This window comes from Oryzias latipes, chromosome 23 (genome assembly GCF_053564925.1).
Source record: "Oryzias latipes strain Hd-rR chromosome 23, Olatipes_Hd-rR_3.1".
NCBI lineage: Eukaryota > Metazoa > Chordata > Actinopteri > Beloniformes > Adrianichthyidae > Oryzias > Oryzias latipes.
This window is the reverse complement of record NC_136259.1, coordinates 4,541,949-4,614,037: the sequence shown is the minus strand read 5'-3', so window position 1 is coordinate 4,614,037 and position 72,089 is coordinate 4,541,949. Positions and strand designations below refer to the sequence as shown.

At 41.6% G+C, this 72,089-nt stretch overlaps 3 non-coding genes across 3 annotated transcripts; all 3 read right to left on the bottom strand.

Moving 5' to 3' along the window:
* Positions 1-40,038: 40,038 nt before the first annotated feature.
* On the bottom strand, positions 40,039-40,110 carry trnaq-cug (transfer RNA glutamine (anticodon CUG)). Its single transcript has one exon. It is a non-coding gene; the product is annotated as a tRNA-Gln (tRNA).
* Positions 40,111-41,658: 1,548 nt separating this feature from the next.
* On the bottom strand, positions 41,659-41,730 carry trnaq-cug (transfer RNA glutamine (anticodon CUG)). Its single transcript has one exon. It is a non-coding gene; the product is annotated as a tRNA-Gln (tRNA).
* Positions 41,731-60,535: 18,805 nt separating this feature from the next.
* trnaq-cug (transfer RNA glutamine (anticodon CUG)) lies at positions 60,536-60,607 on the bottom strand. The gene has a single exon. It is a non-coding gene; the product is annotated as a tRNA-Gln (tRNA).
* Between the last annotated feature and the right edge of the window lie 11,482 nt (positions 60,608-72,089).

The window sequence follows — 72,089 nt, the reverse complement described above, 5'->3', positions numbered from 1 at the left end:
GAGGGAGAAAGCAGAGGGTGGGGCTGAGGTGTTGTGGGGACAGGCAGCAGGTGAATCGCGCAGGGATTGTAAAAACGTAAAACCCGCTGCCCGTCACTCACTGCAGCGTGTGAGTGTGTGTTTGGCTCTGCGTCTGCATGTGAGCAGTCTGTCTCACATCTACAAAACATTCATACCAACCTAAGATCACGTTTAAAGTCTCAACGCCTGCATGAAGCAGAAACTCACCACGTAAACCAGACTAGACCATCAGCAAAACTACCACGAGAAATACTCATCATTTATTAGAAACAGCATAACAATGGTATTAAAAAGAATCCACAGACTTATTGTACTTTAAAAAGGTTGAAATTACATCAAATGCACACATTCACTTGTATTTTAGTTTTAAACATATTGTCGCGGACTGAGTTGGATGGCTGTTGGGCCGCGTTAAAAGTTCTGGAGTTCATTGACCGCATCAAGCAGAGAGCTGATTGGCTCTCAGTTCTGTCGCTCAGCCTGTTGTTAGGTAGTTTGGACCAATGGGGTTCAGCTATGGGCCGAATAAGGGAAAGGGGAGGGCTGCAGCGGGAGCAGGGGAATATAAAGTTGGGAGACGCGCTCTCGTCTCGTCTCGGCGGGAGAGATTCAGGAGTTGCTGAATTAATTGTTCGGCGTTTGTCGCGGTCTGCAGTAATCGGAATAAAGAACCTTAAAAGAGGTTAAGTCTCCGTGCCTCAGTGTGGGAAAGGGACACTACATTATTGTATGGCTCTTTCGAAATTACATTTCAAAATATGTGGCGTTTATGGCTCTCTTGGCCAAAAAGGTTCCCGACCCCTGAGTTACAATATGGTCCTTGCACTCTGTGAGTGCTGCGGGCCATAATAATGAAACGAAGCAGAAACAATATAGAAGTTTTTGCAGTCAGGTGGCCTATGTATTTCAATGCGGCCTGTCTTTTACTATAGGCTGGGCATGTCTTTTTGGCTTTAAACCCGTTCTTTGAGGGCTTTTTGGGGCTTTTTTGTTTTTTTGTCGTCATTTTTGCGACTACAATTTTGACGTTTGTACGTTGGTGTTGTGCGTGTGTGTGTGTATTTTTGTTGTGTTACACAATTGTCGTGTCGTTTTGTGCTTTGGGCGACTTTTGACCCCATTTTTTGGCGTTTTGACGCGTTTTTTTGACGTTTTTGACTTTTTAAGTGTTCGACCCTCGTACCAGTTACAATATGGTCCTTGCAGTCTATGACTGCTGCGGGCCATAATAATAATAATAATAATGAAACAAAGCAGAAACAATATAGAAGTTTTTGCAGTCAGGTGGCCTATGTATTTCAATGCGGCCTGTCTTTTACTATAGGCTGGGCATGTCTGTTTGGCTTTAAACCCGTCTTTTGAGGGCTTTTTTGGGCTTTTTTGTGTTTTTGTCGTCATTTTTGCGACTACAATTCTAACGTTTGTGCGATGGTGTTGTGCGTGTGTGTGTGTATTTTTGTTGCGTTACACAATTGTCGTGTCGTTTTGTGCTTTGGGCGACTTTTGACCCCATTTTTTGGCGTTTTGACGCGTTTTTTTGACGTTCTGGACTTTTTGAGTGTTCGACCCTCGTACCAGTTACAATATGGTCCTTGCAGTCTATGACTGCTGCGGGCCATAATAATAAAAAAACATTCGAAAAACAATATAGAAGTTTTTGCAGTCAGGTGGCCTATGTATTTCAATGCGGCCAGTCTTTTACTATAGGCTGGGCATGTCTTTTTGGCTTTAAACCCGTCTTTTGAGGGCTTTTTGGGGCTTTTTTGGGTTTTTGTCGTCATTTTTGCGACTACAATTTTGACGTTTGTGCGGTGGTATTGTGCGTGTGTGTGTTTATTTTTGTTGCGTTACACAATTGTCGTCTCGTTTTGTGCTTTGGGCGACTTTTGACCCCATTTTTTGGCGTTTTGACACATTTTTTTGACGTTTTGGACTTTTTGAGTGTTCGACCCTCGTACCGGTTACAATATGGTCCTTGCAGTGTATGACTGCTGCGGGCCATAATAATAATTAAAGCCGCAAGCGGCGTTGTATGGCCCGCAGACGCAACCCGCCTTCCACGCCCACCTCTACGCACCACCGCCTCCCTCACTGCCCTCACTGCCCACAAATTAAATGCTAGTCAAAAAAGCATTTGCTTATTATGTTAACTATGCTAGCTATGCTAATGTAGCTTAAAGTGCTAGCATAGCGATCAGCATCATCAACTGACTCGGAAAAACACATTACCTAAAATGCTAATTATGCTAACTATGCTAGTAATGCTAACATAGCTAAAAGTGCTAGCATAGCGATCTGCATCATCAACTGACTCAGAAAATCACATTCTTTCATTGGTGAGAGCTATATGTCATAAGTTGATAAAAAAAAAAACACTTTTTCCAAAATGGCGGCTTTTCTGTTGATTTTATATCCATAGCAACCATTTTATGTTTTTGTCCCCTTGGGAGGACGAACAGATTGACGTCAGTTTCGGACAAATCGGTAAAAGTAAACTTTTTGTTGTCCTTAGCAACAGTGGTTTTATGCTAACCACGCCCACATTCCTTATATGTCCATATCCAGTGTTTTTCAATGTATTCTGTTTCAGGCATTAATGCATGCATTCAATTTTCACTGTATTGTATTGAAAGGCATGGGAGTTATAACAGTGCGCCACTTTGCTAGCATGCCACGCGCACGCCGTTCAAAATCTACAACTTCTAATTCCAACATTTTTTCCACAGTAGCTTGCCATTGATGCCCAAAAAGTTTCAAGACAATCGATGAAAATTTCAACGACAAGTTTAAGTTTGAATCCAGTGGTAAAGGTGTTTTTTATATAAAATTCAAGATGGCCGCCTTTTCCCGAGGTCAAAGGTCGACGAAACTCCAAAGGTGATTGTAGACTTACGCTAAGGACATGCGAGTCCAATTTCGTCAAAATCGCTCGACAAAAAGTTCATTTTTCCATATTGTGTAAAATCGCGAAAAACTCTAAATGGCAGATTTTGGCACAAAATGGCCGCCAAACCGTAGGTCGTGTCGCCATCACGTAATGATTTCAAAACTTTATTTGGATATACCCGACAAAGTTATCTGGGTTTCGTTAGCCGATTCTTAAAAATAAAATCCGATTTTTTTTTTTTTTGCCGAGTCAGCACTTTTTTTTGCGATCGTTTTTTGTTTACCACGGCCACATTCCTTTATCGATTTTGTCGTATGTGATATCGTTTTGTTCAGTGTGGGCCAGGGAATCGCATATTTCAGTTTCAGGCTATTCCGATAAAATATGTGCGAGCTAGCTAAAACGGCGACGGTTGCGAATTCGCCACGCGGACGCGTTTCAAATTCTACAACTTCTAATTCCAACATTTTGTCCACAATTGATTGCCATTGATGCCCGAGAAGTTTGAAAAAGATCGAAAAAAATCCCTAGGACGAGTTTTCGTTTGTATCCGTTACTAAAGGTGCTTTTTTATGAAAATTCAAGATGGCCGCCCCTTGCCAAGGTCAAATGTCAACGAAACTTCTTTGGCAGTTGTAGAATCGTGCTAGTGGCATGTGTGTGCAATTTCGTGAAAATCGCTCAAACAAAAGTATCGTTTTCCCATATTGTCAAAAAACACGAAAATCGCCATTTCTCTGTGTTTGCCACAAAATGGCCGCCAAGCCGTAGGTCGTGTGGCCATCCCATAATGATTTCATAACTTCTTTGGGATATCTCCAACACACGTGTTTTGGTTTCGTAACTGTATTTCGAAATATTTTTTTTTGGCCCCATAAGCGATTTTAGGCCCATTCATTTTTTTTACGGGAACGCTCGCTGTGATGTCATCGACTTCGGGGGGGTGACGTTCTCTTTGCCGAAAATTCATTTTCAATTTATCCCAGATGTGTGCCAATTTTGGTGAGTTTTCGGGTATGTGGCGGGGGTCAAATTTGCGATCTACGGATCCGTTAGAAACGGGAAGAATAATAATAATAATTAAAGCCGCAAGCGGCGTTGTATGGCCCGCAGACGCAAACCGCCTTCCACGCCCAACTCTACGTACCACCGCTGACCTCAACGCCCTCACAGCCCGCAAATTAAAAGCTAATCAAGGCTGGATTTGCTAATTAGGCTAACAATGCTAACTATGCTAATGTGGCTAAAAGTGCTAGCATTGCAATCAGCATCATCAACTGACTCAGAAAAACACATTACCTAAAATGCTAATTATGCTAACTATGCTAGCTATGCCAATGTGGCTAAAAGTGCTAGCATAGCGATCAGCATCATCAACTGACTCAGAAAAACACATTACCTAAAATGCAAATTATGCTAACTATGCTAGCTATGCTAATGTGGCTAAAAGTGCTAGCATAGCGATCAGCATCATCAACTGACTCAGAAAAACACATTACCAAAAATGCTAATTATGCTAACTATGCTAGTTATGCTAACATAGCTAAAAGTGCTAGCATAGCGATCAGCATCATCAACTGACTCAGAAAAACACATTCCTCCATTGGTGAGAGCTATATGTAATAAGTTGATAAAAAACCCACTTTTTCCAAAATGGCGGCTTTTCTGTTGATTTTATCTCCATAGCAACCATTTTATGTTTTGGTCCCCTCGGGAGGACGAACAGATTGACGTCAGTTTCGGACAAATCGGTAAAAGTAAACTTTTTGTTGTCCTAAGCAACAGTGGTTTTATGCTAACCACGCCCACATTCCTTATATGTCCATATCCAGTGTTTTTCAATGTATTCTGTTTCAGGCATTAATGCATGCATTCAATTTTCGTTGTATTGTATTGAAATGCATGGGAGTTATAACAGTGCGCCACTTTGCTAGCTTGCCACGCGCACGCCGTTTAAAATCTACAACTTCTAATTCCAACATTTTTTCCACAGTAGCTTGCCATTGATGCCCAAAAAGTTTCGAGACAATCGATGAAAATTCCAACGACAAGTTTACGTTTGAATCTGGTGGTAAAGGTGTTTTTTATAGAAAATTCAAGATGGCCGCCTTTTTCCGAGGTCAAAGGTCGACGAAACTCCAAAGGTGATTGTAGACTTACGCTAGGGACATGCGCGTCAAATTTCGTGAAAATCGCTCGAAAAAAAGTTCATTTTTTCATATCGTGTAAAATCGCGAAAAACGCAAAATGGCAGATTTTGGCACAAAATGGCCGCCAAACCGTAGGTCGTGTCGCCATCACGTAATGATTTCAAAACTTTGTTTGGATATACCCGACAAAGTTATCTGGGTTTCGTTAGCCGATTCTTAAAAATAAAATCCGAAAAAAATTTTTTTTTGCCGAGTCAGCACTTTTTTTTGCGACGGTTTTTTGTTTACCACGGCCACATTCCTTTATCGATTTTGTCATATGTGACATCGTTTTGTTCAGTGTGGGCCAGGGTATCGCATATTTTAGTTTCAGGCTATTCCGATAAAATATGTGCGAGCTAGCTAAAATGGCGACGGTTGCGAATTCGCCACGCGCACGCGTTTCAAATTCTACAACTTCTAATTCCAACATTTTGTCCACAGTAGCTTGCCATTGATGCCTGAGAAGTTTCAAAAAGATCGATAAAAATCCCTAGGACGAGTTTTCGTTTGTATACGTTACTAAAGGTGCTTTTTTATGAAAGTTCAAGATGGCCGCCCCTTCCCAAGGTCAAAGGTCAACGAAACTTCTTTGGCAGCTGTAGAATCGTGTTAGTGGCACGTGTATGCAATTTCGTGAAAATCGCTTGAACAAAAGTGTCGTTTTCCCATATTGTCAAAAAACATGAAAATCGCCATTTCTCTGAGTTCGCCACAAAATGGCCGCCAAGCCGTAGGTCGTGTGGCCATCCCATAATGATTTCAAAACTTCTTTAGGATATCTCCAACACCCGTGTTTTGGTTTCGTAACTGTATCTTGAAAAAAAAAAAATCGGCTCCATTTGAGATTTCGGCCCCATTCATTTTTTTTTACGGTTTTGCCGACTGTGAGGTCATCGGGTTTGGGGGGGGGGCGTTCACTTCGCTGAAAATTCATTTTGAATTTATCCTAGGTGTGTGCCAATTTTGGTGAGTTTTCGAGTATGTGGCGGGGGTCAAATTTGAGCTCAAAGACGCAGTAAGAAAGAAGAAACGTAATAATAATAAAAATGAAACGAAGCAGAAACAATATAGAAGTTTTTGCGGTTAGGATTTCCTATGTATTTCAATGCGGCCTGTCTTTTACTTTAGGCTGGGCATGTCTTTTTGGCTTTAAACCCTTCTTTTGAGGGCTTTTTGGGGCTTTTTCGTGTTTTTGTCGTCATTTTTGCGATTACAAATTTGACGTTTTTGCGTTGGTGTTGTGCGTGTGTGTGTGTATTTTTGTTGCGTTACACAATTGTCTTGTCGTTGTGTGCTTTGGGCGACTTTTGACCCCATTTTTTGGCGTTTTGACGCGTTTTTTTGACGTTTTGGACCTTTTTGAGTGTTCGACCCTCGTACCAGTTACAACAGGGGTCGGGAACCTAAGGCTCACGAGCCATATATGGCTCTTTTGATGGTCACATGTGGCTCGCAGACAAATCTTTAATTCAAATTTTTTTTCTTCATTAGACCAGTCCTTCTCGTGCGCGATGCGATGGCAGAGGCGCGCAGTAGTAGCGGTGCTTAGAGAGACAAATCTGCGCCAGCACTAGTATAAGTTTAAAATTGTCTATTAATTCACAGAGTTTGTACCACCCGGAAACCTGTGAATTTCCGTGCCTAAAACTGCGCGCTCCCGTCTCTGAGAAAGAGCGCGCAGTTGCGGGGACGGGATGTGTGAGGGAGAAAGCAGAGGGTGGGGCTGAGGTGTTGTGGGGACAGGCAGCAGGTGAATCGCGCAGGGATTGTAAAAACGTAAAACCCGCTGCCCGTCACTCACTGCAGCGTGTGAGTGTGTGTTTGGCTCTGCGTCTGCATGTGAGCAGTCTGTCTCACATCTACAAAACATTCATACCAACCTAAGATCACGTTTAAAGTCTCAACGCCTGCATGAAGCAGAAACTCACCACGTAAACCAGACTAGACCATCAGCAAAACTACCACGAGAAATACTCATCATTTATTAGAAACAGCATAACAATGGTATTAAAAAGAATCCACAGACTTATTGTACTTTAAAAAGGTTGAAATTACATCAAATGCACACATTCACTTGTATTTTAGTTTTAAACATATTGTCGCGGACTGAGTTGGATGGCTGTTGGGCCGCGTTAAAAGTTCTGGAGTTCATTGACCGCATCAAGCAGAGAGCTGATTGGCTCTCAGTTCTGTCGCTCAGCCTGTTGTTAGGTAGTTTGGACCAATGGGGTTCAGCTATGGGCCGAATAAGGGAAAGGGGAGGGCTGCAGCGGGAGCAGGGGAATATAAAGTTGGGAGACGCGCTCTCGTCTCGTCTCGGCGGGAGAGATTCAGGAGTTGCTGAATTAATTGTTCGGCGTTTGTCGCGGTCTGCAGTAATCGGAATAAAGAACCTTAAAAGAGGTTAAGTCTCCGTGCCTCAGTGTGGGAAAGGGACACTACATTATTGTATGGCTCTTTCGAAATTACATTTCAAAATATGTGGCGTTTATGGCTCTCTTGGCCAAAAAGGTTCCCGACCCCTGAGTTACAATATGGTCCTTGCACTCTGTGAGTGCTGCGGGCCATAATAATGAAACGAAGCAGAAACAATATAGAAGTTTTTGCACTCAGGTGGCCTATGTATTTCAATGCGGCCTGTCTTTTACTATAGGCTGGGCATGTCTTTTTGGCTTTAAACCCGTTCTTTGAGGGCTTTTTGGGGCTTTTTTGTTTTTTTGTCGTCATTTTTGCGACTACAATTTTGACGTTTGTACGTTGGTGTTGTGCGTGTGTGTGTGTATTTTTGTTGTGTTACACAATTGTCGTGTCGTTTTGTGCTTTGGGCGACTTTTGACCCCATTTTTTGGCGTTTTGACGCGTTTTTTTGACGTTTTTGACTTTTTAAGTGTTCGACCCTCGTACCAGTTACAATATGGTCCTTGCAGTCTATGACTGCTGCGGGCCATAATAATAATAATAATAATGAAACAAAGCAGAAACAATATAGAAGTTTTTGCAGTCAGGTGGCCTATGTATTTCAATGCGGCCTGTCTTTTACTATAGGCTGGGCATGTCTGTTTGGCTTTAAACCCGTCTTTTGAGGGCTTTTTTGGGCTTTTTTGTGTTTTTGTCGTCATTTTTGCGACTACAATTCTAACGTTTGTGCGATGGTGTTGTGCGTGTGTGTGTGTATTTTTGTTGCGTTACACAATTGTCGTGTCGTTTTGTGCTTTGGGCGACTTTTGACCCCATTTTTTGGCGTTTTGACGCGTTTTTTTGACGTTCTGGACTTTTTGAGTGTTCGACCCTCGTACCAGTTACAATATGGTCCTTGCAGTCTATGACTGCTGCGGGCCATAATAATAAAAAAACATTCGAAAAACAATATAGAAGTTTTTGCAGTCAGGTGGCCTATGTATTTCAATGCGGCCAGTCTTTTACTATAGGCTGGGCATGTCTTTTTGGCTTTAAACCCGTCTTTTGAGGGCTTTTTGGGGCTTTTTTGGGTTTTTGTCGTCATTTTTGCGACTACAATTTTGACGTTTGTGCGGTGGTATTGTGCGTGTGTGTGTTTATTTTTGTTGCGTTACACAATTGTCGTCTCGTTTTGTGCTTTGGGCGACTTTTGACCCCATTTTTTGGCGTTTTGACACATTTTTTTGACGTTTTGGACTTTTTGAGTGTTCGACCCTCGTACCGGTTACAATATGGTCCTTGCAGTGTATGACTGCTGCGGGCCATAATAATAATTAAAGCCGCAAGCGGCGTTGTATGGCCCGCAGACGCAACCCGCCTTCCACGCCCACCTCTACGCACCACCGCCTCCCTCACTGCCCTCACTGCCCACAAATTAAATGCTAGTCAAAAAAGCATTTGCTTATTATGTTAACTATGCTAGCTATGCTAATGTAGCTTAAAGTGCTAGCATAGCGATCAGCATCATCAACTGACTCGGAAAAACACATTACCTAAAATGCTAATTATGCTAACTATGCTAGTAATGCTAACATAGCTAAAAGTGCTAGCATAGCGATCTGCATCATCAACTGACTCAGAAAATCACATTCTTTCATTGGTGAGAGCTATATGTCATAAGTTGATAAAAAAAAACCACTTTTTCCAAAATGGCGGCTTTTCTGTTGATTTTATATCCATAGCAACCATTTTATGTTTTTGTCCCCTTGGGAGGACGAACAGATTGACGTCAGTTTCGGACAAATCGGTAAAAGTAAACTTTTTGTTGTCCTTAGCAACAGTGGTTTTATGCTAACCACGCCCACATTCCTTATATGTCCATATCCAGTGTTTTTCAATGTATTCTGTTTCAGGCATTAATGCATGCATTCAATTTTCACTGTATTGTATTGAAAGGCATGGGAGTTATAACAGTGCGCCACTTTGCTAGCATGCCACGCGCACGCCGTTCAAAATCTACAACTTCTAATTCCAACATTTTTTCCACAGTAGCTTGCCATTGATGCCCAAAAAGTTTCAAGACAATCGATGAAAATTTCAACGACAAGTTTAAGTTTGAATCCAGTGGTAAAGGTGTTTTTTATATAAAATTCAAGATGGCCGCCTTTTCCCGAGGTCAAAGGTCGACGAAACTCCAAAGGTGATTGTAGACTTACGCTAAGGACATGCGAGTCCAATTTCGTCAAAATCGCTCGACAAAAAGTTCATTTTTCCATATTGTGTAAAATCGCGAAAAACTCTAAATGGCAGATTTTGGCACAAAATGGCCGCCAAACCGTAGGTCGTGTCGCCATCACGTAATGATTTCAAAACTTTATTTGGATATACCCGACAAAGTTATCTGGGTTTCGTTAGCCGATTCTTAAAAATAAAATCCGATTTTTTTTTTTTTTGCCGAGTCAGCACTTTTTTTTGCGATCGTTTTTTGTTTACCACGGCCACATTCCTTTATCGATTTTGTCGTATGTGATATCGTTTTGTTCAGTGTGGGCCAGGGAATCGCATATTTCAGTTTCAGGCTATTCCGATAAAATATGTGCGAGCTAGCTAAAACGGCGACGGTTGCGAATTCGCCACGCGGACGCGTTTCAAATTCTACAACTTCTAATTCCAACATTTTGTCCACAATTGATTGCCATTGATGCCCGAGAAGTTTGAAAAAGATCGAAAAAAATCCCTAGGACGAGTTTTCGTTTGTATCCGTTACTAAAGGTGCTTTTTTATGAAAATTCAAGATGGCCGCCCCTTGCCAAGGTCAAATGTCAACGAAACTTCTTTGGCAGTTGTAGAATCGTGCTAGTGGCATGTGTGTGCAATTTCGTGAAAATCGCTCAAACAAAAGTATCGTTTTCCCATATTGTCAAAAAACACGAAAATCGCCATTTCTCTGTGTTTGCCACAAAATGGCCGCCAAGCCGTAGGTCGTGTGGCCATCCCATAATGATTTCATAACTTCTTTGGGATATCTCCAACACACGTGTTTTGGTTTCGTAACTGTATTTCGAAATATTTTTTTTTGGCCCCATAAGCGATTTTAGGCCCATTCATTTTTTTTACGGGAACGCTCGCTGTGATGTCATCGACTTCGGGGGGGTGACGTTCTCTTTGCCGAAAATTCATTTTCAATTTATCCCAGATGTGTGCCAATTTTGGTGAGTTTTCGGGTATGTGGCGGGGGTCAAATTTGCGATCTACGGATCCGTTAGAAACGGGAAGAATAATAATAATAATTAAAGCCGCAAGCGGCGTTGTATGGCCCGCAGACGCAAACCGCCTTCCACGCCCAACTCTACGTACCACCGCTGACCTCAACGCCCTCACAGCCCGCAAATTAAAAGCTAATCAAGGCTGGATTTGCTAATTAGGCTAACAATGCTAACTATGCTAATGTGGCTAAAAGTGCTAGCATTGCAATCAGCATCATCAACTGACTCAGAAAAACACATTACCTAAAATGCTAATTATGCTAACTATGCTAGCTATGCCAATGTGGCTAAAAGTGCTAGCATAGCGATCAGCATCATCAACTGACTCAGAAAAACACATTACCTAAAATGCAAATTATGCTAACTATGCTAGCTATGCTAATGTGGCTAAAAGTGCTAGCATAGCGATCAGCATCATCAACTGACTCAGAAAAACCCATTACCAAAAATGCTAATTATGCTAACTATGCTAGTTATGCTAACATAGCTAAAAGTGCTAGCATAGCGATCAGCATCATCAACTGACTCAGAAAAACACATTCCTCCATTGGTGAGAGCTATATGTAATAAGTTGATAAAAAACCCACTTTTTCCAAAATGGCGGCTTTTCTGTTGATTTTATCTCCATAGCAACCATTTTATGTTTTGGTCCCCTCGGGAGGACGAACAGATTGACGTCAGTTTCGGACAAATCGGTAAAAGTAAACTTTTTGTTGTCCTAAGCAACAGTGGTTTTATGCTAACCACGCCCACATTCCTTATATGTCCATATCCAGTGTTTTTCAATGTATTCTGTTTCAGGCATTAATGCATGCATTCAATTTTCGTTGTATTGTATTGAAATGCATGGGAGTTATAACAGTGCGCCACTTTGCTAGCTTGCCACGCGCACGCCGTTTAAAATCTACAACTTCTAATTCCAACATTTTTTCCACAGTAGCTTGCCATTGATGCCCAAAAAGTTTCGAGACAATCGATGAAAATTCCAACGACAAGTTTACGTTTGAATCTGGTGGTAAAGGTGTTTTTTATAGAAAATTCAAGATGGCCGCCTTTTTCCGAGGTCAAAGGTCGACGAAACTCCAAAGGTGATTGTAGACTTACGCTAGGGACATGCGCGTCAAATTTCGTGAAAATCGCTCGAAAAAAAGTTCATTTTTTCATATCGTGTAAAATCGCGAAAAACGCAAAATGGCAGATTTTGGCACAAAATGGCCGCCAAACCGTAGGTCGTGTCGCCATCACGTAATGATTTCAAAACTTTATTTGGATATACCCGACAAAGTTATCTGGGTTTCGTTAGCCGATTCTTAAAAATAAAATCCGATTTTTTTTTTTTTTGCCGAGTCAGCACTTTTTTTTGCGATCGTTTTTTGTTTACCACGGCCACATTCCTTTATCGATTTTGTCGTATGTGATATCGTTTTGTTCAGTGTGGGCCAGGGAATCGCATATTTCAGTTTCAGGCTATTCCGATAAAATATGTGCGAGCTAGCTAAAACGGCGACGGTTGCGAATTCGCCACGCGGACGCGTTTCAAATTCTACAACTTCTAATTCCAACATTTTGTCCACAATTGATTGCCATTGATGCCCGAGAAGTTTGAAAAAGATCGAAAAAAATCCCTAGGACGAGTTTTCGTTTGTATCCGTTACTAAAGGTGCTTTTTTATGAAAATTCAAGATGGCCGCCCCTTGCCAAGGTCAAATGTCAACGAAACTTCTTTGGCAGTTGTAGAATCGTGCTAGTGGCATGTGTGTGCAATTTCGTGAAAATCGCTCAAACAAAAGTATCGTTTTCCCATATTGTCAAAAAACACGAAAATCGCCATTTCTCTGTGTTTGCCACAAAATGGCCGCCAAGCCGTAGGTCGTGTGGCCATCCCATAATGATTTCATAACTTCTTTGGGATATCTCCAACACACGTGTTTTGGTTTCGTAACTGTATTTCGAAATATTTTTTTTTGGCCCCATAAGCGATTTTAGGCCCATTCATTTTTTTTACGGGAACGCTCGCTGTGATGTCATCGACTTCGGGGGGGTGACGTTCTCTTTGCCGAAAATTCATTTTCAATTTATCCCAGATGTGTGCCAATTTTGGTGAGTTTTCGGGTATGTGGCGGGGGTCAAATTTGCGATCTACGGATCCGTTAGAAACGGGAAGAATAATAATAATAATTAAAGCCGCAAGCGGCGTTGTATGGCCCGCAGACGCAAACCGCCTTCCACGCCCAACTCTACGTACCACCGCTGACCTCAACGCCCTCACAGCCCGCAAATTAAAAGCTAATCAAGGCTGGATTTGCTAATTAGGCTAACAATGCTAACTATGCTAATGTGGCTAAAAGTGCTAGCATTGCAATCAGCATCATCAACTGACTCAGAAAAACACATTACCTAAAATGCTAATTATGCTAACTATGCTAGCTATGCCAATGTGGCTAAAAGTGCTAGCATAGCGATCAGCATCATCAACTGACTCAGAAAAACACATTACCTAAAATGCAAATTATGCTAACTATGCTAGCTATGCTAATGTGGCTAAAAGTGCTAGCATAGCGATCAGCATCATCAACTGACTCAGAAAAACACATTACCAAAAATGCTAATTATGCTAACTATGCTAGTTATGCTAACATAGCTAAAAGTGCTAGCATAGCGATCAGCATCATCAACTGACTCAGAAAAACACATTCCTCCATTGGTGAGAGCTATATGTAATAAGTTGATAAAAAACCCACTTTTTCCAAAATGGCGGCTTTTCTGTTGATTTTATCTCCATAGCAACCATTTTATGTTTTGGTCCCCTCGGGAGGACGAACAGATTGACGTCAGTTTCGGACAAATCGGTAAAAGTAAACTTTTTGTTGTCCTAAGCAACAGTGGTTTTATGCTAACCACGCCCACATTCCTTATATGTCCATATCCAGTGTTTTTCAATGTATTCTGTTTCAGGCATTAATGCATGCATTCAATTTTCGTTGTATTGTATTGAAATGCATGGGAGTTATAACAGTGCGCCACTTTGCTAGCTTGCCACGCGCACGCCGTTTAAAATCTACAACTTCTAATTCCAACATTTTTTCCACAGTAGCTTGCCATTGATGCCCAAAAAGTTTCGAGACAATCGATGAAAATTCCAACGACAAGTTTACGTTTGAATCTGGTGGTAAAGGTGTTTTTTATAGAAAATTCAAGATGGCCGCCTTTTTCCGAGGTCAAAGGTCGACGAAACTCCAAAGGTGATTGTAGACTTACGCTAGGGACATGCGCGTCAAATTTCGTGAAAATCGCTCGAAAAAAAGTTCATTTTTTCATATCGTGTAAAATCGCGAAAAACGCAAAATGGCAGATTTTGGCACAAAATGGCCGCCAAACCGTAGGTCGTGTCGCCATCACGTAATGATTTCAAAACTTTGTTTGGATATACCCGACAAAGTTATCTGGGTTTCGTTAGCCGATTCTTAAAAATAAAATCCGAAAAAATTTTTTTTTGCCGAGTCAGCACTTTTTTTTGCGACGGTTTTTTGTTTACCACGGCCACATTCCTTTATCGATTTTGTCATATGTGACATCGTTTTGTTCAGTGTGGGCCAGGGTATCGCATATTTCAGTTTCAGGCTATTCCGATAAAATATGTGCGAGCTAGCTAAAATGGCGACGGTTGCGAATTCGCCACGCGCACGCGTTTCAAATTCTACAACTTCTAATTCCAACATTTTGTCCACAGTAGCTTGCCATTGATGCCTGAGAAGTTTCAAAAAGATCGATAAAAATCCCTAGGACGAGTTTTCGTTTGTATACGTTACTAAAGGTGCTTTTTTATGAAAGTTCAAGATGGCCGCCCCTTCCCAAGGTCAAAGGTCAACGAAACTTCTTTGGCAGCTGTAGAATCGTGTTAGTGGCACGTGTATGCAATTTCGTGAAAATCGCTTGAACAAAAGTGTCGTTTTCCCATATTGTCAAAAAACATGAAAATCGCCATTTCTCTGAGTTCGCCACAAAATGGCCGCCAAGCCGTAGGTCGTGTGGCCATCCCATAATGATTTCAAAACTTCTTTAGGATATCTCCAACACCCGTGTTTTGGTTTCGTAACTGTATCTTGAAAAAAAAAAAATCGGCTCCATTTGAGATTTCGGCCCCATTCATTTTTTTTTACGGTTTTGCCGACTGTGAGGTCATCGGGTTTGGGGGGGGGGCGTTCACTTCGCTGAAAATTCATTTTGAATTTATCCTAGGTGTGTGCCAATTTTGGTGAGTTTTCGAGTATGTGGCGGGGGTCAAATTTGAGCTCAAAGACGCAGTAAGAAAGAAGAAACGTAATAATAATAAAAATGAAACGAAGCAGAAACAATATAGAAGTTTTTGCGGTTAGGATTTCCTATGTATTTCAATGCGGCCTGTCTTTTACTTTAGGCTGGGCATGTCTTTTTGGCTTTAAACCCTTCTTTTGAGGGCTTTTTGGGGCTTTTTCGTGTTTTTGTCGTCATTTTTGCGATTACAAATTTGACGTTTTTGCGTTGGTGTTGTGCGTGTGTGTGTGTATTTTTGTTGCGTTACACAATTGTCGTCTCGTTGTGTGCTTTGGGCGACTTTTGACCCCATTTTTTGGCGTTTTGACGCGTTTTTTTGACGTTTTGGACCTTTTTGAGTGTTCGACCCTCGTACCAGTTACAATATGGTCCTTGCACTCTGTGAGTGCTGCGGGCCATAATTAAAGCCGCAAGCGGCGTTGTATGGCCCGCAGACGCAACCCGCCTTCCACGCCCAACTCTACGCACTACCGCGGCCCTCTCCGCCCTCACCGCCCACAAATTAAAAGCTAATCAAGGCTGGATTTGCTCATAATGCTAACTATGCTAACTATGCTAATGTGACTAAAAGTCCTAGCATAGCGATCAGCATAATCAACTCTCTCAGAAAAACACATTTCCTAAAATGCTAATCATGTTAACCATGCTAGCTATGCTAATGTGCCTAAATGAGCTAGCATTGCGATTAGCATCATCAACTGACTCAAAAAAACACATTTCCTAAAATGCTAATTATGCTAACTATGCTAGCTATGCTAATGTGGCTAAAAGTGCTAGCATAGCGATCAGCATCATCAACTGACTCAGAAAAACACATTACCTAAAATGCTAATTATACTAACTATGCTAACTATGCTAATGTGGCTAAAAGTGCTAGCATAGCAATCAGCATTTTCAACTGACTCAGAAAAACACATTACCTAAAATGCTAATTATGCTAACTATGCTAGCTATGCTAACATAGCTAAAAGTGCTAGCATAGCGATCAGCATCAACTGACTCAAAAAAACACATTTCCTAAAATGCTAATTATGCTAACTATGCTAGCTATGCTTATGTGGCTAAAATTGCTAGCATAGCGATCAGCATCATCAACTGACTCAGAAAAACACATTCCTCCATTGGTGAGAGTTATATGTCATAAGTTGCTAAAAAGCCCACTTTTTCCAAAATGGCGGCTTTTCTGTTGATTTTATCTCCATAGCAACCATTTTATGTTTTGGTCCCCTCGGGAGGACGAACAGATTGACGTCAGTTTCGGACAAATCGGTAAAAGTAAACTTTTTGTCGTCCTTAGCAACAGTGGTTTTATGCTAACCACGCCCACATTCCTTATATGTCCATATCCAGTGTTTTTCAATGTATTCAGTTTCAGGCATGAATGCATGCATTCAATTTTCACTGTATTGTATTGAAATGCATGGGAGTTATAACACTGCGCCACTTTGCTAGCTTGCCACGCGCACGCCGTTCAAAATCTACAACTTCTAATCCCAACATTTTTTCCACAGTAGCTTGCCATTGATGCCCAAAAAATTTTGAGACGATTGATGAAAATTCCAACGACAAGTTTACGTTTGAATCCGGTGGTAAAGGTGTTTTTTATAGAAAATTCAAGATGGCCGCCTTTTCCCGAGGTCAAAGGTCGACGAAACTCCAGAGGTGAATGTAAAGTTACGCTAGGGACATGCGAGTCAAATTTCGTGAAAATCGCTCGAAAAAAAGTTCATTTTTCCATATTGTGTAAAAACGCGAAAAACTCAAAATGGCAGATTTTGGCACAAAATGGCCGCCAAACCGTAGGTCGTGTCGCCATCACGTAATGATTTCAAAACTTTCTTTGGATATACCCGACAAAGTTATCTGGGTTTCGTTAGCCGATTCTTAAAAATAAAATCCGAAAAAAAATTTTTTTTTGCCGAGTCAGCACTTTTTTTTGCGATCGTTTTTTGTTTACCACGGCCACATTCCTTTATCGATTTTGTCGTATGTGACATCGTTTTGTTCAGTGTGGGCCAGGGTATCGCATATTTCAGTTTCAGGCTATTCTGATAAAATATGTGCGAGCTAGCTAAAATGGCGACGGTTGCGAATTCGCCACGAGCACGCGTTTCAAATTCTACAACTTCTAATTCCAACATTTTGTCCACAGTAGCTTGCCATTGATGCCCGAGAAGTTTCAAAAAGATCGATAAAAATCCCTAGGACGAGTTTTCGTTTGTATCCGTTACTAAAGGTGCTTTTTTATGAAAATTCAAGATGGCCGCCCCTTCCCAAGGTCAAAGGTCAACGAAACCTCATTGGTAGTTGTAGAATCATGGTCTTGGCATGTGTGTGCAATTTCGTGAAAATCGCTTAAACAAAAGGGTCGTTTTCCCATTTTGTCAAAAAACACGAAAATCGCCATTTCTCTGTGTTCGCCACAAAATGGCCGCCAAGCCGTAGGTCGTGTGGCCATCCCATAATGATTTCATAACTTCTCTGGGATATATCCAACACGCGTGTTTTGGTTTCGTAACTGTATTTCAAAATATTTTTTTTTGGCTCCTTAAGCGATTTTCGGCCCATTCATTTTTTTTACGGGAACGCTCGCCGTGATGTCATCGTTGTGGGGGAGGTGACGTTCTCTTTGCCGAAAATTCATTTTCAATTTATCCCAGGTGTGTGCCAATTTTGGTGAGTTTTCGGGTATGTGGCGGGGGTCAAATTTGAGCTCAAAGGCGCGATAAGAAAGCGGAATAATAATTAAAGCGGCAAGCGGCGTTGTATGGCCCGCAGACGCAACCCGCCTTCCACGCCCAACTCTACGCACTACCGCGGCCCTCTCCGCCCTCACCGCCCACAAATTAAAAGCTAATCAAGGCTGGATTTGCTCATAATGCTAACTATGCTAACTATGCTAATGTGACTAAAAGTCCTAGCATAGCGATCAGCATAATCAACTCTCTCAGAAAAACACATTTCCTAAAATGCTAATCATGCTAACCATGCTAGCTATGCTAATGTGCCTAAATGAGCTAGCATTGCGATTAGCATCATCAACTGACTCAAAAAAACACATTTCCTAAAATGCTAATTATGCTAACTATGCTAGCTATGCTAATGTGGCTAAAAGTGCTAGCATAGCGATCAGCATCATCAACTGACTCAGAAAAACACATTACCTAAAATGCTAATTATGCTAACTATGCTAACTATGCTAATGTGGCTAAAAGTGCTAGCATAGCAATCAGCATCTTCAACTGACTCAGAAAAACACATTACCTAAAATGCTAATTATGCTAACTATGCTAGCTATGCTAACATAGCTAAAAGTGCTAGCATAGCGATCAGCATCAACTGACTCAAAAAAACACATTTCCTAAAATGCTAATTATGCTAACTATGCTAGCTATGCTAATGTGGCTAAAATTGCTAGCATAGCGATCAGCATCATCAACTGACTCAGAAAAACACATTCCTCCATTGGTGAGAGTTATATGTCATAAGTTGCTAAAAAGCCCACTTTTTCCAAAATGGCGGCTTTTCTGTTGATTTTATCTCCATAGCAACCATTTTATGTTTTGGTCCCCTCGGGAGGACGAACAGATTGACGTCAGTTTCGGACAAATCGGTAAAAGTAAACTTTTTGTCGTCCTTAGCAACAGTGGTTTTATGCTAACCACGCCCACATTCCTTATATGTCCATATCCAGTGTTTTTCAATGTATTCAGTTTCAGGCATGAATGCATGCATTCAATTTTCACTGTATTGTATTGAAATGCATGGGAGTTATAACAGTGCGCCACTTTGCTAGCTTGCCACACGCACGCCGTTCAAAATCTACAACTTCTAATTCCAACATTTTTTACACAGTAGCTTGCCATTGATGCCCAAAAAGTTTTGAGACGATCGAAGAAAATTCCAACGACAAGTTTACGTTTGAATCTGGTGGTTAAGGTGTTTTTTATAGAAAATTCAAGATGGCCGCCTTTTCCCGAGGTCAAAGGTCGACGAAACTCCAAAGGTGATTGTAGACTTACGCTAGGGACATGCGAGTCAAATTTCGTGAAAATCGCTCAAAAAAAAGTTCATTTTTCCATATCGTGTAAAAACGCGAAAAACTCAAAATGGCAGATTTTGGCACAAAATGGCAGCCAAACCGTAGGTCGTGTGGCCATCACGTAATGATTTCAAAACTTTCTTTGGATAGACCCGACAAAGTTATCTCGGTTTCGTTAGCCGATTCTTAAAAATAAAATCCGAAAAATTTTTTTTTTGCCGAGTCAGCACTTTTTTTTGCGATCGTTTTTTGTTTACCACGGCCACATTCCTTTATCGATTTTGTCGTATGTGACATCGTTTTGTTCAGTGTGGGCCAGGGTATCGCATATTTCAGTTTCAGGCTATTCCGATAAAATATGTGCGAGCTAGCTAAAATGGCGACGGTTGCGAATTCGCCACGCGCACGCCTTTCAAATTCTACAACTTCTAATTCCAACATTTTGTCCACAGTAGCTTGCCATTGATGCCTGAGAAGTTTCAAAAAGATCGATAAAAATCCCTAGGACGAGTTTTCGTTTGTATACGTTACTAAAGGTGCTTTTTTATGAAAATTCAAGATGGCCGCCCCTTCCCAAGGTCAAAGGTCAACAAAACTTCTTTGGTAGTTGTAGAATCGTGTTTTTGGCATGTGTATGAAATTTCGTGAAAATCGCTTTAACAAAAGTGTAGTTTTCCTATATTGTCAAAAAACACGAAAATCGCCATTTCTCTGAGTTCGCCACAAAATGGCCGCCAAGCCGTAGGTCGTGTGGGCATCCCATAATGATTTCATAACTTCTTTGGGATATCTTCAACACGTGTGTTTAGGTTTCATAAGTCTATTTTGAAATATTTTTTTTTGGCCCCATAAACAAATTTCGGCCCATTCATTTTTTTGACGGGATCGCTCGCCGTGATGTCATCATCGTGGGGGGGGTGACGTTCTCTTTGCCGAAAATTCATTTTCAATTTATCCTAGGTGTGTGCCAATTTTGGTGAGTTTTCGGGTATGTGGTGGGGGTCAAATTTTGGCTCAAAGTGGAAGAAAGAAAGAAGAAGAATAAAAATTAAAGCCGCAAGCGGCGTTGTATGGCCCGCAGACGTAACCCGCCTCCACGCCCAACTCTACGCACCACCGACTTCACCGCCCACTTTTGATAATGGCTAGTCAAAACTGCATATGCTAATTATGCTAACTATGCTAGCTATGCTAATGTGGCTACAAGTGCGGGCATAGCGATCAGCATCATCAACTGACTCAGAAAAACACATTACCTAAAATGCTAATTATGCTAACTATGCTAGCTATGCTAATGTGGCTAAAAGTGTTAGCATAGCGATCACCATCATCAACTGACTCAGAAAAACACATTACCTAAAATACTAATTATGCTAACTATGCTAGCTATGCTAATGTGGCTAAAAGTGCTAGCATAGCGATCAGCATCATCAACTGACTCAGAAAAACACATTACCTAAAATGCTAATTATGCTAACTATGCTAACTATGCTAATGTGGCTAAAAGTGCTAGCATAGCGATCAGCATCATCAACTGACTCAGAAAAACACATTACCTAAAATGCTAATTATGCTAACTATGCTAGCTATGCTAATGTAGCTAAAAGTGCTAGCATAGCGATCGGCATCATCAACTGACTCAGAAAAACACATTCCTCCATAGGTGAGAGCTATATGCCATAAGTTGATAAAAAAAACCCACTTTTTTCAAAATGGCGGCTTTTTTGTTTATTTTATCTCCATAGCAACCATTTTATGTTTTGTTCCCCTTGAGAAGACGAACAGATTGACGTCAGTTTCGGACATATCGGTAAAAGTAAACTTTTTGTCGTCCTTAGCAACAGTGGTTTTATGCTAACCACGCCCACATTCCTTTTATGTCCATTTCCAGTCTTTTTCAATGTATTCAGTTTCAGGCATGGATGCATGCATTCAATTTTCACTGTATTGTATTGAAATGCATGGGAGTTATAACAGTGCGCCACTTTGCTAGCTTGCCACACGCACGCCGTTCAAAATCTACAACTTCTAATTCCAACATTTTTTCCACAGTAGCTTGCCATAGATGCCCAAAAAGTTTCGAGACGATCGATAAAAATTCCATAGACAAGTTTACGTTTGAATCCAGTGGCAAAGGTGTTTTTTATAGAAAATTCAAGATGGCCGCCTTTTCCCGAGGTCAAAGGTCGACGAAACTCCAGAGGTAATTGTAGACTTATGCTATTGACATGCGAGTCAAATTTCGTGAAAATCGCTCAAAAAAAAGTTCCTTTTTCCCTATTGTGTAAAAACGCGAAAAACTCAAAATGGCTGATTTTGGCACAAAATGGCCGCCAAACCGTAGGTCGTGTCGCCATCACGTAATGATTTCAAAACTTTGTTTGGATATACCCAACAAAGTTATCTGGGTTTCGTTAGCCGATTCATAAAAAAAAAATCCGAAATTTTTTTTTTTTAGCCGAGTCAGCACTTTTTTTTGCGATCGTTTTTTGTTTACCACGGCCACATTCCTTTATCGATTTTGTCGTATGTGACATCGTTTTGTTCAGTGTGGGCCAGGGAATCCTATATTTCATTTTCACGACATTCCGATAAAATATGTGCAAGCTAGCTAAAATGGCGACGGTTGCGAATTCGCCACGCGCACGCGTTTCAAAATCTACAACTTCTAATTCCAACATTTTGTCCACAATTGATTGCCATTGATGCCCAAGAAGTTTCAAAAAGATCGATGAAAATTCCTAGGACGAGTTTTCGTTTGTATCCATTACTAAAGGTGCTTTTTTTTGAAAATTCAAGATGGCCGCCCCTTGCCAAGGTCAAAGGTCAACAAAACTTTTTTGGTTATTGTAGAATCGTGCTAGTGGCATGTGTGTCCGATTTCGTGAAAATCGCTTGAACAAAAGTGTTGTTTTCCCATATTGTCAAAAAACACGAAAATCGCCATTTCTCTGAGTTCGCCACAAAATGGCCGCCAAGCCGTAGGTCGTGTGGACATCCCATAATAATTTTATAACTTCTTTGGGATATTTCCAACACGCGTGTCTTGGTTTCGTTACTGTATTTCAAAATATTTTTTTTTGGCCCCATAAGCGATTTTCGGCCCATTCATTTTTTTTACGGGAACGCTCGCCGTGATGTCATCGTCGTGGGGGGGGTGACATTCTCTTTGCCGAAAATTCATTTTCAATTTATCCTAGGTGTGTGCCAATTTTGGTGAGTTTTCGGGTATGTGGCGGGGGTCAAATTTGAGCTCAAAGTATCCGTTAGAAAGAAGAAGAATAATTAAAGCCGCAAGCGGCGTTGTATGGCCCGCAGACGCAACCCGCCTTCCACGCCCAACTCTACGCACCACCGCCCTCACCGCCCACTTTTGATAATGGCTAGTCAAAACTGCATATGCTAATTATGCTAACTATGCTAGCAATGCTAATGTGGCTAAAAGTGCTAGCATAGCGATCAGCACCATCAACTGACTCAGAAAAACAAATTACCTAAAATGCTAATTATGCTAAATATGTAAGCTATGCTAATGTGGCTAAAATTGCTAGCATATTGATCAGCATCATTAACTGATTCAGAAAAACACATTACCTACAATGCTAATCATGCTAACTATGCTAGCTATGCTAATGTGGCTAAAAGTGCTAGCATAGCGATCAGCATCATCAACTGACTCAGAAGAACACATTACCTAAAATGCTAATTATGCTAACTATGTTAGCTATGCTAATGTGGCGAAAAGTGCTAGCATAGCGATCAGCATCATCAACTGACTCAGAAAAAGACATTACCTAAAATGCTAATTATGCTAACTATGCTAGTTATGCTAACATAGCTAAAAGTGCTAGCATAGCGATCAGCATCATCAACTGACTCAGAAAAACACATTCCTCCATTGGTGAGAGTTATATGTCATAAGTTGCTAAAAAAAACACTTTTTCCAAAATGGCGGCTTTTCTGTTGATTTTATCTCCATAGCAACCATTTTATGTTTTGGTCCCCTCGGGAAGACGAACAGATTGACGTCAGTTTCGGACAAATCGGTAAAAGTAAACTTTTTGTCGTCCTTAGCAACAGTGGTTTTATGCTAACCACGCCCACATTCCTTATATGTCCATATCCAGTGTTTTTCAATGTATTCAGTTTCAGGCATTAATGCATGCATTCAATTTTCACTGTATTGTATTGAAATGCATGGGAGTTATAACAGTGCGCCACTTTGCTAGCTTGCCACGCGCACGCCGTTCAAAATCTACAACTTCTAATTCCAACATTTTTTACACAGTAGCTTGCCATTGATGCCCAAAAAGTTTTGAGACGATCGAAGAAAATTCCAACGACAAGTTTACGTTTGAATCTGGTGGTTAAGGTGTTTTTTATAGAAAATTCAAGATGGCCGCCTTTTCCCGAGGTCAAAGGTCGACGAAACTCCAAAGGTGATTGTAGACTTACGCTAGGGACATGCGAGTCAAATTTCGTGAAAATCGCTCGAAAAAAAGTTAAATTTTCCATATCGTGTAAAAACGCGAAAAACTTAAAATGGCAGATTTTGGCACAAAATGGCCTCCAAACCGTAGGTCGTGTGGCCATCACGTAATGATTTCAAAACTTTCTTCGGATATACCCGACAAAGTTATCTGGATGTCGTTAGCCGATTCTTAAAAATAAAATCCGAATTTTTTTTTTTTTTGCCGAGTCAGCACTTTTTTTTGCGACGGTTTTTTGTTTACCACGGCCACATTCCTTTATCGATTTTGTCGTATGTGACATCGTTTTGTTCAGTGTGGGCCAGGGTATCGCATATTTCAGTTTCAGGCTATTCCGATAGAATATGTGCGAGCTAGCTAAAATGGCGATGGTTGCGAATTCGCCATGCGCACGCGTTTCAAATTCTACAACTTCTAATTCCAACATTTTGTCCACAGTAGCTTGCCATTGATGCCTGAGAAGTTTCAAAAAGATCGATAAAAATCCCTAGGACGAGTTTTCGTTTGTATACGTTACTAAAGGTGCTTTTTTATGAAAATTCAAGATGGCCGCCCCTTCCAAAGGTCAAAGGTCAACGAAACTTCTTTGGTTATTGTAGAATCAGGGTCTTGGCATGTGTGTGCAATTTCGTGACAATCGCATAAACAAAAGTGTCGTTTTCCCATATTGTCAAAAAACACGAAAATCGCCATTTCTCTGAGTTCGCCACAAAATGGCCGCCAAGCTGTAGGTCGTGTGGCCATCCCATAATGATTTCAAATCTTCTTTGGGATATCTCCAACACGCGTGTTTTGGGTTCGTAACTGTATTCCAAAATATTTTTTTTTGGCCCCATAAGCGATTTTCGGCCCATTCATTTTTTTTACGAGAACGCTCGCCGTGATGTCATCGTCGTGGGGGGGTTGACGTTTTCTTTGCCGAAAATTCATTTTCAATTTATCCCAGATGTGTGCCAATTTTGGTGAGTTTTCGGGTATGTGGCGGGGGTCAAATTTGAGCTCAAAGACGCCGTTAGAAACGAGAAGAATAATTAAAGCCGCAAGCGGCGTTGTATGGCCCGCAGACGCACCCCGCCTTCCACGCCCAACTCTACGCACCACCGCTGACCTCAACGCCCTCACAGCCCGCAAATTAAAAGCTAGTCAAGGCTGGATTTGCTAATTATGCTAACAATGCTAACTATGCTAATGTGGCTAAAAGTGCTAGCATTGCAATCAGCATCATCAACTAACTCAGAAAAACACATTACCTAAAATGCTAATTATGCTAACTATGCTGGCTATGCTAATGTGGCTAAAAGTGCTAGCATAGCGATCAGCATCATCAACTGACTCAGAAAAACCCAATACCTAAAATGCTAATTATGCTAACTATGCTAACTATGCTAATGTCGCTAAAATTGCTAGCATAGCGATCAGCATCATCAACTGACTCAGAAAAACACAATACCTGAAATGCTAATTATTCTAACTATGCTAGTTATGCTAACATAGCTTAAAGTGCTAGCATAGCGATTAGCATCATCAACTGACTCAGAAAAACACATTCCTCCATTGGCGAGAGCTACATGTCATAAGTTGATAAAAAACCCACTTTTTCCAAAATGGCGGCTTTTCTGTTGATTTTATCTCCATAGCAACCATTTTATGTTTTGGTCCCCTCTGGAGGACGAACAGATTGACGTCAGTTTCGGACAAATCGGTAAAAGCAAACTTTTTGTTGTCCTTAGCAACAGTGGTTTTATGCTAACCACGCCCACATTCCTTATATGTCCATATCCAGTGTTTTTCAATGTATTCTGTTTCAGGCATTAATGCATGCATTCAATTTTCACTGTATTGTATTGAAATGCATGGGAGTTATAACAGTGCGCCACTTTGCTAGCTTGCCACGCGCACGCCGTTCAAAATCTACAACTTCTAATTCCAACATTTTTTACACAGTAGCTTGCCATTGATGCCCAAAAAGTTTTGAGACGATCGAAGAAAATTCCAACGACAAGTTTACGTTTGAATCTGGTGGTTAAGGTGTTTTTTATAGAAAATTCAAGATGGCCGCCTTTTCCCGAGGTCAAAGGTCGACGAAACTCCAAAGGTGATTGTAGACTTACGCTAGGGACATGCGAGTCAAATTTCGTGAAAATCGCTCGAAAAAAAGTTCATTTTTCCATATCGTGTAGAAACGCGAAAAACTCAAAATGGCAGATTTTGGCACAAAATGGCCGCCAAACCGTAGGTCGTGTCGCCATCACGTAATGATTTCAAAACTTTCTTTGGATATACCCGACAAAGTTATCTGAGTTTCGTTAGCCGATTCTTAAAAATAAAATCCTAAAAAATTTTTTTTAGCCGAGTCAGCACTTTTTTTTGCGACGGTTTTTTGTTTACCACGGCCACATTCCTTTATCGATTTTGTCGTGCGTGACATCGTTTTGTTCAGTGTGGGCCAGGGTATCGCATATTTCAGTTTCAGGCTGTTCCGATAAAATATGTGCGAGCTAGCTAAAATGGCGACGGTTGCGAATTCGCCACGCGCACGCGTTTCAAATTCTACAACTTCTAATTCCAACATTTTGTCCACAGTAGCTTGCCATTGATGCCCGAGAAGTTTCAAAAAGATCGATAAAAATCCCTAGGACGAGTTTTCGTTTGTATCCGTCAATAAAGGTGCTTTTTTATGAAAATTCAAGATGGCCGCCCCTTCCCAAGGTCAAAGGTCAACAAAACTTCTTTGGTAGTTGTAGAATCGTGTTTGTGGCATGTGTGTGCAATTTCGTGAAAATCGCTTGAACAAAAGTGTAGTTTTCCCATATTGTCAAAAAACACGAAAATCGCCATTTCTCTGAGTTCGCCACAAAATGGCCGCCAAGCCGTAGGTCGTGTGGCCATCCCATAATGATTTCAAAACTTCTTTGGGATATATCCAACACGTGTGTTTTGGTCTCATACCTGTATTTCGAAATATTTTTTTTTGGCCCCATAAGCGATTTTCGGCCCATTCATTTTTTTTACGGGAACGCTCGCCGTGATGTCATCGTCGTGGGGGGGGGGGACGTTCTCTTTGCCGAAAATTCATTTTCAATTTATCCCAGGTGTCTGCCAATTTTGGTGAGTTTTCGGGTATGTGGCGGGGGTCAAATTTGAGCTCAAAGTGGAAGAAAGAAAGTAGAAGAAAAATAATAATAATAATAATAATTAAAGCCGCAAGCGGCGTTGTATGGCCCGCAGACGCAACCCGCCTTCCACGCCCAACTCTACGCACCACCGCTGACCTCACCGCCCTCACAGCCCGCAAATTAAAAGCTAGTCAAGGCTGGATTTGCTAATAATGCTAACAATGCTAACTATGCTAATGTGGCTAAAAGTGCTAGCATTGCGATCAGCATCATCAACTGACTCAGAAAAACACATTATCTAAAATGCTAATTATGCTAACTATCTTAGCTACGCTAATGTGGCTAAAAGTGCTAGCATTGCGATAAGCATCATCAACTGACTCAGAAAAACACATGACCTAAAAAGCTAATTATGCTAACTATGCTAGCTATGCTAATGTGGCTAAAATTGCTAGCATAGCGATCAGCATCATCAACTGACTCAAACACATTACCTGATATGCTAATTATGCTAACTATGCTAGTTATGCTAACATAGCTAAAAGTGCTAGCATAGCGATTAGCATCATCAACTGACTCAGAAAAACACATTCCTCCATTGGCGAGAGCTACATGTCAAAGGTTGATAAAAAAAACACTTTTTCCAAAATGGCGGCTTTTCTGTTGATTTTATCTCCATAGTAACCATTTTATGTTTTGGTCCCCTCGGGAGGACGAACAGATTGACGTCAGTTTCGGACAAATCGGTAAAAGTAAACTTTTTGTTGTCCTTAGCAACAGGGGTTTTATGCTAACCACGCCCACATTCCTTATATGTCCATATCCAGTGTTTTTCAATGTATTCTGTTTCAGGCATTAATGCACACATTCAATTTTCACTGTATTGTATTGAAATGCATGGGAGTTGTAACACTGCGCCACTTTGCTAGCTTGCCACGCGCACGCCGTTCAAAATCTACAACTTCTAATTCCAACATTTTTTCCACAGTAGCTTGCCATTGATGCCCAAAAAATTTTGAGACGATTGATGAAAATTCCAACGACAAGTTTACGTTTGAATCTGGTGGTAAAGGTGTTTTTTATAGAAAATTCAAGATGGCCGCCTTTTCCCGAGGTCAAAGGTCGACGAAACTCCAGAGGTGAATGTAAACTTACGCTAGGGACATGCGAGTCAAATTTCGTGAAAATCGCTCGAAAAAAAGTTCATTTTTCCATATTGTGTAAAAACGCGAAAAACTCAAAATGGCAGATTTTGGCACAAAATGGCCGCCAAACCGTAGGTCGTGTCGCCATCACGTAATGATTTCAAAACTTTCTTTGGATATACCCGACAAAGTTATCTGGGTTTCGTTAGCCGATTCTTAAAAATAAAATCCGAAAAAAAATTTTTTTGCCGAGTCAGCACTTTTTTTTGCGATCGTTTTTGGTTTACCACGGCCACATTCCTTTATCGATTTTGTCGTATGTGACATCGTTTTGTTCAGTGTGGGCCAGGGTATCGCATATTTCAGTTTCAGGCTATTCCGATAAAATATGTGCGAGCTAGCTAAAATGGCGACGGTTGCGAATTCGCCACGCGCACGCGTTTCAAATTCTACAACTTCTAATTCCAACATTTTGTCCACAGTAGCTTGCCATTGATGCCCGAGAAGTTTCAAAAAGATCGATAAAAATCCCTAGGACGAGTTTTCGTTTGTATACGTTACTAAAGGTGCTTTTTTATGAAAATTCAAGATGGCCGCCCCTTCCCAAGGTCAAAGGTCAACGAAACTTCATTGGTAGTTTTAGAATCATGGTCTTGGCATGTGTGTGCAATTTCGTAAAAATCGCTTAAACAAAAGGGTCGTTTTCCCATTTTGTCAAAAAACACGAAAATCGCCATTTCTCTGAGTTCGCCACAAAATGGCCGCCAAGCCGTAGGTCGTGTGGCCATCCCATAATGATTTCATAAATTCTCTGGGATATATCCAACACGCGTGTTTTGGTTTCGTAACTGTATTTCAAAATATTTTTTTTTGGCCCCATAAGCGATTTTCGGCCCATTCATTTTTTTTACGGGAACGCTCGCCGTGATGTCATCGTTGTGGGGGAGGTGACGTTGTCTTTGCCGAAAATTCATTTTCAATTTATCCCAGGTGTGTGCCAATTTTGGTGAGTTTTCGGGTATGTGGCGGGGGTCAAATTTGAGCTCAAAGGCGCGATAAGAAAGCGGAATAATAATAATGAAACAAAGCAGAAACAATATAGAAGTTTTTGCGGTTAGGATTTCCTATGTATTTCAATGCGGCCTGTCTTTTACTATGGGCTGGGCATGTCTTTTTGGCTTTAAACCCGTCTTTTGAGGGCTTTTTGGGGCTTTTTTGTGTTTTTGTCGTCATTTTTGCGACTACAATTTTTACGTTTTTGCGTTGGTGTTGTGCGTGTGTGTGTGTATTTTTGTTGCGTTACACAATTGTCGTGTTGTTGTGTGCTTTGGGCGACTTTTGACCCCATTTTTTGGCGTTTTGACGCGTTTTTTTGACGTTTTGGACCTTTTTGAGTGTTCGACCCTCGTAGCAGTTACAATATGGTCCTTGCAGTCTATGACTGCTGCGGGCCATAATTAAAGCCGCAAGCGGCGTTGTATGGCCCGCAGACGCAACCCGCCTTCCACGCCCAACTCTACGCACTACCGCGGCCCTCTCCGCCCTCACCGCCCACAAATTAAAAGCTAATCAAGGCTGGATTTGCTCATAATGCTAATTATGCTAACTATGCTAATGTGACTAAAAGTCCTAGCATAGCGATCAGCATAATCAACTCTCTCAGAAAAACACATTTCCTAAAATGCTAACTATGCTAACTATGCTAGCTATGCTAATGTGCCTTAATGAGCTAGCATTGCGATTAGCATCATCAACTGACTCAAAAAAACACATTTCCTAAAATGCTAATTATGCTAACTATGCTAGCTATGCTAATGTGGCTAAAAGTGCTAGCATAGCGATCAGCATCATCAACTGACTCAGAAAAACACATTACCTAAAATGCTAATTATGCTAACTATGCTAACTATGCTAATGTGGCTAAAAGTGCTAGCATAGCAATCAGCATCTTCAACTGACTCAGAAAAACACATTACCTAAAATGCTAATTATGCTAACTATGCTAGCTATGCTAACATAGCTAAAAGTGCTAGCATAGCGATCAGCATCATCAACTGACTCAAAAAAACACATTTCCTAAAATGCTAATTATGCTAACTATGCTAGCTATGCAAATGTGGCTAAAATTGCTAGCATAGCGATCAGCATCATCAACTGACTCAGAAAAACACATTCCTCCATTGGTGAGAGTTATATGTCATAAGTTGCTAAAAAGCCCACTTTTTCCAAAATGGCGGCTTTTCTGTTGATTTTATCTCCATAGCAACCATTTTATGTTTTGGTCCCCTCGGGAGGACGAAAAGATTGACGTCAGTTTCGGACAAATCGGTAAAAGTAAACTTTTTGTTGTCCTTAGCAACAGTGGTTTTATGCTAACCACGCCCACATTCCTTATATGTCCATATCCAGTGTTTTTCAATGTATTCAGTTTCAGGCATTAATGCATGCATTCAATTTTCACTGTATTGTATTGAAATGCATGGGAGTTATAACAGTGCGCCACTTTGCTAGCTTGCCACGCGCACGCCGTTCAAAATCTACAACTTCTAATTCCAACATTTTTTACACAGTAGCTTGCCATTGATGCCCAAAAAGTTTCGAGACAATCGATGAAAATTCCAACGACAAGTTTACGTTTGAATCTGGTGGTAAAGGTGTTTTTTATAGAAAATTCAAGATGGCCGCCTTTTCCCGAGGTCAAAGGTCGACGAAACTCCAAAGGTGATTGTAGACTTACGCTAGGGACATGCGAGTCAAATTTCGTCAAAATCGCTCGAAAAAAAGTTCATTTTTCCATATTGTGTAAAAACGCGAAAAACTCAAAATGGCAGATTTTGGCACAAAATGGCCGCCAAACCGTAGGTCGTGTCGCCATCACGTAATGATTTCAAAACTTTCTTTGGATATACCCGACAAAGTTATCTGGGTTTCGTTAGCCGATTCTTAAAAATAAAATCCGAAAAAAATTTTTTTTGCCGAGTCAGCACTTTTTTTTGCGATCGTTTTTGGTTTACCACGGCCACATTCCTTTATCGATTTTGTCGTATGTGACATCGTTTTGTTCAGTGTGGGCCAGGGTATCGCATATTTCAGTTTCAGGCTATTCCGATAAAATATGTGCGAGCTAGCTAAAATGGCGACGGTTGCGAATTCGCCACGCGCACGGGTTTCAAATTCTACAACTTCTAATTCCAACATTTTGTCCACAGTAGCTTGCCATTGATGCCCGAGAAGTTTCAAAAAGATCGATAAAAATCCCTAGGACGAGTTTTCGTTTGTATACGTTACTAAAGGTGCTTTTTTATGAAAATTCAAGATGGCCGCCCCTTCCCAAGGTCAAAGGTCAACGAAACTTCATTGGTAGTTGTAGAATCATGGTCTTGGCATGTGTGTGCAATTTCGTGAAAATCGCTTAAACAAAAGGGTCGTTTTCCCATTTTGTCAAAAAACACGAAAATCGCCATTTCTCTGAGTTCGCTACAAAATGGCCGCCAAGCCGTAGGTCGTGTGGCCATCCCATAATGATTTCATAAATTCTCTGGGAAACCAAAACACGCGTGTTTTGGTTTCGTAACTGTATTTCAAAATATTTTTTTTTGGCCCCATAAGCGATTTTCGGCCCATTCATTTTTTTTACGGGAACGCTCGCCGTGATGTCATCGTTGTGGGGGAGGTGACGTTGTCTTTGCCGAAAATTCATTTTCAATTTATCCCAGGTGTGTGCCAATTTTGGTGAGTTTTCGGGTATGTGGCGGGGGTCAAATTTGAGCTCAAAGGCGCGATAAGAAAGCGGAATAATAATAATGAAACAAAGCAGAAACAATATAGAAGTTTTTGCGGTTAGGATTTCCTATGTATTTCAATGCGGCCTGTCTTTTACTATAGGCTGGGCATGTCTTTTTGGCTTTAAACCCGTCTTTTGAGGGCTTTTTGGGGCTTTTTTGTGTTTTTGTCGTCATTTTTGCGACTACAATTTTTACGTTTTTGCGTTGGTGTTGTGCGTGTGTGTGTGTATTTTTGTTGCGTTACACAATTGTCGTGTTGTTGTGTGCTTTGGGCGACTTTTGACCCCATTTTTTGGCGTTTTGACGCGTTTTTTTGACGTTTTGGACCTTTTTGAGTGTTCGACCCTCGTACCAGTTACAATATGGTCCTTGCAGTCTATGACTGCTGCGGGCCATAATGAAACAAAGCAGAAACAATATAGAAGTTTTTGCAGTCAGGTGGCCTATGTATTTCAATGCGGCCTGTCTTTTACTATAGGCTGGGCATGTCTGTTTGGCTTTAAACCCGTCTTTTGAGGGCTTTTTGGGGCTTTTTTGTGTTTTTGTCGTCATTTTTGCGACTACAATTTTAACGTTTGTGCGATGGTGTTGTGCGTGTGTGTGTGTATTTTTGTTGCGTTACACAATTGTCGTGTCGTTTTGTGCTTTGGGCGACTTTTGACCCCATTTTTTGGCGTTTTGACGCGTTTTTTTGACGTTTTGGACTTTTTGAGTGTTCGACCCTCGTACCAGTTACAATATGGTCCTTGCACTCTGTGAGTGCTGCGGGCCATAATAATAATGAAACGAAGCAGAAACAATATAGAAGTTTTTGCGGTTAGGATTTCCCATGTATTTCAATGCGGCCTGTCTTTTACTATAGGCTGGGCATGTCTTTTTGGCTTTAAACCCGTCTTTTGAGGGCTTTTTTGGGCATTTTTGTGTTTTTGTCGTCATTTTTGCGACTACAATTTTTACGTTTTTGCGTTGGTGTTGTGCGTGTGTGTGTGTATTTTTGTTGCGTTACACAATTGTCGTGTCGTTGTGTGCTTTGGGTGACTTTTGACCCCATTTTTTGGCGTTTTGACGCGTTTTTTTGACGTTTTGGACTTTTTGAGTGTTCGACCCTCGTACCAGTTACAATATGGTCCTTGCAGTCTATGACTGCTGCGGGCCATAATAAAAAAACATTCGAAAAACAATATAGAAGTTTTTGCAGTCAGGTGGCCTATGTATTTCAATGCGGCCTGTCTTTTACTATAGGCTGGGCATGTCTTTTTGGCTTTAAACCTGTCTTTTGAGGGCTTTTTTGGGCTTTTGTCGTCATTTTTGCGACTACAATTTTGACGTTTGTGCGTTGGTGTTGTGCGTGTGTGTGTGTATTTTTGTTGCGTTACACAATTGTCGTGTCGTTGTGTGCTTTGGCCGACTTTTGACCCCATTTTTTGGCGTTTTGACGCGTTTTTTTGACGTTTTGGACTTTTTGAGTGTTCGACCCTCGTACCAGTTACAATATGGTCCTTGCAGTCTATGACTGCTGCGGGCCATAATAATGAAACGAAGCAGAAACAATATAGAAGTTTTTGCAGTCAGGTGGCCTATGTATTTCAATGCAGCCTGTCTTTTACTATAGGCTGGGCATGTCTTTTTGGCTTTAAACCCGTCTTTTGAGGGCTTTTTGGGGCTTTTTTGTGTTTTTGTCGTCATTTTTGCGACTACAATTTTAACGTTTGTGCGATGGTGTTGTGCGTGTGTGTGTTTATTTTTGTTGCGTTACACAATTGTCGTGTCGTTTTGTGCTTTGGGCGACTTTTGACCCCATTTTTTGGCGTTTTGACGCGTTTTTTTGACGTTTTGGACCTTTTTGAGTGTTCGACCCTCGTACCAGTTACAATATGGTCCTTGCAGTCTATGACTGCTGCGGGCCATAATAATGAAACAAAGCAGAAACAATATAGAAGTTTTTGCGTTTAGGATTTCCTATGTATTTCAATGCGGCCTGTCTTTTACTATAGGCTGGGGCATGTCTTTTTGGCTTTAAACCCGTCTTTTGAGGGCTTTTTGGGGCTTTTTTGTGTTTTTGTCGTCATTTTTGCGACTACAATTTTAACGTTTATGCGATGGTGTTGTGCGTGTGTGTGTGTATTTTTGTTGCGTTACACAATTGTCGTGTCGTTTTGTGCTTTGTGCGACTTTTGACCCCATTTTTTGGCGTTTTGACGCGTTTTTTTGACGTTTTGGACCTTTTTGAGTGTTCGACCCTCGTACCAGTTACAATATGGTCCTTGCAGTCTATGACTGCTGCGGGCCATAATAATAATGAAACAAAGCAGAAACAATATAGAAGTTTTTGCAGTCAGGTGGCCTATGTATTTCAATGCGGCCTGTCTTTTACTATAGGCTGGGCATGTCTTTTTGGCTTTAAACCCGTTCTTTGAGGGCTTTTGGGGGCTTTTTTGTGTTTTTGTCGTCATTTTTGCGACTACAAATTTGTCATTTGTGTGGGGGTGTTGTGCGTGTGTGTGTGTTTTTTTGTTGCATTACACAATTGTCGTCTCGTTGTGTGCTTTGGGCGACTTTTGACCGCATTTTTTGGCGTTTTGACGCGTTTTTTTGTCGTTTTGGACTTTTTGAGTGTTCGACCCTTGTAGCAGTTACAATATGGTCCTTGCAGTCTATGACTGCTGCGGGCCATAATAATGAAACGAAGCAAAAACAATATAGAAGTTTTTGCAGTCAGGTGGCCTATGTATTTCAATGCGGCCTGTCTTTTACTATAGGCTGGGCATGTCTTTTTGGCTTTAAACCTGTCTTTTGAGGGCTTTTTGGGGCTTTTTTGTGTTTTTGTCGTCATTTTTGCGACTACAGTTTTTACGTTTTTGCGTTGGTGTTGTGCGTGTGTGTGTGTATTTTTGTTGCGTTACACAATTGTCGTGTTGTTTTGTGCTTTGGGCGACTTTTGACCCCATTTTTTGGCATTTTAACGCGTTTTTTTGACGTTTTGGACCTTTTTGAGTGCTCGACCCTCGTACCAGTTACAATATGGTCCTTGCACTCTGTGAGTGCTGCGGGCCATAATAATAATAATGAAACGAAGCAGAAACAATATAGAAGTTTTTGCAGTCAGGTGGCCTATGTATTTCAATGCGGCCTGTCTTTTACTATAGGCTGGGCATGTCTGTTTGGCTTTAAACCCGTCTTTTGAGGGCTTTTTTGGGCTTTTTTGTGTTTTTGTCGTCATTTTTGCGACTACAATTCTAACGTTTGTGCGATGGTGTTGTGCGTGTGTGTGTGTATTTTTGTTGCGTTACACAATTGTCGTGTCGTTGTGTGCTTTGGGCGACTTTTGACCCCATTTTTTGGCGTTTTGACGCGTTTTTTTGACGTTTTGGACCTTTTTGAGTGTTCGACCCTCGTACCAGTTACAATATGGTCCTTGCAGTCTATGACTGCTGCGGGCCATAATAATAATAATGAAACGAAGCAGAAACAATATAGAAGTTTTTGCAGTCAGGTGGCCTATGTATTTCAATGCGGCCTGTCTTTTACTATAGGCTGGGCATGTCTTTTTGACTTTAAACCCGTCTTTTGAGGGCTTTTTGGGGCTTTTTTGTGTTTTTGTCGTCATTTTTGCGACTACAATTTTGACGTTTTTGCGTTGGTGTTGTGCGTGTGTGTGTCTATTTTTGTTGCGTTACACAATTGTCGTGTCGTTTTGTGCTTTGGGCGACTTTTGACCCCATTTTTTGGCGTTTTGACGCGTTTTTTTGACGTTTTGGACCTTTTTGAGTGTTCGACCCTCGTAGCAGTTACAATATGGTCCTTGCAGTCTATGACTGCTGCGGGCCATAATAATTAAGTTGCAAATTACACAAAAGAGGAATGCATGAAAAGATGAGGCTGGAGGAAGGACATGAATCTCTTTAATAATAAATAATATCAATACAAATACGTGTTTTTTTCCTGCGGGACTGGAGACGAAACAAAATCAATGCATCTCTATTACTGTGCGGGAATAAATTCTATGAGTTTTGCGGGTGCGGGCGGGAGTGTAACGCACACGTTGCGGGAGCGGGCGGGATTGGTCAGAAATTCAGCGGGCGGGAGCGGGATGAAGAAAATAGTCCCGCGCAGGGCTCTACCCTACGGCATCACGTTGTCTGTGACGTCACATGATGTCTGTCGGACACTGCCGGCTAGCGTTGTCATAGACATTTACATGAGCGTGATGGCTGCATTAAAAGTTGGGAGAAAGCGGGAGAGTCCTATTTGGGACTTTTTTGAATATAACAGCGTAGAAAACTAAAGTAAGTGCCTTGTAGTCGAAGCAGGAGACAAAATTTGTGGAACGCTCCTCAAAGGGAAAAAACCCTACGAAAAGTACATTTAAAAAGCGCACACAAAAACGCAAATCAACACTACCTACAAGCTAGCCTGTCGCCCGCCCTCCCCCGAAAAAGAAGCAAGAGCAGGGAACGTAATGCTGTTGTCGGCTGTTGTAATTAATTTAAGGATGGTTGTACTTGTGTCCTCTGAATAATAAGTGTTTCAAAATGGATCTTTGATTGAGTTTTTATTATACAATACTTATTCTGATGATTTTGAATCATGCACCTGACAAATATCCTAATTTACAAAAAAAAGAAGAAAAAACTAAAACTAACACTAAAACTAGGGCTGCACGATATGAAGAAAACTTGCGATATGCGATATCAGTGATTAATATTGCGATAACGATATAATTTGCGGTATATAAACAATTAGCAAAACAACCAAAAATATTATTCCCATTCCATTACAACAGCTTAAAAATTATACTACAAAGGACCCTTGTTGACATAGGAGGTAAACATACAACATAATAGGGCGCCATCCGATTAGTTAACAACGTGAAGGGGTCCATCTGATTGGTCAAATGCGCAAAGGGATTCATTCAATCCATTTAACACTTCAAGCTGCCATAAAATTGTTTGGCCACATCTAAGGTAACCATTTATTGCAAATTTGCTGTCTTTTGCGGTATGCATATTGCACAGCTTGAAATTGCGATAACGATAAATTTGCAGTATATTGTGCATGCCTAACTAAAACTAATAAAAACTAAACTAAAACGAAGCAATTTCAAAAAATAAAAACTAGTAAAGCTGCCTCTAAAAACTAATTAAAACTAAATAAATTTAAAAACAAAACTTCAAAACGAAATAAAAACTAAAACTAATAAAAAATCCGAAACTATTATAACCTTGATGTGTTCATGAGTATGTACTTTCTTCTGCATATCAATGCTTCTTTGATGAAGACTTTGTATTTTCTTGGTGATTTTTCAGCTTTCTTTGCTTTTTTTGTCTTTGCTGTTTACATCGTCAGGAATGTCCTCTTAGCAACCTTTGCTGCAACTTTCAAATCAGAGAAACAAAATGTTTGTTTTTTTACCTTAGCCTCATGTTTTTGATGGATTTGTCTCTTTTTAGAGGAAATGATTAACATGTCTGCTCAGAGAGCTTTTTGGAGAAATGTAAAGTTTAGTTTGGCTCCTGTTGCCAAAAAAATGTCTCCAACAAACATGCATTTGTGTGACTGACAGAGCGTCTTAAAGGCATGAAGACAGGAGCCCTCATGGGCCTCCTACACCAGGCTTTTGGGATAAAAAAAGAAGCTAATTTTAAAAACTTCAAACTTCAAAGCCAGTTTGCGTATTTTGCAGCCATTTTAATTGAAAATAACAAACCTTTAAAAAATATATTTTCATTGCTTAATCTAAAATAATGTGCAGAAAACAAGCATCATCAGACAATTGAAACAACTTTTCTTGTTGTCTTTGCTGCTCATTTGTGTCGACACAAATTTTCATTTTAGACTAAATAAAATCAAAGCCGAGGACATATCTGATGGTTTGTTGGAGAAAGAGCGCCCTCAAGTGGACAAAAGGAGAATCTCGCCAAACTACTCACCACAGTCGCAGAAAATTAAATTAAAGATGCAACCAGATATGTAAAAGCACCCAAACATAAACAACAGATCAGAAATAAAGGACTTCAAAGAAAAAGCAGAAAAGGTGTCATGTCTCCGGAGACATGGCGTTTAAATAAGAGCTTAGCTGAAAGAATAGATGGCTCCATCAGCCGGGCTCTCAGGACCAATGAGAACATCCAGTGGCCCCAACAGAGCATCAAGACCCCGAACGGCCAGCCCCACGCCTCCTGCCTTGTTCCGCAACGCCACACAAGCTGGTTCGGCCACGTTCTCCATCTTCCCTCTCAGCATCTGACGCAAGTCATTTAGCAGTTTAACCCAGGAGCTGCGGGCTGGAAATGACCTCAAGGCCGACCCCCGCACTCGGTGGACAGACGGTTGCTGTGAACGAGGCTGAGCTTCTGGTACAAGACCAAAAAAAAAGGAAACCCCTAGGTATTTTTTGGTCGGCTTTATGTAGCAGGAAGGGGCATTGCCCCCCCCCCCCGGCGGGAGCCTTGAAGATGACTGGGGGAGGTGGGTGGGGGGTGGAGGGTCTGAGATCCTGTGAGTACTTTAGACATAACCAGTCACCCATAGAAATCCATCGCTTCAGCCAAAAGAAGTCAATTCAGTCGCCACTTTTTCCATGTTGGAGCCAGAAATCGTCAGTGAGCAGTGATTGGTCCAAGTCGGTCTGCATTAACGTTTCTATGGCAACCACTCTCACCAGTCAGGAGTGAGCTTGTTAGAGGACCACACCCTTTTCACAGTTGTTCTTGATCATTTTAGATGAGTTTAGTAAGATAAAAACAAAAAATTTAAAACAACCATAGCTAAGAATTGTGGGAATGATCAGCTGTTAAGGTCCTAAAGTGATATATGGACAAAGATGGAGCCATAAGGAGTGAAGTTCCTCCTTGATAGACACAGAGTAACACCGCTGCTGGAGAAAACACACAAATGCAGAAAGGTTTTGCTGATTTAGCAAACACTGTTGTGTTAAAGTGACAATCTTGGCAAACCTACGTATAAATGTGAAATGCAGTAAGCCAGACGGAAGTCTGGTGGAGATAAATGCTTTGATGATACTCAAAACCTTCTGTCCTTCATCTACGGTGGCCGACAGGGCTCACACTACACACAAAAGAAACAACGCAACGGCATTACCCGCGGCACAAAAAAATAAACCACAGCACAACGGAAATGACGGAAAAAGAGAAAATAAGGACTTTTTTTTTTCCTGCTGGCGGAAAAAAAACAATTCAGTTCCGAACAATTCGGCGCTCCTGAGAGCTACGTGATATTTGGACAAGATTAGGGTGTTTTCTTATTAGATAAAGTAATTTACCCAGCTCTCCACATAGTGACATCTCCATCTAACGCTTTTTGTCTTTTTTTTTTTTATTTTTATTTTATTTTACAAGAAGAAATCTCGTACATTTACAAGTTTTTGTCTCATAAATTTACGACTCAGAATTATAGATTAACAAGGAAAAAACACCAAAGTTTTCCGTTTATCAGAGCGTAGCTTGAAGATGAAATATGTGGAGCCTTTTCTGAAGCTTTATTCCAGGATAGGTTTTAAAAAACAAAGAGATTCTGAACCTTTTTACTACTCAAAATCAGATTATTGTCAGTGTAGCCGTCTTTCCAGGGTTCAGTGTCGGTAAAGCGGAGTTTCATATGTAAGATAAGAATCTCGAAGACACGTTTGGGTGTAGAGGACCGCTGCAGCCTTTATTTTCCTTTTCATTCACATAACCTGAAGTTCATTTGTCATCTTACGGCATCAACCTGTCATCCAAACACAAATGTGGAAGTAAATAGTGTTACATACGCCCCCTCCTCCAGATGAAACGTCCCGTTTCAACATAAAACAACAAAGAAAAATGAAAATAGTCTGTTGTATTAGCAGAAGAACGTTAACAATCCCAAGTGCTCCTCCTCAGACGAAGGCATCACACAGACGTAGAGATCTGGTCTTTAATGGAGGAAGAAAGAATTAAAGTGGACATCTGCAGGGACACCGACGTCTTCATCATCGGGCTGCAGAGATCCTGCAAACCACCCATCAATAAATAAAACATTAATAAATCATAAATCAAACAAATGAGCTTCCAAACATTTGTAACGTTATCAATAAACATTCAGCTCACCTGTTTAATTAAGTTTAGCTAGCAGTCAGTCAGCATCATCAACTGACTGAGAAAAACACTTTGCTCAAGATGCTAATTATCCTAATGTGGTTTAAAGTGCTAGCATTACAATCAGCATGGTGGGATATTTTCTACACTAACATTGAAGAGCATAGAATCTTTACAACAAGAATATGGTTTCTAGAGGCCAGGAAACTGAAGTTATGTACACAAATGTCTGTTATTTTAATTCTTCTGTTTGAGTTGCTGTATTGTTTAGATCCACGTAACAATGATGAGTTAAGAGAGTTTCAAGGTTCCACTGAGATTTGAACTCAGACTACTGGATTCAGAGTCCAGAGTGCTAACCACTACACCATAGAACCCTACAAGCATATGCTTTGTTACATGTTTCTATAAGAACAACTGTAAAAATTGGAAACTATGGTAACCGAGATAAAGACTTATAATTAAAATAAATATATATAAAAAATAATATGACACATTGTGGACACTAACAGTGAAGATCATAGAATTTTCTTTCGTCTGTTCCTAGAGGTCAGAAAACTAAAGACATGTTTGAGGTTGTTTGTTATTTTGAAATCAAAACATTGAAGCACTAAGGAGAGTCAGTTTGGTTTGAAGGTTCTACTGAGATTTGAACTCAAACTCCTGGATTCAGAGTGCTAACCACTACACCAGGGGTGTTAATAGAACCCTATTAACACTTACATTTTACAGCTTAAAAATCCCAACGATGAGTTTTCGTTTGTATCTGGTACTAAAGGTACTGGTTTTTTTTTAAATTAAAGATGGCGGCCTCTTCTCGGGGTCAAAGGTCGGCGAAACTCCAGAGTTGGTTATAGAGTTAAGCGAGCGGAATGTGTGTAAAATTTTGTGAAAATCGATGATTAAAAATAGCTAAGATTTTAAGGATAGCTAAGATCGCAACAGTTTCAAATTTTCTACACACAGGCCGTTACAAATCTACAACTTTTAATTCCAACTTTTTTTCTACAGTATCTCGTCATTGATGCCCTAGAAGTTACAAAACGATCGTTAAGAATCCCAAGGACGGGTTTTTCTTTGTCTCTGGAAGTAAAGGGACTTTTTTTTTCTGCCGGCGGAAAAAAAACAATTCAGTTCCAAACAATTCGGCGCTCCTGAGAGCTACGTGATATTTGGACAAGATTAGGGTGTTTTCTTATTAGATAAAGTAATTTACCCAGCTCTCCACATAGTGACATCTTCATCTAACGCTTTTTGTCTTTTTTTTTTTTTATTACGACTTTCAAGTCGTAAATTTACAAGAAGAAATCTCGTACATTTACAAGTTTTTATCTCATAAATTTCAACATGAAACAACGAAGAGAAATGAAAATAGTCTGTTGTATTAGCAGAAGAACGTTGACAATCCCAAGTGCTCCTCCTCAGACGAAGGCATCACACAGACGTAGAGATCTGGTCTTTAATGGAGGAAGAAAGGATTAAAGTGGACATCTGCAGGGACACCGACGTCTTCATCATCGGGCTGCAGAGATCCTGCAAACCACCCATCAATAAATAAAACATTAATAAATCATAAATCAAACAAATGAGCTTCCAAACATTTGTAACGTTATCAATAAACATTCAGCTTCCCTGTTTAATTAAGTTTAGCTAGCAGTCAGTCAGCATCATCAACTGACTGAGAAAAACACATTGCTCAAGATGCTAATTATCCTAATGTGGTTTAAAGTGCTAGCATTACAATCAGCATGGTGGGATATTTTCTACACTAACATTGAAGAGCATAGAATCTTTACAACAAGAATATGGTTTCTAGAGGCCAGGAAACTGAAGTTATGTACACAAATGTCTGTTATTTTAATTCTTCTGTTTGAGTTGCTGTATTGTTTAGATCCACGTAACAATGATGAGTTAAGAGAGTTTCAAGGTTCCACTGAGATTTGAACTCAGACTACTGGATTCAGAGTCCAGAGTGCTAACCACTACACCATAGAACCCTACAAGCATATGCTTTGTTACATGTTTCTATAAGAACAACTGTAAAAATTGGAAACTATGGTAACCGAGATAAAGACTTATAATTAAAATAAATATATATAAAAAATAATATGACACATTGTGGACACTAACAGTGAAGATCATAGAATTTTCTTTCGTCTGTTCCTAGAGGTCAGAAAACTAAAGACATGTTTGAGGTTGTTTGTTATTTTGAAATCAAAACATTGAAGCACTAAGGAGAGTCAGTTTGGTTTGGAGGTTCTACTGAGATTTGAACTCAAACTCCTGGATTCAGAGTGCTAACCACTACACCAGGGGTGTTAATAAAACCCTATTAACACTTACATTTTACAGCTTAAAAATCCCAACGATGAGTTTTCGTTTGTATCTGGTACTAAAGGTACTGTTTTTTTTTAAATTAAAGATGAGTTAAGCGAGCGGAATGTGTGTAAAATTTTGTGAAAATCGCTGATTAAAAATAGCTAAGATTTTAAGGATAGCTAAGATCGCAACAGTTTCAAATTTGCTACTCACAGGCCGTTACAAATCTACAACTTTTAATTCCAACTTTTTTTCTACAGTATCTCGTCATTGATGCCCTAGAAGTTACAAAACGATCGTTAAGAATCCCAAGGACGGGTTTTTCTTTGTCTCTGGAAGTAAAGGGGCTTTTTTTTTTATTCAAGATTGCGGCTTCTTCCCACGGTCAAAGGTCAACAAAACTTCTGTGGTGTCTGTAGACTCAAGCTAGCAGCACGTGTGCACAATTTCATGAAAATTGACAAACAAAAATGTCGTTTAGAGGTCCTGACCCTCATCCCAGCTGCTTATCACTCTTCCATAAACCTCCCTAATGCATGCTGGAGGTCCTGGCTCAAAGACGTAGAGAGGATTTCCTCTCTACTAGCATGACAGAGTTGAATGCCTTCTACAAATCCTGAAAGACTGGATGAGCAACTCCTATGAACCCTCCAGCACCATACAGAGCATATAGAGCTGGTCCAATGTTCCACACCTGTCAGGATCAGTGTGGACACAATATGCACGACGCAGAAAGATCCAGAATCCAAAGTTCCTTTTATTAGGAGACAGACTGGAAATAAAGGTAAGATGATCGTAGCTCTCGTACAAACACACAAAACAATCCGACAACGAATGCAAGGGAGACCTAGACTATAAAACAGGAAGAGTGATTAATCCTTGTGCTATCCTAGGCACTTTAACATTGGGAGTTGGGTCATCTAGACCCACTAGACAGTGCTCTGAACCTTTTTTCTTCAATGATTTGTGATCTTCACTGGTGTCCATGGATTACATGAAATCTTTCCACCTTTTTCCACCTTTGTCATGGTAGGGAGAACACGTCAATGGAAGGGTGGGGTCATCTAAGATAGCACAAGGGTTAAACAATTACAAACAGGTGCACACAACAGGGGGGACAGGTGATAACACTGAGGGAGAATTACACTGGGAAGGAGGAGTCCAGTCATTTGAAATGAGAGGACAACAGGAAGTAACACAATTAACCAAAATAAAAGCAGAAAAACCGCACTGGCCCCAATACCTCACACAGCTAGGATGGAAACAACACTGTTTTTCCTGGATCTGATCTGTTGTTCCTGGATCTGATCTGTTTTTCCTGGATCTGATCTGTTGTTCCTGTATCTGATCTGTTGTTCCTGGATCTGATCTGTTGTTCCTGGATCTGATCTGTTGTTCCTGGATCTGATCTGTTGTTCCTGGATCTGATCTGTTGTTCCTGGATCTGATCTGTTGTTCCTGGATCTGATCTTTTGTTCCTGGATCTGGATCTTCAACTGTCAGACTAACTCTAATCTCTTAAAACCCTTGCATAGACTTTCCCATGGAGGCTTAGGAGAGTGATTCCCCAGAAGTAAGGACTCACCCTCTGCCCCCCCTCTCAAAGAGGGAACCAGTGCTCCTGTCTGCCAGTCCAGTAGTACTTTCCCCACTGCCATGCAATGCTGTAGAGACGTGTCAACCAAGACAGTCCCACAGCATTCAGAGACTTGAGGGACTTGAGGACTTCATCCACTCCTGCTGCTTTACCACAGAGGAGCTCGTCGACGACCTCGGTGACTTCAGCTTGGCTGATCTGGTCTTCTTCATTCAGTAGAGGGTCTGGTACGATGAGTTGGGGGGGATAGGCAAACACTTCCAGGTGAGTAGAAGTGAGGATGAATTGGAGGGACTAGGTAGCCATGAAAAATCTAACATTGTGTTGTGAAGTCTAAAGTAAAGCAGCAAAAAAGGAAAGATAAAGGTGACTTAGATGTAACAATTTCCATCAGGATTTTCTGAACCGCTCTTGGTCCGGCTTGTCACCTAGGACCTGTTTGCAATGGGAGACCCTAACAAGAGGGTTAACCCAATACAGCACAGCTTCTAGGATCACTCAAGCCCTCAAACCCCTCCACCACGGTAAGGTGGCGGTTCACGGAGGGGATTTTTTTTTATTTATTTTTTTATTTCAACCATTAATAGTAAATACACTGAAATACAGTCAGTACAATAAAAAAAATAACATATTTATCAAACTCATTACAGAAATGATGAAATCCGGTTCTGATCAGATAGTTTCTTTTCAAGTAACAAAATCTTTTTTATTTTAAATTGTGTATAGATAGATAGATAGATAGATAGATAGATAGATAGATAGATAGATAGATAGATAGATAGATAGATAGATAGATAGATAGATAGATAGATAGATAGATAGATAGATAGATAGATAGATAGATAGATAGATAGATAGATAGATAGATAGATAGATAGATAGATAGATAGATAGATAGATGACTTTATTAATCCCACAATGGGGAAATTTCATTTATCTGTGGCAGCAACACGACATTCGGAAATAATCTATATAATATAACATCAATAAAGGACATCACAAATTACATTTATATTAGATAATTAAAAATATTACTAAAATTGTTATGGTAAATTATTATCAAAAATGAGATTCTTATTAAATAAAGAAATAAATATTAAATAAATACAGCTGCAAAAGTGTAAAAAACATGCGGTCTGCAAAACATGTAAACTGTAAAAAAACATTACAAATTTTTTCAAAATACAGAAATAACTAATGAAGTTCACACCAAGAACAAAAACAAACAACTGTTCAGGAACAAAAAACAATTTAAAATTGAAAAACAACAACTACAACAAAAAAAAATTAATCAATGACTAAACTAAACAGAAAAACACCCCTGGGACCGTGGAGTGTCACTTTGACACGGTGTTGTACAGTCTGATGGCTGTGGGGAGGAATGACCTGCGGTAGCGCTCCTTCTTACACTGAGGGTGCAACAGTCTTGTGCTGAAGGAGCTGGTCAGCGCCTCTACAGTTTGGTACAGGGGGTGGGAGGGGTTATCCATGATGGATGTCAGCTTAGCTAACATCCTCCTGTCCGCCACCTCCTCAATGGACTCAAGTGTGCAGCCCGGGACAGAGCCGGCCTTCCTAACCAGTTTGTTAAGCCTCTTCAAGTCTCTGCCTGCACTGCCCCCCGCCCAGCACACAATTCCATGTGTATGTGTGTGTGTAAGTTTGTGCTTTTTCCTGCTTTGCTTTAGCAGCTTGATTTATTTCCAACAGTTTGTCTGTAAGGATCCCAACTTTCTTTCCACTCTGATCCTAAACTTGAACTCTCTGTCCATAGTTCTGTTTTGGTCAAAGAGCGTCTTCTTAATCGTCCAATCATCCATGGCCTAAAGTTTCTTCTCTTCTAGATGTGCATCTTTCTCAAACAGCTGTTTTTCAAGTCAGCTGTTCTTTTTTTTTATATCATGTACATTTTCTTTTGATGTCTTGTGGTCACTGGCAGCCAAATGTAAATGATAACTCTGGTTTTCATCCACCCACCCATATTCTTAACCCGCTTTATCCCTTCTGGGGTCTTGAGGATGCTGGAGCCTGTCCCAGCTACTGTTGAGCAAAGCAACGTTTCTCTTTCTACATTCTAGATGGTTCTGCCGGCCCTCCTCCGCCCCATTCTCCACCTGGACCAATATTCTAACGTGTTCTGGCCTTCAACCACCATCAGCGTCTAGGCTCTGGGTTTTATTCATCTATTGTCCGAGCTTATCCCACCAGAATAAAGACATCATCTGCCCAAAGCCTGACCGCCTAAAGACTATGGACTATTTCAGGAACATTTTTCTATTACACACACATCTTTATTATTTACATTCCTTAGATTTCTAATCAAACTTTATATGTATAGCACTTTTCCATTTGACCTAAATCAAAGTGCTAAACATTAGAAACATTTTCCACATTTAAAAACTAAAAGTGAGACAAAAAATACAAAAAAACATCATAGAAGAACTGAAGAACTGAATGTTAGAAAAACTTATTCCACTTGACTACCTCTTCAATAAAGGCTTTTTTTATGTTCAAACATTTATTTTAATTGTGATTGAAATATAATTTATTTTCTTTAAATTTGTTTATTTTTTTAGGTTGTTGATGCTTCATTTGCAGAAATGACAACTTTGGAAAGCAAAGTGCTATAAAATGTTTTTTTTTATTAGTAAAGTCTTTGAGTGCTATTTATAAGTTCATAACTTAGTACATTTCATATAAATGCTTTACCTTTGACTCTAGATTTGTTTCGACTGAATCTCTACTCTAATTCAGTCGACTAAAATGATACTAAAACTAACAAAATCAACAGGACTAAATTGTGACTAAAACTAAAGCTTATCTTAATTAAAAGACTATTCCTACAACTAAATTAAATTCTCTGTCACATTAACCCTGGTTTTCTTTGTCTCTGTGATTTCTGTAGCGTGGCTTAAAAAGCTTTTTGAAGCGCTTCCACAGTGATGGTTTCTGTGCTTTGGTCTGTTCAGACGGCAAAGCTTCTGGTTCTTCCCTGTCCTCATGTCCTGACTCCATTGATGGAACAGGCTCTGATGGTGATGGGGGGCTGACTTCTTCCTGAGAAATCCTGAGGTCTTGAGCTTCACCAGTGTCCAGAAAGTCTAGGATGGTGGTGTCCGTTTCCTCAGCCTCCTCCTGTTCTGAGACCACATGTAGTTCTGATGCTGCATTTCGTGGCTCTTCATTTTCAGTCTGAGGGGCTATGATGGCGTCAGTTCTCTCATACTCCGCCTGTTCCCAGACCACTTCTGGTTCAGAGAGAGGGTTTTGTGGCCATCCATTTAAATCCTGAGGTGCTGAGAACATGTCAGTTTCCTCAGCCTCCACCTGGTTATTTACCACCTCTGATTCTGACACTTTGGTTTGTGTTTCAACACGAAGCTGGACTTCATTGGCAGAGAAACTTTGTGCAGGTTTCCCTGAAATCCCATTGACTGCAGTCTCCAATGGGATTTGGATCTCTTCCATCTTGTGTTTCAGATCTTTCTCTGCATCCTCTTCAAGTTTCAGTCTTTGTGCCAGTTGCAGATTGTAAAGGGTTTTTTCCTGCAGCTCTTTCTTCAGCAGTGCCAGTTTGTTCAATGCTTGGATATGAGCCTTTTTCTCGCTCTCCTCACATTCTGGCTGCTTTGCTTCAGCAGCTTCATTGAGATCCTTCAGTTCTTCTGTCAGAGTGACCACTTTACGTTCACACTGGGTCCTAAACTTGACCTCTTTCACCAGCTTTATGTTTTTCACATTGAGTCTATGAAGCTTGTCCCCCCGATCCCTCCGGGCTTCACGTTTTTCCTTCTTCAGTTTAGAAAGATATGCGTCTTTCTCCATCAGCTGATTTCTCAAGTCAGTTATCTCTTTTATGATGTCCTCTGCATTCTCGTTTGATGCCTGGTCCTCACTGGCAGCCACATTTTCTTGGTTATTCTGGTTGTCTTGTTTTTCCAGTGGAGGACTTTGATTGGCTGACTGAGGGTCGGTGCTTTCTGAACGGGGAAATTGTTTGGCAATTTCCCTCAGTTCAACGACACTGGGAATGAAGGGGAATGCAGGGTTGAACAGATGACTGTAGTTCTTCTGTTCCAGGGAAGGGGCTGGTGGATCTTGGGTGATTGTTTCCTGGGGTGGGGATGCAGGTTTGGGGGGGACATTGTCCTTTTTGGGTCCCCAATTAGGATTCATGTGTGGGGTAGGGGCTGGTGGATATGTGGGGTTCCTTCTCTGGGGTGGGGGAACACGGTTGAAGGGGACACGGGGGTTTTTGTGTCCCCAATTTGGGTTCCTTTGGGGGACATGGACTGGTGGATGTGGGGGTCGCATGCCAGTGGGGGGAAATGCAGGGTTGAAGGGGACATGGGGGTTTTTGTGTCCCCATCTAGGGTTGCTTTGGGGGACATGGACTGGTGGATGTGGGGGTCGCATGCCAGTGGGGGGAAATGCAGGGTTGAAGGGGACATGGGGGTTTTTGTGTCCCCAATTTGGGTTCCTGTGGGGGACATGGACTGGTGCATGTTGGGCGTGCATTCCAGGGGGGGGATATTCCGCGTTGAATTGGACACGGTGGTTTCTTTGCCCAAAGTGAGGATTCCCGTGAGGCCGGTAGAATCCCTGGTTTGGGTTAGTCGCGTGGTTTCTCTGATTTCCAGACATTTTCCAAACAATCTTTAGATCCTTACAAGAGCTGATCTCTTTGAATCTCAAAGTGAAATCTGGCAGAAAACATGACTCCTATTTATGAACTTCTGACAAGGATGTCATATGACATGTTATGACATCATGACATGCAATACGATGTCATGACGTGACATATGACATAACTAAGTGTAAGTTCACGCTATGACATCGTGTCTTGACAATGATGTCATCATGACGTAATGTGATGACATTGCTGTGATGTCATCGTCATGGGTGGGGTGGGGTTTTCTATGGTGTAAATTCATTTTTGCCGGGTCCTAGGCGTGTGCACATTTTAGTGACTTTTCACACATGTGGCGGGGGTCAAATTTTTGATCAAAGATGCAGAAATCTTTCCAACAGTGAAAACAATCTGGTCCTTGCAGTCAGTGATGCTGCTTCAGGCCATAATAATAATATAATATGGGGAGGAGCCTGTTTCCATGCGGCAACCATGGAAGGGGACCACTGCCACGTAGCTCCTCCCCCTTAGGTGCATCACATGTGCATCTTTCCCTAAGGTATATTATTTATTCTTTAGTTGCCAATATTTGCAGAGAATAGTTCAACTTAAAGCCAAATAAGTAGCGCTATAGGTTATTATGTAAACACTTTATGAACTCAGACAGTAAGCACTGTACCTTATAACGGAAGACGAAGCTCCGCCCACTTATTTCTCAATCGTGACATGTTTTCCGGCCTCCCCTTAAAAGGGCATTAAAAAAGTGAGGATCATAATCCGTTAAGAAGCTTTTCCAGTTTTTTTCTTTTTTTGTAAAGTAAAACTATCAGCATCTTTAACAAGATGGCCATGAAGTCGAGTCGTATTTGGTGGTCTGTAACAAAACGCAACGGTCTGGCATAGATGGGAACCAAAATGTCAAACACACATCATTACTGTTTGATCAACTTATCATTGATTGCTTCAGTTGTGGTCAAACTTAGGATGAACTGTGTAAAGTCTATTGGTCAGACGCTAAGGGGTCCCATTTGTGCCAAAAACAGGTTTTTCTGTCCACTGTCTGTCTACAGTATGTCTACTGAAGATAATTCAGTTAAACACATGTTTATTGAACATGTGTTCATGAGTATGTACTTTCTTTTGCATATCAATGCTTCTTTGATGAAGACTTTGTATTTTCTTGGTGATTTTTCAGCTTTCTTTGCTTTTTTTGACTTTGCTTTTTACTATGGAAGCGATTATGTAGCATAAATAAAAAGCAAAGTCAAAACCAGAAATGCTTTTTCATTTTCAAAATGAAAAAGCATTTTTTGACTCAAAAATATAATGAAAAAGCAAACCACCAAAATGCTTTTTCATTTCCTTCCTCAACACAGTTTATTCTGTCACTTAATTAAAATTAAAATGAAAATGGTATTTGACATTTCATTTTCAAGATGTTCTCTGCACGAGAGTAGAGAGCAGGTGGAGGAACAGCTAGAGAGGTGGAGGTTTGCTCTGGAAAGAAGAGGCATGAAGGTCAGTCGTAGTAAGACAGAATACATGTGTCTGAACGAGAGGGATCAAGGTAGAAGCGTTAGGTTACAGGGGGCTGAGGTGAAGAAGGTGCAGGAGTTTAAGTACTTGGGGTCAACAGTTCAGTGTGATGGGGAGTGTGGAAAAGAGGTGAAGAGGCGAGTGCAGGCAGGTTGGAGCGGGTGGAGGAAAGTGTCAGGAGTGTTGTGTGACAGAAGAGTGCCAGCAAGACTCAAAGGAAAGGTGTACAAGACAGTGGTGAGACCAGCTCTGCTCTATGGGTTAGAGACGGTAGCAGTGAGACCGAGACAAGAGGCTGAGATGGAGGTAGCGGAGATGAAGATGTTGAGGTTCTCCTTAGGAGTGACCAGGTTAGACAGGATAAGGAACGAGTACATCAGAGGGACGGCTCATGTTGCCTGTGTTAGCGACAAAGTCAGAGAAGCCAGACTGAGATGGTTTGGACATGTTCAGAGGAGGGATAGTGGATATATTGGTAGAAGGATGTTGGAGATGGAGCTGCCTGGCAGGAGGGCGAGAGGACGGCCAAAGAGGAGATACATGGATGTCTTAACAGAGGACATGAAGTTGGCTAACGTTAGGGTAGAAGATGTCCATGATAGAGTGAGGTGGAAAAGGATGATTCGCTGTGGCGACCCCTGATGGGAAAAGCCGAAAGAGAAAGAAGATTTTCAAGATGTTCTCTGGTAAATGTGTAGCATAATTCATTTAGAAATGTCTAATTTGACATTCAAAATGGATTAATAGAAATGCTTTTTAATTTTCAAAATGAAGCTGCATTTTTTGACTCAAAATTAAAAAGAAAAAGCAATACTTCAAAATGCTTTATCATTTTATACTTCAACACAGCTTTTTCTGTCACTTAATTAAAATGATGAATAAAATAGTATTTGACATTTCATTTTCAAAAAGGTCCCTGGTAATTGTGTAGCATAATTCATTTAGAAATGTCTAATTTGACATTCAAAATGGATTAATAGAAATGCTTTTTAATTTTCAAAATGTAGCTGCATTTTTTGACTCAAAATTAAAAAGAAAAAGCAATATTTCAAAATGCTTTTTCATTTTATACTTAAAACCGCTTATTCTGTGTCATAATTAAAGCGAAAATGCAAAGAGGGGATTGCATTTGCATTTTAACGTCCACCCCGCGCACCTTGTCACAATATTCATTTCGAAAAAGCATTAGCAGAGGGGAGGCGGGGCGATGACGTCACTGCTTTCTCCGTGTGTACGGCCGCTGACACACACACACGCACCAGAAGCAGACTGTGTTAGCGGCAGAGACGAGGGTTTTGTGATGTTGAATTTACTGTTTGATTTATTAAGATCCAGGAATCCAGGTTTGAGCAGGCCAGGTCCAGCGGTTTTTGAACAGGACCCGGTTTCACGTGATCTTAATGTGAAAAATGCAGCAGAATGTTCCTTTAGCTCCCTCGCGAATCAGAAGCTGTGAATCGTAAGCCAACTTTAGCGTCGTCTTACCGCACGGATTTAAAAACATATGATCGAGCAGAGCATGCCGTAAAATATTAGCATAACTGTAATAAAAGCACATTATGAAGATAGTCTCCTGCAGCTTCGCGCTGAGTGAGTGTTTTGGTCCAACCAGCAACGTTTAGCATGGAGAAATCTGTTATCTGTTGATGGAGCTCCAGCTGTCATCAAACAGCAAATTCACCGCGAAGCTGCAGATAAATTTGTAAATATGTGGGAATCAGTCTTTATTTTGTTCTGGACACCACTGGAAACACAAATTCATATGATGGTTTCTCAGATCGCAGCAGCATTTCCGCCTTCAGCGATCGTCGGGAGCTTCGCGCTCCGCTGTGCGAAGGCAGTTGGCGGTCCGAAGAACAAAAGCTTGTCCGCGGTGCGTCAGGAGGAGGACCGCAGAAGGCGGACATGCAGCTACTTAGTCCTGAGAAGCTGTGGAAACTCATCAGAAGTTCACAACCATCACAAAACCCTCGTCTCTGCCGCTAACACAGTCTGCTCCTAGTGCGTGTGTGCGTCAGTCAGCAGCCGGACACACGGAGAAAGCAGTGACGTCATCGCCCCGCCTCCCCTCTGCTAATGCTTTTTCGAAATGAATATTGTGACAAGGTGCGCGGGGTGGACGTTAAAATGCAAATGCAATCCCCTCTTTGCATTTTCGCTTTAATTATGACACAGAATAAGCGGTTTTAGGTATAAAATGAAAAAGCATTTTGAAATATTGCTTTTTCTTTTTAATTTTGAGTCAAAAAATGCAGCTACATTTTGAAAATTAAAAAGCATTTCTGGTTTTGACTTTGCTTTTTATTTATGCTAATTAATCGCTTCCATAGTTTACATCGTCAGGAATGTCCTCTTAGCAACCTTTGCTGCAACTTTCAAATCAGAGAAACAAAATGTTGTTTTTTTTACCTTAGCCTCATGTTTTTGATGGATTTGTCTCTTTTTAGAGGAAATGATTAACATGTCTGCTCAGAGAGCTTTTTGGAGAAATGTAAAGTTTAGTTTGGCTCCTGTTGCCAAAAAAATGTGTCATGGTCCCGTGGGATTTCGAAAGGACCCAGGCGCTGGAACCCGGAAGAAACTCAGAAACGAGAGGTAAGTATAAGGAAGATTTAATTTCTCTGTAGGAGAGTCTGTGACCAAGTCTTTGTTGCTGCGTGGCGGCTGACTGGAGGGTGGAGGCAGACGGAGCTCGAGACTGAGGCTTGCTGGATCCGAAGGGAAGACGTAGAGGGGAACTGGAGAACTGTAGCCCGAGGAGCACACTCGTGAGGATGATTCCTGAGAGCAGAACGGAGAAGCAAAATCAGCGTGATCAAGCCAAGGTAAGGTACAAGACATGCGAGAGCCAGACTATGCACCGTGGTAAGAACAACGGACTGGCGTTGACGTCAGGTCCTGGATCTCCTGAAGTAGGCGGTTTAACGAGGTGATGATTGGAACCAGCTGGTCGCGTCCAGAGCCGAGCAGGAGAGGGAGGGGGGAAGGTGACTGACAGAGGCGCCATGAAAGTACCCCCCCCCTCAACGACCGCCTCCAGGCGGTCCAGGACGACGGTCCGGATGGGCGCGGAAAAAGTCGTTGATGAGGGAACGGTCCAGGATGAGGGAGCGGGAGATCCAGGAGCGCTCCTCTGGACCGTAACCCTCCCAGTCCACGAGAAACTGGAAACCCCGACCCCGGCGCCGGACGTCCAACACCCGGCTGACGGTGAAGGCCGGCGCGCCGTCAATGATACGGGCGGGTGGAGGGGAAGCGGACGGCGGGCACAACGGGCTTTCGCGGACAGGCTTGATTTGAGAAATATGGAATGCGGGATGTACCTTCAAAGCAGCAGGTAGGCGCAGCCGGACGCAGGAGGGGTTGATGATGTGGTCGATCTCGTAAGGGCCGATGTATCTGGGTGCCAGCTTACGAGAGGACGCCTGAACAGGAATATTGCGGGATGACAGCCATACCCTCTGCCCCGGTAGATAGACGGGTCCCACCACCCTGTGACGATTAGCGATCTGGCAGTTGCTCTCCTTGGTGCGGAGGAGAGCCGCCCTGGCCTGTCGCCAAATGTCCTGACACCGTTGAAGATGGAGCTGGACCGAGGGCACTGCCAGATCGAGTTCCTGAGAGGGAAACAGAGGGGGTGAGAACCCTAAGGAGGCTTCAAAGGGGGACAAGCCAGTAGCGGTAGAGGAGTGAGTGTTGTGAGCATACTCCACCCAGATGAGGTATTTGGACCAGTCTGCTTCATTTTGCGCCACCAAGCATCGAAGAGCTGCTTCCAACTCTTGGTTTGCCCTCTCAGCTTGCCCGTTGGACTGCGGATGGTAACCAGAACTAAGACTGACCGTGGCCCCGAGGGCGGAGCAGAACGACCTCCAAACTTGAGACGTGAATTGGGGTCCGCGGTCAGACACGATATCACTAGGAATTCCATGGTAACGAAACACATGATGGACCAGGATATCCGCAGTTTCGGAGGCAGAGGGGAGTTGTGCTAGTGGAATGAAATGGACAGCCTTGGAAAAGCGATCAATGACCGTTAGAATTACAGTGTGCCCTTGGGACGGAGGCAGACCGGTAACAAAATCTAGTGAAATGTGTGACCAAGGGCAACTAGGTGTGGGCAGAGGCAACAGATGTCCGGAGGGGGGTGAATTAGAGTTCTTAGAGCGAGCACAAACTGAGCAAGCTGCCACGTACTCACGGACGTCTTTCTCCAAGGAAGGCCAGAAAAACCGTCGACGTAGCAGGTTGGTGGTTCTACGAACCCCCCCATGACAGGCAATCTTAGAGGCGTGCCCCCACGTCAACACCTCAGATCTCAGAGAGTCGGGTACATACAAAGTTCCAGGAGGACAGGTAGCATGATCAGGTATCTCACCTTGGGCTTGTTGGACTTTGTTCTCGATCTCCCAGGTGAAATTACCTATAAAACAGGAGGTGGGGATGATAGTGGATGCAGAGGTAGGTTCCGTAACTGAGTATTTTCTGGATAAGGCGTCTGGCTTGATGTTACGACTGCCGGGTCGATAAGTGATGTTGAAATTGAATCGATCGAAGAACAGACACCAGCGGGCTTGACGGGAGTTTAGGCGTTTTGCACTGCGTAAGTATGCGAGGTTCTTATGATCAGTCCAAACAATAAAGGGTTGTTCTGCCCCCTCCAGCCAGTGACGCCACTCTTCCAGAGCCAGTTTAATTGCCAGAAGCTCTCGGTTGCCCACGTCATAATTCCGCTCGGCTGGGCTCAGTTTACGAGAAAAATAAGCGCATGGTTTTAATTTGTTGGAGGTTCCTTCGCGCTGAGATAGCACGGCTCCCACACCGGAATCGGAGGCGTCTACTTCAACAATGAATTGTTTCTTGCCATCAGGTTGTATCAGAATGGGTGCCGTGACAAAAAGTCCTTTGAGTCTTTTAAATGCCATGTCGGCAGCAGGGGTCCAAACAAAGGGCTTATTAACAAAAGTGAGCTGAGTGAGTGGAGCCGCGATGCTGCTGTAATTTCGGATGAACCTTCTGTAGAAATTTGCGAAGCCCAGAAATTGCTGTAACTTTTTGCGGGTTTGTGGGACCTCCCATTGAGTGACGGCGTCTATCTTTGCCGGATCGGGCCGAATGTTACCGGCTTCAATAATATACCCCAAAAAGGGGATAGAAGAAGTATGGAATTCGCATTTTTCCGCTTTTACAAATAGTTGGTTCTCTAGTAGTCTTTCCAGAACCAAGCGAACGTGATGCTCATGCTGGGTTTGACTGGACGAATAAATTAAGATATCGTCCAGATAAACGAAAACAAACCTATTTAGGAAATCACGAAGTACGTCATTCACGAGCCGTTGGAAAACAGCAGGGGCGTTCGTGAGGCCGAATGGCATGACCTGGTATTCATAGTGACCCCAAGGGGTGTTGAAAGCGGTTTTCCATTCATCACCCTCACGGACGCGGACCAGATGGTAGGCATTACGGAGATCAAGTTTGGAAAATATTTTAGCCTCCTGGACAGAATCAAAAACAGAATCAATGAGTGGAAGTGAATACTTGTCCTTAACAGTAATCTGATTTAACTCACGGTAGTCGATGCAGGGTCTCAGGGTTTTGTCCTTTTTCTGCACGAAGAAAAATCCTGCACCGACTGGAGATGTAGAGGGACGGATGTGGTGGAGGGAAAGGGCTTCCTGAATGTAGTTTTCCATGGCCTCCTTTTCAGGACCGGAAAGATTGAACAGTCTTCCCTTAGGGAGTGGGGCGCCGTTGAGCAGTTCTATGGCACAGTCATATGGTCTATGGGGTGGTAGTGTACTGGCTTTGGATTTACCAAAAACAGTTCTGAGGTCGTGATAGCAGGAAGGAACATTGGACAGGTCGATATTCATTTCGGACTCCGAGGTGATGGAAACAGAGGAGGGAATGGCGGAATGAAGACAGTTTGCCATGCAATAAGTACTCCAGTTGGTGATGCGAGGAACGGCCCAATCGATGCGTGGATTATGAGTTTGGAGCCAGGAGAAACCCAGGATGATGGGGGTCTGAGGGCATTGTGTGATAAAAAACTGGTGGTATTCTCGATGGTTGCCGGAGGTGAGAATGAGGACCGGTTTGGTACGAGACGTGATGCGAAAAAGTTGTTTACCACCTAATCCGGCAGCGTTAATAGGGGACTCGAGAGGTTCGAAAGGCAACGAGAGGTGGTTAACGAGCTGTGAGTCGATAAGACTATGTTCAGCGCCAGAATCGATGAGAGCACTAAATTCACTGACTTGACCCTGATGAGTAATTTTGACAGGTACATACAAAAACCTTATTTCTTTGACGTGAACGTTTTCGACCCCCCGTGGCCTGTCATCTAACGAGGGGCTCTGGAGTTTAAACGTTTTCCACATTGGGAAATTACATGACCGGGACGCCCGCAATAGAAGCACAAACCTTCGTCGCGACGTTTCTGACGTTCCTCTGCCGTTAGTTTTGAATGGCCTATCTGCATGGGCTCCTCCAAAACATGTGTGGGGGACTCGTGTGCGGGAAAAGAAAAAACCTGACCTGGAGCTCCGGGGTTCCGAGGGAAACTGGTTGGTTTGTGGCTCCGTTCGGCTTGACGTTCACGCAGCCGCACATCAGATCGGAGGGCTGCTGAGACTAGCTCCTCAAAAGAGTCAGGTTCGGGTTGTGAACATAAATGATCCTTAGTTTTCTCATTAAGGGACTGATAGAAAATACCCTTGAGTGCGGGGTCAGGCCAGCCGGCCTCCACCGCTAAAATGCGAAAATCGATCAAATGTTCACTCACCGAGCGATTGCCTTGTTTTAAGCTAAGCAACCGTCGGGTGGCTTCCTCTTGTTTGCGAGGCTGATCAAACACGAGGCGAAATTCTCCGATGAAACGATCGAATGGCAGATGAGAAATGGGATTAGAAGCCAAAAAAGCCTGGGCCCACTGGAGTGCTTTGTTACGGAGGGCGTTTACAATTAATGATATTCTGCTGTGGTCTGACTGGTAGAATCTGGGGGCCTGCTGAAAGATAAGCTGACACTGTAGGAGGAATCCTCCGCAGGCTGCAACATCGCCGCTGAATGGTTCCGGCTTCAGGCGGAAGTTTTCGGGGGTCATGGCGTCAGCGGAAGTCGGGTTGTTGCCGGAAGCAGCAGTTTGAGCTGAGACTGTGGGATTCGAGGGTTGCCTTGTTAATTCTGCGAGAGTATGAGTAATACTGTCGAGTCTGCGGAAAAGGTCCTGTTGAACTGCGGACAGTTGAGTAAGGGCGTCTGCTTGACGACTAAGGAGAGTACCTTGAATAGATATGGCGTGGCGGAGTCCTTCCGGGTCAGCTGGGTCCGGAGTAAGGCCAGTCCGTTCTGTCATGGTCCCGTGGGATTTCGAAAGGACCCAGGCGCTGGAACCCGGAAGAAACTCGGAAACGAGAGGTAAGTATAAGGAAGATTTAATTTCTCTGTAGGAGAGTCTGTGACCAAGTCTTTGTTGCTGCGTGGCGGCTGACTGGAGGGTGGAGGCAGACGGAGCTCGAGACTGAGGCTTGCTGGATCCGAAGGGAAGACGTAGAGGGGAACTGGAGAACTGTAGCCCGAGGAGCACACTCGTGAGGATGATTCCTGAGAGCAGAACGGAGAAGCAAAATCAGCGTGATCAAGCCAAGGTAAGGCACAAGACATGCGAGAGCCAGACTATGCACCGTGGTAAGAATAACGGACTGGCGTTGACGTCAGGTCCTGGATCTCCTGAAGTAGGCGGTTTAACGAGGTGATGATTGGAACCAGCTGGTCGCGTCCAGAGCCGAGCAGGAGAGGGAGGGGGGAAGGTGACTGACAGAGGCGCCATGACAAAATGTCTCCAACAAACATGCATTTGTGTGACTGACAGAGCGTCTTAAAGGCATGAAGACAGAAGCCCTCATGGGCCTCCTACACCAGGCTTTTGGGATAAAAAAGAAGCTAATTTTAAAAACTTCAAAGATTTATTTGTTGCCAGTTTGCGTATTTTGCAGCCATTTTATTTGAAATTAACAAACCATTAAAAAATATATTTTCATTGCTTAATCTAAAATAATGTGCAGAAAACAAGCATCATCAGACAATTGAAACAACTTTTCTTGTTGTCTTTGCTGCTCATTTGTGTCGACACAAATTTTCATTTTAGACTAAATGAAAACAAAGCCGAGGACATATCTGATGGTTTGTTGGAGAAAGAGCGCCCTCAAGTGGACAAAAGGAGAATCTGTCCAAACTACTCACCACAGTCGCAGAAAATTAAATTAAAGATGCAACCAGATATGTAAAAGCACCCAAACATAAACAACAGATCAGAATTAAAGGACTTCAAAGAAAAAAGAGAAAAGGTGTCATGTCTCCGGAGACATGGCATTTAAATTAGAGCTTAGCTGAAAGAATAGATGGCTCCATCAGCCGGGCTCTCAGGACCAATGAGAACATCCAGTGGCCCCAACAGAGCATCAAGACCCCGAACGGCCAGCCCCACGCCTCCTGCCTTGTTCCGCAACGCCACACAAGCTGGTTCGGCCACGTTCTCCATCTTCCCTCTCAGCATCTGACGCAAGTCATTTAGCAGTTTAACCCAGGAGCTGCGGGCTGGAAATGACCTCAAGGCCGACCCCCGCACTCGGTGGACAGACGGTTGCTGTGAACAAGGCTGAGCTTCTGGTACAAGACCAAAAAAAAAGGAAACCCCTAGGTATTTTTTGGTCGGCTTTATGTAGCAGGAAGGGGCATTGCCCCCCCCCCCCCCCCCCCCCCCCCGGCGGCAGCCTTGAAGATGACTGGGGGAGGTGGGTGGGGGGTGGAGGGTCTGAGATCCTGTGAGTACTTTAGACATGTCCAGTCACCCATAGAAATCCATCGCTTCAGCCAAAAGAAGTCAATTCAGTCGCCACTTTTTCCATGTTGGAGCCAGAAATCGTCAGTGAGCAGTGATTGGTCCAAGTCGGTCTGCATTAACGTTTCTATGGCAACCACTCTCACCAGTCAGGAGTGAGCTTGTTAGAGGACCACACCCCTTTCACAGTTGTTCTTGATCATTTTAGATGAGTTTAGTAAGATAAAAACAAAAAAAATTAAAACAACCATAGCTAAGAATTGTGGGAATGATCAGCTGTTAAGGTCCTAAAGTGATATATGGACAAAGATGGAGCCATAAGGAGTGAAGTTCCTCCTTGATAGACACAGAGTAACACCGCTGCTGGAGAAAACACACAAATGCAGAAAGGTTTTGCTGATTTAGCAAACACCGTTGTGTTAAAGTGACAATGTTGGCAAACCTACGTATAAATGTGAAATGCAGTAAGCCAGACGGAAGTCTGGTGGAGATAAATGCTTTGATGATACTCAGAACCTTCTGTCCTTCATCTACGGTGGCCGACAGGGCTCACACTACACACAAAAGAAACAACGCAACGGCATTACCCGCGGCACAACGAAATAAACCACAGCACAACGGAAATGACGGAAAAAGAGAAAATAAGGACTTTTTTTTTTCCTGCCGGCGGAAAAAAAACAATTCAGTTCCAAACAATTCGGCGCTCCTGAGAGCTACGTGATATTTGGAGAAGATTAGGGTGTTTTCTTATTAGATAAAGTAATTTACCCAGCTCTCCACATAGTGACATCTCCATCTAACGCTTTTTGTCTTTTTTTTTTTTATTACGACTTTCAAGTCGTAAATTTACAAGAAGAAATCTCGTACATTTACAAGTTTTAATCTCATAAATTTACGACTCAGAATTATAGATTAACAAGGAAAAAACACCAAAGTTTTCCGTTTATCAGAGCGTAGCTTGAAGATGAAATATGTGGAGCCTTTTCTGAAGCTTTATTCCAGGATAGGTTTTAAAAAACAAAGAGATTCTGAACCTTTTTACTACTCAAAATCAGATTATTGTCAGTGTAGCCGTCTTTCCAGGGTTCTGTGTCGGTAAAGCTGAGTTTCATATGTAAGATAAGAATCTCGAAGACACGTTTGGGTGTAGAGGACCGCTGCAGCCTTTATTTTCCTTTTCATTCACATAACCTGAAGTTCATTTGTCATCTTACGGCATCAACCTGTCATCCAAACACAAATGTGGAAGTAAATAGTGTTACATACGCCCCCTCCTCCAGATGAAACGTCCCGTTTCAACATAAAACAACAAAGAGAAATGAAAATAGTCTGTTGTATTAGCAGAAGAACGTTAACAATCCCAAGTGCTCCTCCTCAGACGAAGGCATCACACAGACGTAGAGATCTGGTCTTTAATGGAGGAAGAAAGGATTAAAGTGGACATCTGCAGGGACACCGACGTCTTCATCATCGGGCTGCAGAGATCCTGCAAACCACCCATCAATAAATAAAACATTAATAAATCATAAATCAAACAAATGAGCTTCCAAACATTTGTAACGTTATCAATAAACATTCAGCTCACCTGTTTAATTAAGTTTAGCTAGCAGTCAGTCAGCATCATCAACTGACTGAGAAAAACACATTGCTCAAGATGCTAATTATCCTAATGTGGTTTAAAGTGCTAGCATTACAATCAGCATGGTGGGATATTTTCTACACTAACATTGAAGAGCATAGAATTTTTACAACAAGAATATGGTTTCTAGAGGCCAGGAAACTGAAGTTATGTACACAAATGTCTGTTATTTTAATTCTTCCGTTTGAGTTGCTGTATTGTTTAGATCCACGTAACAATGATGAGTTAAGAGAGTTTCAAGGTTCCACTGAGATTTGAACTCAGACTACTGGATTCAGAGTCCAGAGTGCTAACCACTACACCATAGAACCCTACAAGCATATGCTTTGTTACATGTTTCTATAAGAACAACTGTAAAAATTGGAAACTATGGTAACCGAGATAAAGACTTATAATTAAAATAAATATATATAAAAAATAATATGACACATTGTGTACGCTAAGAGTGAAGATCATAGAATTTTCTTTCGTCTGTTCCTAGAGGTCAGAAAACTAAAGACATGTTTGAGGTTGTTTGTTATTTTGAAATCAAAACATTGAAGCACTAAGGAGAGTCAGTTTGGTTTGAAGGTTCTACTGAGATTTGAACTCAAACTCCTGGATTCAGAGTGCTAACCACTACACCAGGGGTGTTAATAGAACCCTATTTACACTTACATTTTACAGCTTAAAAATCCCAACGATGAGTTTTCGTTTGTATCTGGTACTAAAGGTACTGTGTTTTTTTTAAATTAAAGATGGCGGCCTCTTCTCGAGGTCAAAGGTCGGCGAAACTCCAGAGTTGGTTATAGAGTTAACCCTTTATAGGGCACTCATTGAAATACTCTAAAATTCAAAAATTCAACCTTAGAGTGTTATTGGAGAACATAACAAGACTTCATATCATTGGTGACATTTTTTAATTTTTTTTATTTTCATGTAGAAAATCAATGCCAATGAAGTTACCATATTTGGTCACTTGCCCGTGAGTGGGAAAACAAATTCCAATAAGTATACATATATATATAAATATAAGAAAAACACATATTATGTATTTGAACATTTGAACATCACTTTTAGAACATAAACGTGATAATAACAAAAAGTGCTAATAACAAAAGTGTTGAATAGATCCTCACACAACTGTGTGTGAGGGTCTGGGAATGTCCTGGTTGTTGGTGGGTGGGGCGAAGTCGGGGTCTGACACATCATCATCTTGATCCTCATCATCATCACTAATGTCAGGGTGGACTGGCACAACAGCAGTCCCCCTCCTCTTGCCATAAAAAATTGATGGAAGCTAAAAATTAAACACATGCAATAAAACAACTGTCATATCATCATAAACTGACAAAAATCACTCTTTATCACTATTCATAAACTAAAAACAGTGTTTAAATTCTCCCTGAATCACTGTATAGTGATATAAAACATTTGGCAACATTAAAACATAATATTCTAAGTTGTATTTCTTTATTTGTAAAGAAAATGCACTAATATGGTTTGTTAGATGCATAGGGCATATGTCCAAAAACAGACATACCAAGTAAAATTTTGTTTTTAGTGAATAGGGCGTATGATCAAATATGGTGCCTGCATTTTTCTCATTTCAATAAATTCTCCGCAAACAACTTATATGTCAACACTTAAAACAACTATTCAACAATAAAATGTATGAGTTTCATCAACTTACCATGGTTAGTTTTGACGATTCCTTTGAAAATGTCCAGTGAACTGAGCTGCAAAAGCAACTTTTTCTGATTTTGCAGAGAAAGGGAAATTTGATGTGACCCTGCTCTCTGCTGATTGGTCAAGTTGCACAATTGAGTAACCTAGAATGTAGAATGATCTTTGCTGAGTCATGGGTATAGATCCCATGACTCTTGAACTCACTGAGACGGGGGAAGGGCGTGATAAGTAACAGGTGCGGAAATTACCAAAAACAGTCACTTGCCCTATAAAGGGTTTTAAGCGAGCGGAATGTGTGTAAAATTTTGTGAAAATCGATGATTAAAAATAGCTAAGATTTTAAGGATAGCTAAGATCGCAACAGTTTCAAATTTGCTACACACAGGCCGTTACAAATTTACAACTTTTAATTCCAACTTTTTTTCTACAGTATCTTGTCATTGATGCCCTAGAAGTTACAAAACGATCGTTAAGAATCCCAAGGACGGGTTTTTCTTTGTCTCTGGAAGTAAAGGGGCTTTTTTTCATTCAAGATTGCGGTTTCTTCCCACGGTCAAAGGTCAACAAAACTTCTGTGGTGTCTGTAGACTCAAGCTAGCAGCACGTGTGCGCAATTTCATGAAAATTGACAAACAAAAATGTCGTTTAGAGGTCCTGACCCTCATCCCAGCTGCTTTTCACTCTTCCATAAACCTCCCTAATGCATGCTGGAGGTCCTGGCTCAAAGACGTAGAGAGGATTTCCTCTCTACTAGCATGACAGAGTTGAATGCCTTCTCCAAATCCTGAAAGACCGGATGAGCAACTCCTATGAACCCTCCAGCACCGTACAGAGCACATAGAGCTGGTCCAATGTTCCACACCTGTCAGGATCAGTGTGGACACAATATGCACGACGCAGAAAGATCCAGAATCCAAAGTTCCTTTTATTAGGAGACGAAATGAAGGTAAGATGATCGTAGCTCTCGTACAAACACACAAAACAATCCGACAACGAATGCAAGGGAGACCTAGACTATAAAACAGGAAGAGTGATTAACCCTTGTGCTATCCTAGGCACTTTAACATTTGGAGTTGGGTCATCTAGACCCACTAGACAGTGCTCTGAACCTTTTTCCTTCAATGATTTGTGATCTTCACTGGTGTCCATGGATTACATGAAATCTTTCCACCTTCATCCACCTTTGTCATGGTAGGGAGAACACGTCAATGGAAGGGTGGGGTCATCTTAGAGAGCACAAGGGTTAAACAATTACAAACAGGTGCACACAACAGGGGGGACAGGTGATAACACTGAGGGAGAATTACACTGGGAAGGAGGAGTCCAGACATTTGAAATGAGAGGACAACAGGAAGTAACACAATTAACCAAAATAAAAGCAGAAAAACCGCACTGGCCCCAATACCTCACACAGCTAGGATGGAAACAACACTGTTTTTCCTGGATCTGATCTGTTGTTCCTGGATCTGATCTGTTTTTCCTGGATCTGATCTGTTGTTCCTGGATCTGATCTGTTATTCCTGGATCTGATCTGTTGTTCCTGGATCTGATCTGTTGTTCCTGGATCTGATCTGTTGTTCCTGGATCTGATCTGTTGTTCCTGGATCTGATCTGTTGTTCCTGGATCTGATCTGTTGTTCCTGGATCTGATCTTTTGCTCCTGGATCTGGATCTTCAACTGTCAGACTAACTCTAATCTCTTAAAACCCTTGCATAGACTTTCCCATGGAGGCTTAGGAGAGTGATTCCCCAGTAGTAAAGACTCACCCTCTGCCCCCCCTCTCAAAGAGGGAACCAGCGCTCCTGTCTGCCAGTCCAGTAGTACTTTCCCCACTGCCATGCAATGCTGTAGAGACGTGTCAACCAAGACAGTCCCACAGCATTCAGAGACTTGAGGGACTTGAGGACTTCATCCACTCCTGCTGCTTTGCCACAGAGGAGCTCGTCGACGACCTCGGTGACTTCAGCTTGGCTGATCTGGTCTTCTTCATTCAGTAGAGGGTCTGGTACGATGGGTTGGGGAGGATAGGCAAACACTTCCAGGTGAGTAGAAGTGAGGATGAATTGGAGGGACTAGGTAGCCATGAAAAATCTAACATTGTGTTGTGAAGTCTAAAGTAAAGCAGCAAAAAAGGAAAGATAAAGGTGACTTAGATGTAACAATTTCCATCGTGATTTTCTGAACCGCTCTTAGTCCGGCTTGTCACCTAGAACCTGTTTGCAATGGGAGACCCTAACAAGAGGGTTAACCCAATACAGCACAGCTTCTAGGATCACTCAAGCCCTCAAACCCCTCCACCACGGTAAGGTGGCGGTTCACGGAGGGGATTTTTTTTAATTATTTTTTTATTTCAACCATTAATAGTAAATACACTGAAATACAGTCAGTACAATAAAAAAATAACATATTTATCAAACTCATTACAGAAATGATGAAATCCGGTTCTGATCAGATAGTTTCTTTTCAAGTAACAAAATCTTTTTTATTTTAAATTGTGTATAGATAGATAGATAGATAGATAGATAGATAGATAGATAGATAGATAGATAGATAGATAGATAGATAGATAGATAGATAGATAGATAGATAGATAGATAGATAGATAGATGACTTTATTAATCCCACAATGGGGAAATTTCATTTATCTGTGGCAGCAACACGACATTCGGAAATAATCTATATAATATAACATCAATAAAGGACATCACAAATTACATTTATATTAGATAATTAAAAATATTACTAAAATTGTTATGAAAAATTATTATCAAAAATGAGATTCTTATTAAATAAAGAAATAAATATTAAATAAATACAGCTGCAAAAGTGTAAAAAACATGCGGTCTGCAAAACATGTAAACTGTAAAAAAACATTACAAATTTTTTCAAAATACAGAAATAACTAATAAAGTTCACACCAAGAACAAAAACAAACAATTGTTCAGGAACAAAAAACAATTTAAAATTGAAAAACAACAACTACAACAAAAGTAAATGAATCAATGACTAAACTAAACAGAAAAACACCCCTGGGACCGTGGAGTGTCACTTTGACACGGTGTTGTACAGTCTGATGGCTGTGGGGAGGAATGACCTGCGATAGCGCTCCTTCTTACACTGAGGGTGCAACAGTCTTGTGCTGAAGGAGCTGGTCAGCGCCTCTACAGTTTGGTACAGGGGGTGGGAGGGGTTATCCATGATGGATGTCAGCTTAGCTAACATCCTCCTGTCCGCCACCTCCTCAATGGACTCAAGTGTGCAGCCCGGGACAGAGCCGGCCTTCCTAACCAGTTTGTTAAGCCTCTTCAAGTCTCTGCCTGCACTGCCCCCCGCCCAGCACACAATTCCATGTGTATGTGTGTGTGTAAGTTTGTGCTTTTTCCTGCTTTGCTTTAGCAGCTTGATTTATTTCCAACAGTTTGTCTGTAAGGATCCCAACTTTCTTTCCACTCTGATCCTAAACTTGAACTCTCTGTCCATAGTTCTGTTTTGGTCAAAGAGCGTCTTCTTAATCGTCCAATCATCCATGGCCTAAAGTTTCTTCTCTTCTAGATGTGCATCTTTCTCAAACAGCTGTTAAGTCAGCTATTCTTTTTTTCTATATCATGTACATTTTCTTTTGATGTCTTGTGGTCACTGGCAGCCAAATGTAAATGATAACTGGTTTTCATCCACCCACCCATATTCTTAACCCGCTTTATCCCTTCTGGGGTCTTGAGGATGCTGGAGCCTGTCCCAGCTACTGTTGAGCAAAGCAACGTTTCTCTTTCTACATTCTAGATGGTTCTGCCGGCCCTCCTCCGCCCCATTCTCCACCTGGACCAATATTCTAACGTGTTCTGGCCTTCAACCACCATCAGCGTCTAGGCTCTGGGTTTTATTCATCTATTGTCCGAGCTTATCCCACCAGAATAAAGACATCATCTGCCCAAAGCCTGACCGCCTAAAGACTATGGACTATTTCAGGAACATTTTTCTATTACACACACATCTTTATTATTTACATTCCTTAGATCTCTAATCAAACTTTATATGTATAGCACTTTTCCATTTGACCTAAATCAAAGTGCTAAACATTAGAAACATTTTCCACATTTAAAAACTAAAAGTGAGACAAAAAAATACAAAAAAACATCATAGAAGAACTGAAGAACTGAATGTTAGAAAAACTTATTCCACTTGACTACCTCTTCAATAAAGGCTTTTTTTATGTTCAGACATTTATTTTAATTGTGATTGAAATATAATTTATTTTCTTTAAATTTGTTTATTTTTTTAGGTTGTTGATGCTTAATTTGCAGAAATGACAACTTTGGAAAGCAAAGTGAAATAAAATGTTTTTTTTATTAGTAATGTCTTTGAGTGCTATTTATAAGTTCATAACTTAGTACATTTCATATAAATGCTTTACCTTTGACTCTAGATTTGTTTCGACTGAATCTCTACTCTAATTCAGTCGACTAAAATTATACTAAAACTAACAGAATCAACATGATTAAATTGTGACTAAAACTAAAGCTTATTTTAATTAAAATACTATTCCTACAACTAAATTAAATTCTCTGTCACATTAACCCTGGTTTTCTTTGTCTCTGTGATTTCTGTGGCGTGGCTTAAAAAGCTTTTTGAAGCGCTTCCACAGTGATGGTTTCTGTGCTTTGGTCTGTTCAGACGGCAAAGCTTCTGGTTCTTCCCTGTCCTCATGTCCTGACTCCATTGATGGAACAGGCTCTGATGGTGATGGGGGGCTGACTTCTTCCTGAGAAATCCTGAGGTCTTGAGCTTCACCAGTGTCCAGAAAGTCTAGGATGGTGGTGTCCGTTTCCTCAGCCTCCTGCTGTTCTGAGACCACATGTAGTTCTGATGCTGCATTTTGTGGCTCTTCATTTTCAGTCTGAGGGGCTATGATGGCGTCAGTTCTCTCATACTCCGCCTGTTCCCAGACCACTTCTGGTTCAGAGAGATGGTTTTGTGGCCATCCATTTAAATCCTGAGGTGCTGAGAACATGTCAGTTTCCTCAGCCTCCACCTGGTTATTTACCACCTCTGGTTCTGACACTTTGGTTTGTGTTTCAACACGAAGCTGGACTTCGTTGGCAGAGAAACTTTGTGCAGGTTTCCCTGAAATCCCATTGACTGCAGTCTCCAATGGGATTTGGATCTCTTCCATCTTGTGTTTCAGATCTTTCTCTGCATCCTCTTCAAGTTTCAGTCTTTGTGCCAGTTGCAGATTGTAAAGGGTTTTTTCCTGCAGCTCTTTCTTCAGCAGTGCCAGTTTGTTCAATGCTTGGATATGAGCCTCTTTCTCTCTCTCCTCACATTCTGGCTGCTTTGCTTCAGCAGCTTCATTGAGATCCTTCAGTTCTTCTGTCAGAGTGACCACTTTACGTTCACACTGGGTCCTAAACTTGACCTCTTTCACCAGCTTTATGTTTTTCACATTGAGTCTATGAAGCTTGTCCCCCCGATCCCTCCGGGCTTCACGTTTTTCCTTCTTCAGTTTAGAAAGATATGCGTCTTTCTCCATCAGCTGATTTCTCAGGTCAGTTATCTCTTTTTTAATGTCCTCTGCATTCTCGTTTGATGCCTGGTCCTCACTGGCAGCCACATTTTCTTGGTTATTCTGGTTGTCTTGTTTTTCCAGTTGAGGACTTTGATTGGCTGACTGAGGGTCGGTGCTTTCTGAACGGGGAAATTGTTTGGCAATTTCCCTCAGTTCAACGACACTGGGAATGAAGGGGAATGCAGGGTTGAACAGATGACTGTAGTTCTTCTGTTCCAGGGAAGGGGCTGGTGGATCTTGGGTGATTGTTTCCTGGGGTGGGGATGCAGGTTTGGGGGGGACATTGTCCTTTTTGGGTCCCCAATTAGGATTCATGTGTGGGGTAGGGGCTGGTGGATATGTGGGGTTCCTTCTCTGGGGTGGGGGAACACGGTTGAAGGGGACACGGGGGTTTTTGTGTCCCCAATTTGGGTTGCTTTGGGGGACATGGACTGGTGGATGTGGGGGTCGCATGCCAGTGGGGGGAAATGCAGGGTTGAAGGGGACATGGGGTTTTTTGTGTCCCCATCTAGGGTTCCTTTGGGGGACATGGACTGGTGGATGTGGGGGTCGCATGCCAGTGGGGGGAAATGCAGGGTTGAAGGGGACATGGGGGTTTTTGTGTCCCCAATTTGGGTTCCTGTGGGGGACATGGACTGGTGCATGTTGGGCGTGCATTCCAGGGGGGGGATATTCCGGGTTGAATTGGACACGGTGGTTTCTTTGCCCAAAGTGAGGATTTCCGTGAGGCCGGTAGAATCCCTGGTTTGGGTTAGTCGCGTGGTTTCTCTGATTTCCAGACATTTTCCAAACTATCTTTAGATCCTTACAAGAGCTGATCTCTTTGAATCTCAAAGTGAAATCTGGCAGAAAACATGACTCCTATTTATGAACTTCTGACAAGGACATGTTATGACATGTTATGACATCATGACATGCAATATGATGTCATGACGTGACATATGACATAACAAAGTGTAAGTTCACGCTATGACATCGTGTCTTGACAATGATGTCATCATGACGTAATGTGATGACATTGCTGTGATGTCATCGTCATGGATGGGGTGGGGTTTTCTATGGTGTAAATTCATTTTTGCCGGGTCCTAGGTGTGTGCACATTTTAGTGACTTTTCACACATGTGGCGGGGGTCAAATTTTTGATCAAAGATGCAGAAATCTTTCCAACAGTGAAAACAATCTGGTCCTTGCAGTCAGTGATGCTGCTTCAGGCCATAATAATAATATAATATGGGGAGGAGCCTGTTTTCATGCGGCAACCATGGAAGGGGACCACTGCCACGTAGCTCCTCCCCCTTAGGTGCATCACATGTGCATCTTTCCCTAAGGTATATTATTTATTCTTTAGTTGCCAATATTTGCAGAGAATAGTTCAACTTAAAGCCAAATAAGTAGCGCTATAGGTTATTATGTAAACACTTTATGAACTCAGACAGTAAGCACTGTACCTTATAACGGAAGACGAAGCTCCGCCCACTTATTTCTCAATCGTGACGTGTTTTCCGGCCTCCCCTTAAAAGGGCATTAAAAAAGTGAGGATCATAATCCGTTAAGAAGCTTTTCCAGTTTTTTTCTTTTTTTGTAAAGTAAAACTATCAGCATCTTTAACAAGATGGCCATGAAGTCGAGTTTGTGTTTGGTAGAAATTTGATCTTCAGTGCTGCAAAATAGTGTGAATGGAATTGAACTTTTTTTTTTTAAGTGGCTTAACAACTACAAATGGTATCATTTTGTCATATATTCTCTTTTAATTGTACTTTTAAAGTTCCACTTATTGCAGATTTGATCAAATAGTCTTTGTCAGAAATCCAAAATCCTTTTTTATTCTCATTGTTGCACAAGAGGCTTAAGACACAATGAAAATCTTGGTGCTCTCCAGGTATTTAAAGAATTACAAAAGTCAAGTTTGAATAGAAAATATAAATAAATATAGATTGAAAGACATAAAAGAACAGAAACATGTAGAGTAAAAAATATATACATGTTTTGCACATCTTTGCACCTCTTCACTCGCTGAGCTACTAAAGTTTGCACAGGATTTGGTTTACAGCTGTTACTGTTTTCATGCCATAACATGACAGAAGTAATTTAGCTTTATGCTGTTATTGCCCGTTCATTAATGTACGCTGTCCTATTCAAATGAACTAACCAACAAATACAGATATTTGATGTTCAGTTTTCCTTTTGCTGACAAATTCAAGGTAAAAAGTGTCCAAAAAAGCTGCAATCCTGCTGTACTTTACCTCACAGAGCGTCTTGTTATTTTTATATGAGACAAAGATCCAAATTAGTCTTCCTCCATATTTGGTCTGTAACAAAACGCAACGGTCTGGCATAGATGGGAACCAAAATGTCAAACACACATCATTACTAATTGATCAACTTATCATTGATTGCTTCAGTTGTGGTCAAACTTAGGATGAACTGTGTAAAGTCTATTGGTCAGACGCTAAGGGGTCCCATTTGTGCCAAAAACAGGTTTTTCTGTCCACTGTCTGTCTACAGTATGTGTACTGAAGATAATTCAGTTAAACACATGTTTATTGAACATGTGTTCATGAGTATGTACTTTCTTCTGCATATCAATGCTTCTTTGATGAAGACTTTGTATTTTCTTGGTGATTTTTCAGCTTTCTTTGCTTTTTTTGTCTTTGCTGTTTACATCGTCAGGAATGTCCTCTTAGCAACCTTTGCTGCAACTTTCAAATCAGAGAAACAAAATGGTTTTTTTTTACCTTAGCCTCATGTTTTTGATGGATTTGTCTCTTTTTAGAGGAAATGATTAACATGTCTGCTCAGAGAGCTTTTTGGAGAAATGTAAAGTTTAGTTTGGCTCCTGTTGCCAAAAAAATGTCTCCAACAAACATGCATTTGTGTGACTGACAGAGCATCTTAAAGGCATGAAGACAGAAGCCCTCATGGGCCTCCTACACCAGGCTTTTGGGATAAAAAAGAAGCTAATTTTAAAAACTTCAAAGATTTATTTGTTGCCAGTTTGCGTATTTGCAGCCATTTTAATTGAAAATAACAAACCTTTAAAAAATATATTTTCATTGCTTAATCTAAAATAATGTGCAGAAAACAAGCATCATCAGACAATTGAAACAACTTTTCTTGTTGTCTTTGCTGCTCATTTGTGTCGACACAAATCTTCATTTTAGACTAAATGAAAACAAAGCCGAGGACATATCTGATGGTTTGTCGGAGAAAGAGCGCCCTCAAAAGGACAAAAGGAGAATCTCGCCAAACTACTCCCCACAGTCGCAGAAAATTAAATTAAAGATGCAACCAGATATGTAAAAGCACCCAACATAAACAACAGATCAGAATTAAAGGACTTCAAAGAAAAAGGAGAAAAGGTGTCATGTCTCCGGAGACATGGCGTTTAAATAAGAGCTTAGCTGAAAGAATAGATGGCTCCATCAGCCGGGCTCTCAGGACCAATGAGAACATCCAGTGGCCCCAACAGAGCATCAAGACCCCGAACGGCCAGCCCCACGCCTCCTGCCTTGTTCCGCAACGCCACACAAGCTGGTTCGGCCACGTTCTCCATCTTCCCTCTCAGCATCTGACGCAAGTCATTTAGCAGTTTAACCCAGGAGCTGCGGGCTGGAAATGACCTCAAGACCGACCCCCGCACTCGGTGGACAGACGGTTGCTGTGAACGAGGCTGAGCTTCTGGTACAAGACCCAAAAAAAGGAAACCCCTAGGTTTTTTTTGGTCGGCTTTAATGTAGCAGGAAGGGGCATTGCCCCCCCCCCCCCCCCCCCCCCCGGCGGGAGCCTTGAAGATGACTGGGGGAGGTGGGTGGGGGGTGGAGGGTCTGAGATCCTGTGAGTACTTTAGACATGTCCAGTCACCCATAGAAATCCATCGCTTCAGCCAAAAGAAGTCAATTCAGTCGCCACTTTTTCCATGTTGGAGCCAGAAATCGTCAGTGAGCAGTGATTGGTCCAAGTCGGTCTGCATTAACGTTTCTATGGCAACCACTCTCACCAGTCAGGAGTGAGCTTGTTAGAGGACCACACCCCTTTCACAGTTGTTCTTGATCATTTTAGATGAGTTTAGTAAGATAAAAAAAAAAAAAATTTGAAACAACCATAGCTAAGAATTGTGGGAATGATCAGCTGTTAAGGTCCTAAAGTGATATATGGACAAAGATGGAGCCATAAGGAGTGAAGTTCCTCCTTGATAGACACAGAGTAACACCGCTGCTGGAGAAAACACACAAATGCAGAAAGGTTTTGCTGATTTAGCAAACACTGTTGTGTTAAAGTGACAATGTTGGCAAACCTACGTATAAATGTGAAATGCAGTAAGCCAGACGGAAGTCTGGTGGAGATAAATGCTTTGATGATACTCAGAACCTTCTGTCCTTCATCTACGGTGGCCGACAGGGCTCACACTACACACAAAAGAAACAACGCAACGGCATTACCCGCGGCACAACGAAATAAACCACAGCACAACGGAAATGACGGAAAAAGAGAAAATAAGGACTTTTTTTTTCCTGCCGGCGGAAAAAAAACAATTCAGTTCCGAACAATTCGGCGCTCCTGA